Below are 66,918 nucleotides of genomic sequence, written 5' to 3'. Positions count from 1 at the left end.
GTCTTGTAATCCAATCCAAAGACTGTAATTTGCCATCGGCTGAATTTGTAACTCTATGCAAGGAACTAGCCAAGTCTCCATTTGGCATATATTTGTAAACCAGAAGCTTCTCATTCTCATGCTCCAAGCAATGCCCCAAAAGTGGGATCAATCTTGTGTGTGAAACTTTGCTAAATAAATCCATTTCTATCGTATATGATTCTTTCGAGAAGGAATGCAGATCTACCCTTTTGATAACTACAGGGGTTCCACTTTTTAAGGAACCGTGAAATAGGTCCCCAGAGTGTCCATGTTTGATAAGAGTTTCTTCACCAAAACTTCCGGCAATCTGGCAAATCTGCCCATAGGTAAATGGCTCTCCGAGGCCTGATGCATACATGAGATCTTTAGGGAGTGAAAGGCCGTCTCCATCTGTAACAGGCCCAACATTTGCACTTCCCTGTTGATTTGTGGCTTTATTACCCCTTTTCAAGAGCACTACCAGAACCACTACCAAAATCACAATGAAGCCTAGTCCACCAAATATCCCCGCCAGTATATATATTAAACGATTTTTTCTCTTTGAGTCGGGCTCTGGTTCAGGTACCCCAAAATCATCAAAAGCCATACCTCTTTCTTCATAGAACTGTCTACATGCCTGTGAACTCCTCTGATTTGGCACCAACTGGAGGCAATTTCCAGTAAGAGTAACAGTGCTTTGACTATTTTCCAATACCTTGCCTTGAAAAAAATTATCAGAGAGGTTGAACACAGCTCCACTGACACTACCATTTGTACTGATCCTCGGCAGAGCTCCTGCAAAATTGTTCCTGGATAGGTCAAGAAGCTGCAATTTGGAAAGTGACCACAATGCACTAGGAAGAGCACCCTCTAGTCTATTCCTACTCAGAACCAGAACTTCCAGCCGAGTCAAACTCGAAAACAAACCGTCTGGCAGTGGACCTTCCAGATCATTATCTCCAATCACCATCTTCCTCACTCCACTCAACCCTCCCAATTCCACGGGCAATGCCCCACCAGACAAAGCGTTCTTACTAAGGTCGAGTTCAAGCAACTCAGAGAGCTCCCCAAGCTGAACCGGTATGGTATCAGTGAGACTATTATCAGACAGGTTCAGGAAATTAAGCCTCGAAAGAGTGCCTAAACCCGGTGGTATCGTACCGGATAGGAAATTAGAAGAAAGGTCAAGCACTGTTAGATTATTAAGAGAGGCAAACTCAGAAGGTATTGATCCAGTAAACGAATTCCTCGATACATCAAGAACCTCCAACTCAACTAAGCTCCCCAATGCAGAAGGCAGAACACCAGTAATGTCATTACCAGATAAACACAAAGACTTAAGCTTTGTCAAGTTACTAAGAGACTCAGGAACAGCACCAATGACAGAAGCAGAACTCAGATCAAGAAACTCTAGTGAACTAAGACTCAGGCCAAACCAGTCAGGTATAGACCCCGGAAGTGAAAACCCAGAAGCATTAAAAGAAACCAAAGATGTAAAATTGGCCAATGAATCCACTTCGAACTTGGGGTTGCGCCGCCCACGGTTGGTTCGTCTCAAACCGGAGACTGTAATTCCGACGACTCTACCGGTCCGGCATTGAACTCCGGTCCAGGTGCAAGGCTCTGCCTTTATAGGCCAGTCTTTGCTCCTGAGTCCTAAAGACGACCGGAGGTCCAGTAACGCCGAGCGTTCCACGGCGGAGGTTAAAGAATCTTGCTGGGCTAAAACGCAGCTAATCAAGAAGAACAAAGCTAGAGATATTGTAAAGACTCCAACTTGGGTTTTAATCTGTGATAACATACTGTACATCTTCATCATACTCGATGAAGCTTCAGCTCAGGATTGTTTTTCTCTACCTAAAAACAAGTTTAGGAAAGAAACAATAAACACCCAGATTATAAAAAACACAAAGTTCAAGTCTTTTTGAACAAGAAACACTCTAAAGTAAGATGAGTACTTACCTAAGAACCTTGCTGCTTCTTCTGCATTAGAGTTTAAAAAGCTGTGATGTTTTGCAGGCTTTGAATACAGAAGTGTGGGTAGGGTGGCAGGGGCAGGATGGTAAAAGTGGGGGAGAGGAGGGCTTAATGTAGCAGAGAGAATTGAAGGTGAAAAACAGCTTTAAATGAGAGAGAGGCAGGCAAGCAGTGAAGACTGTGCCCAACCGCTAAAAGCCGAACTGGGTCACTTTCAGACACTCACCGGAGAAGCCATTAATAAAGGCATGACTCTGGTAGCTCCGTTTTGCAGTGGCATTACTGGCATAGTTATTATTATATGGCTTTGAAGAATTGCACCTTCAAATGGTGGTGGTGGTGGAGGTGGTGGTGGTGGTGATTACCAATTGGTCTTCTTATTCTTCTTCTTGGTTTATGAGGTTGACTTGAGAAGTACTGTTTTGGGTCTTTTGTGTGTGCTGTGACTCTGTGAGCCTGTGACAATGGGATTGTTCATCTGTTTGTGTTTGGAAGTGGGATCGATAATTATTCTAACAAATCAGAAAATTCAAAGGCTGCTTCCCTTTGGGTGAGGTTTGATTTTTCTGTTTTTGTTGCAACTTGGTAATGGAGTTGAATCAGACCTGTCATCAATCCCTACATGATTACAGTCCTTTGATAACAATTGAACCTTCAATTTGATAATTCCATGTGAATACTATTTGAGTGATGTCGGCGTGTTTCAATTTTTTTTTTTTTGCTAAAAAGATATAAAATCATTTGTTCAAGTAAATATGTAACAGAAATGCGAACCACACCGTCTGAGCCGAACTTTACGAAAAGAAAATAAAAGTAGAAATTAAATCATATTTTGGGGTTTAGGACATGGTCACTCTTTGTTAAGTAGAGGATTGTAAGTCCGACTCATGAAACACTTACTGTTAGTCAGTGAGTCATTATCTAGTTGGTTAAGTAGTTTAACTAAAAAGAGTTGTCATGAGTTTAAAGTTCTAAGTTCTTTGATATTAAGAGTGTCAGTAAATAATATGGTCTTGTTTTATAGCTTGTTGTTATAGCATTTTAGTTGTTTATGAAATAAAATAAGAAAAAAAAGTTTGTTAATGCATGTATGGCATGATAGTATTATTACTTTATAGTATAAGATAAACGTAAGATCAAATTAATAAACACGTAATCAGTATTGGAACAATCTCACACCATGATAACTTACTGTTAATCTATAATCAAATGACATTGAACGTGATAGAGTAAGACTCTCAACCATAAAAGGAGCATAACTTCCTTGTAATCCAGGATAGGCCTGATACGTCATTTTCATTCCCTTAAACAACACTAAAAACAAGTGTTGTTTGCTACCATGATAATGACATAATGTCGACCATGCTTTAATTTTCTTCTTCTATTAGGTATTTAGGTTGGAGATTGTAGTGGTTTTGTTCTTTCTTTGTGTACTACACTTTTGGTCTCTGCATGAAAACCATGTACGTAAATCAAATTTTCTTCTTTCAATGAGTTGAATGAGTTCATTTACATTCATCAGATTGACCTTTTAATGGATCTTAAAACTAGGGGAAAATTGTATTGGTTTTTAAGTAAACTTATGGTAGGCCTAGAAGTAGCAGAAAAAATAAGGAGAAGTGGAGAACCCACCCAATTGAAATTGATGGACACCCAATTGGAATTGATGGGCACCCAACCTTTGTTATGTAGTCAACATAATTCCAAAACACAAAATTGCAAAGGATCCCAATAATGAAAACTATGAGATAGCTATAAAGCAAGAGGAGTCATTTCGGCCATGACCTTACAGGAAAAATACTGTAACCGACGTGTCCTCAACAAGTCACATAATCTAGTCTAGCTTGGCAACTTTGAAGTCTCCCTAATCCATGCAATAATATGATCCAATTACAAATTTGAACGAAAATGAATCTTATATTTTATTTCTTCAATCAATCAAGCTGTGAATGCGACTCAACGATAAAATAAATATATTTCGGAGCCAAGCGTCGAGCACATACTGAACATATAAAAAGTTTCAAGTTTCGTTTTCATCAATCAATGTAGAAAACAGAAATATAAAGTTAGTGTGTCCAACTTTCCATTTAAGAGATGTTGAAATTGTCAAATTTTTCAGAAACAAGTGTAAGATGTTAGAATACTGATAAGGAAAAATGATCGACAGGCACAGAGTGACAGAGGAATTTTTTTTTTTTGATAGATGACAGAGGAATTTGTGGTGAGGAAATTGATGCTTGATGATCAGACCAAAACGAAAGAAAATGGGGGGTACTGCTATTCTGCTAATTACCCCACAGACCAAATGGGCTGGTTTTATCTGGGCCACTAAGATACCAAAATATCCAAATGCAGTTCAGACCCAAAATGAAAGATATGTGAAATAGATATCGGGGCATTGTCACTGGGCCCAATTTGGCAGCTAAAAATGGAAAGAAGGTGAAATAGAGAAGAGGTATGAGAGGACCTGTATGAACCTGAAAAAATTCTTCTGAAATTCCCAATGTTATATTTGGAAGTTGGAAGAATCCAATTTTGTGTGTAATATTTGTGGAAAGTTGCTAACACAACACTTCAAATTTGGCAAAAAGTTGTATGTTTTGTATCAGTTCATACCCCATGGCAATATGCAGTGGATCATATCAGTATTACTCCATATATCAACTGTATATGTTTATGATCATTTCAGTAGCTAATTAGCTAGATTAAACAAGTGGGTGCTCTTTTTAGAAACTTATAAGTATATATTACAACTTTATATCAAAATGTTTCCGAATTTTTTGATGCAAGCTAACAAAAGCTAGGTGAATCTACTCTTGTTGATCAGATATCCCCATAATGGATATCCTCTTCTGATAAGTAAAGATATGAGGATTCATGGTTTCCTGGACCATTAACAAAAAAATGAGTTCTGCAACTTGAATCCTAAAGAATCCACTCGGACACTTTTGCCTCATCAAACATTGGGTAGGAGTCTATTACTCCATTTTCCAACTTGTGAGGATATGTCAAAAGCCATCAAACTTTATATATCCCGGAATAATTAATAGCACCAACTGATGTAACAGATATCTCATATACCAAAATAGTAGGAGCTGATATTCAACAATGCAGAACACAAATGAATACTTATGTTCCTTTTGAATTGAAGACAGTAAAGTAAAATACGACCATGTACTGCATAGGTTGAATAGGTCTGGAATGTATACGAAATTGTTTTGCAGAATGACGCAAAGTATTATCCTGAACTGTTCAAGTGTTCAACTCTATGTCTTGTTACTATGTGCCTAGAACATGTAATGATATTGTTCGTTTTTGACTCGAACCAAATAATGATCTGATACAACTGATACCAGGTTAGACACCAGAAAATAGTATTGATAATTAAGAAGATGTAGTAACAATGTATGTTGAGGGGTGTTTTGATCAGTGACATTTTCCCACCCAATTACAAATCAGAAAGGGATGGATTCCCCATTGCCATCAGCTATGGCCTAACATATCAAGAGGGAACCTATTGAAGTATCCAGTCTTCTCAGTCTTCAAATCAGAGGATGCTCAAAAGCATTAAAAGCATTCTATATACCTTATGATGATCAGGAAAACCAACTTGCAACTGCTTTAAGGCCACAGATCAAGAAAGAAAAATGTATCTCTCAGAGCTTTCCAGAATGATCTGGAAAGGCATTTTCTATAGAGATAAATTCTGCTTGAAATTGCATATAATCGGATGTGGATCGATGATGATAAGGATTCCAAGAAGTTATCAGACAGAATTATGTCTCTCTCTCAAGGGATCAGTACTCCAAAAAGTTGCTTAAGTTGTAATTCAAATAGGTCAAAAAACCTAGCTCTTGCATATCCAAAGCCAATAACTACGACAAAATTTGATGTTGCATACAGATCAGCAAACCTTTCTAGTTTTTAGATTCCTCCCTAGTATATTGCTACAAGGAAATGTAAAGATTCTAAACTACTAATGGTATCATTTGTGTCGATCAACATTTACAAAATGCATGATTCTGGATTGTAGAAAGGATTGTTTGCTTTCAAAATGCAGCATGCGCTACTACTACTACTACTACTACTACTACTACTACTACTACTACTACTACATAGTGACTAGAGCTAGTTAGCTCACTTAGCTGGTATCTCATACATACAGCTAGCTACATCTTTCTCTCTCAAAATAGTTACACAGAACAAATTCTGAAGAATAAAAGATAGGAAATTTCATGCTAGGCTTATCTTCTCGGTTACAATCAGAATGGGAATTCAGTTTGATCGTATTAGCAACACAAGCTAGCTGGCTATAGCAATGCATTAAGCATCTGAATGAGATGCTTGGCCTTGTTAGGACTTGTAATGTTCTACCTTGCTGTCAGATTCATATGATATATGGCCAATTGATGCTTAGGTGTAGAGGCGCAGTCCTACTCTGGCAAGATTTTTATAGCAATTCGACCGCATTGGGAGATAATGCTTAGTAGAAGCCAAACTTGTACTTACTCACGAAATGTGATGGAAAAAAGCAGAAAGAGTGAATTGATCGTCCATCCATTCAAATCCAACTACTGCAGTACTCCAATTTTTCCTGCAAGACCTCGAGGTTCTATACCAGCCTTGTTATTATTCTGCTGTTTGCTTACCAATTACAGTAGTCTACAGCTACCTAAGTACGTACTCTGGTTTTTGTAGTTAAAATATAATACTAGTTTATAAGCATGCAAGCCAGTTGATAATTTTGATTAAAGTTGCTACGGCTAATTACCATGTGCAAATGCTAATACAAAGTACATAATGCAAGACTTCAGCTTCAATGCAAGAAATTAATTTATATTCTCTGAAAGCTATTTAATTAAGTTTGATTTTGGAAACTGAAGTGTTCTACTAGCTGCAGCCAGCTGCACACTAACTATCTCTATCTCTGATTCTCTGATTATGAAGTTCTACCTATCACCAAAAATCTGAAATGACAATGAAAGCAGCTAGCTAAAATATAAATTGCAAAAAATCGTGGTGATAAGAAACTTTTCATAAGCTTAGTTTTCGTACAGCACACTTATTATCTTCAATTAGAGTTAGGTGCCCTCCAACAACCACCATGGATCAGTGCAGATGTGATCATAACTCTGCATTAGGTAGCCATTATCGATAGGGGTGCATGCCCTCATAAAATTAGCCAGCTGAGATTTAACTGCTCGAACACATAAATGAACAATGCGCGGCTAACGGCTAACGTAAAGCTGGTTTTGGTACTATCAAGAATTCCCAGAACTAGAATGAGTGCAGTAACGGACGGTGATTGAATCAGGTTTACGATGCAGTAGTACGTGCAAGGAACAACATGATGAGCTGAGCGTAGAAATGAAGGAAAAAATGACTTTATCTTGGACAAAGGAACAAAGTCGGCATGAGTTTCATCTTTCTTGCCGCTTAAGCCTAATATATTCAGCAAATCCATGAGTTTAATTAGTTACCTGGAAAAGTAAAAAAGAAGAAACAGAACAACGTAGGTTATAGGAATTGAAACTGAACGCCCCATTGTTTTCCAAGCTAGGAAAGTATACAGCTAGCTACGACCCCACCTCCTTCTCCCTCATTCTCTTCCCCTCCACAACCTCTATATAAACAGCACCATTGCCATTCTCTTTGCTCAAAGCAACCTGAGCTCATCATCAATCAGTTCATATCATTAGCATATCTTCACTCTCAATATTTCAATGGCCTCATCAGGATCTTGGACGTCAAGGCAGAACAAAATGTTCGAGAATGCTCTAGCAGTGTATGATAAGGACACCCCGGATAGGTGGAACAATTTGGCCAGAGCTGTGGGTGGTAAGACAGCGGAGGAAGTCAAGAGACACTATGAAAGGCTTGTCGAAGATGTTAACCGGATTGAGTCCGGCGATGTGCCATTGCCAAACTACAGCAGATCATCAAAATCTGGATCTGCTGGGAGCAACAAGTCAGGCTACACTAATTCCATGGACATTGACGAGCAGAGGTACGTACTACTACGTACTTACTTACGTAGTATAATACTATAATATATATATATATGTACATGTACGTAAGCATCTATAATCGATAGTTTTGCTTCTTTTAGTCCTTTAGTTTTTGAAAAGAAAGCTGATCGATCATATTGGTTTTACTTCCTGCAGGTTCAAGAGTCTGAAAATCTAGTGAAAATCGAAGAGCTTTCCTGCAGGTTCAAGAGTCTGAAAATTCCAGTGAAACTCGAAGAGTTGATAAAGAGAAACATGAACCAAATCATCCGTGACGAGTGGGATAGTTAATAAAGAATGTGACATTTCAACATTTAAGACAGCTGCAAGAGTTGAATCAAATGTGATTGCTACATTTCCATCTTATGAATTTGTTATATACTGTACTTACATATATGTTCCAAATATATATTTTCCTTCTCATCAGATCCTTCAAAATGTACTGAGAAAAAAGAACCCATGTCGTTGTTTTTCACCTAATATATCAAATCCTTATTAGTATGTTCACGTTAACTTTTGTTTCTTAGCTAAATTAGGGGGAAGGAGAAATTGATACTGTTTAAGCTAGCTAGCTATATATAGTTACCTACTCATTGATAAACAACACCGAAACCATATATAAACGTGCTATGGTGATCTTAATATATATTTACTGAGAATATTAATTGATGCTTTCATTCAGAACCACCCATGGTGCTCACTTTTCAAATTGTCGGAAAGAAACGACATATTCAACTACTTCAAGTTTGAAATATTTCCGTTCAGCTTTGAAATTAATCATTATAGGTAATGATCTTCGTACCAAAATAAGAAAATATTTTATTGATCTTTTTTGGTACAAATGAATCCAAGGGGAATAATACTTCTCTAAAGTTTGAATGTGGAGGTAAATGAATCATCCGTATTTTCATCGAACATTACTAGAACTAACATGAAAATTGAGAGGCTAATAATTTATTATTTTTTTGCCTTGAATCCGTTCTTAAACTTGGTTGTGTTCGATTCTTCCATGAGTTGTGATGTATAGACATAGAGGTCGTGAGTGAACACGTTGATTAGTTGTTTTACTAACTAGTAAACTCTTATGAAAGTTTGAAACATAATTTCACACATAAAAAGGTGAAGAGAGTAATTTCAGGACGGTGGACATCCTAAATTCAAAAGATATAAAGTTCATTTCTAATTCAAAGACAATGCAAGAAATGAATTTGAATGTATTTATCATTATTTCATTGGAGATTAATGTTTCAACTCTACTATGGTCATTGTCTAGTTTCATCTTTCATGTGTTCTCTAAACTATGTTCGAACCTCGAGCTGTTGAAATTACCGGGCAATATACGTGGCTCAATGGATAGTTGGAGCATTTTACATTCCCAAAGTGATAAACTTTATGATTAAGTGATATGGAGTTCACATCTAAAACCAATTAACAATGGATGAAGTGACCAAAACCCTGATTTATATTCTCAACACGGCCCCGCACATGTGGCGAATTTTCAAGTCATACACGTGGATAACATTTTGGGTGACGTGGAGTCCGTGTTACCATTTAGACTTCACACGTGGACGTGGGTAACCCGCTCTGATACCATAATAAAGTGATATGAGGTTCACATTCAAAACAAATTGGTAATAGATGAAGTAGCCTAAACCCTTATAAACCCACAGACTATGTCTCATTTCCTCATGTGAGATGTGTATTCTCAACACGCTCCCGCAAGTGTAGCGAATTTTTAAGTCATACACGTAGACAACAATTTGGGTGACGTAGAGTCCGTGCGGCTATTTGAGTTTCACACGTGAATGTGGGTAACCCTCTCTAATACCATGATAAAGTGATCTGAGTTCACATTCAAAATCAATTATCAACCGATGAAGTGACCAAAAACTCTGATTTATATTCTTAACACTTTCTCTGTCTACTCTGATTTTACGATGGTAAAAGAAATTGACTTGGGTAAACGGCTTTAAACGAAAGCATTAAAAAAACGACTATAAAAGAGGCCAGAAATCCTGCTCGCTCATTTTCCAAGTGTTTTTGGTGTCTGATAGACTGAGACTCTGAGAGCAAAACATGGAGACCGATTCTTCTCCTTCGTTCAAGGTACATCCCTCACTCTTTCTCCTTTCAGTTCCGTCCTTCTCATTCCTCAATTCCAATCTCGGAGCACAGCTTAGGGTTTTGAAGCTCGATATTAGGGCGCTGTTTGGTTGCAGCTCCGAATTTGTAGGGCGATAATAACGTGTATATGTTTTGTTGTGTTGCAGATAATCTTGGGGTCATCGTCGACAGCTCGCCGGAAAATTTTGGCTGAAATGGGATATGAGTTCACACTCATGGTACCGCTACTTCATTTTCTTATTCTATGAACTGTTTAGTACGGTGTCGTTTTGATTGATTTAGAAATTGAAGTCTATAGTATTGCATAGACTGCAGACATTGACGAAAAAAGCATCAGGAAGGAGAAGCCAGAGGAGTTGGTTATGGTTCTTGCCCAGGCAAAGGTGTGGTGTTCGTTATAATATCGCAAATTTTGTCAGTTAGTGTTGGATATTGCTGCCTTACTTTATATATATATATATATATACTGTTATAATTCCTTGCTACTTTGTATATAATTTCAATTGGTACATGCGCTACGAAATATATTAGTAGCTAAATGAGGTTGAAAGCTAGCCTATAGTGTCAGTGCTTAGTTAGTTAGTGTGGGAAATGTTGTGATAAGATTGAGCTACTGATTTTGTTGCTTTCTGTTTTGGCTGATGTTTGATTAGAGGGGCCTATTACTTTTAAGCTCTTATACTGGTTGAATGTGACTTGCATCTCAGGCTGATGCAATCATATCGAAAATACAAACTGCACATAGTAAAGAGAAGGATGCTGAACCGACAATTGTAATTGCGGCAGACACAGTATGTTTTCTTTTGTAATGTCTTGTATATTGATTCACCAGAAAAAATAGATATGCCAATGATCTTTCTGTCTGATGACAGGAAGCATCAAAGGTTTAGTATCACCTAGGGCCATTTATGGAGGATACATTAGGGGTTTTTTATCGCTGAAGTATCATGTTTTATAGTCTTGGGTTCAGCACATAGATCCCTAACTCCTTTTGTTCTGACCTCCATGTAGCTGTAGCTGTAGCTGTTTTGTTTATGCTTTTTTTGTGTGTGTTACTGCTCTCTGTCGTTGCAGTTATGTTCTCATGTTGTTATCTTGTTATTGTCATTTCTCAATAAAACTGCTGGTTTCTGGTAAAATGAGAACTTACCTGTCTTAGCTGATGGAATCTTCTCAGGCAGAAGCCATCCAGCCTAAGCTCCCAGTTGGTGATTATGTAAAGGATGCTGAACCAACGCTATTAATTACCTCTGATCAAGTATAAACCGCATCTTTTAACATATAGTTTCTATATCTTTGTCATATGAGTTTTGCATGGTATAATCTTTTAAAGAACAAACCAAAATGCATATATCAAAAAATTTCCACATTCTTTTTTATGAGCTGAAATGGGATGGAGTAAGAAGTTTTAGTTTCAAGATCTTATGCTAGATTACTTGCTGGGGAAGATCTATTTATGCCATCATAAATACATCATAACCATTTTTGGCCCCTCTCTTTTCATGCCACTTGATCCAGTTTCTCAAAAATGAACTGCGCACTTTAGCCTTAAGTAGATGGTTTGTTTCTTCTCATGTTATTTGGTTATGGAGTATCTGCACTCCAGATTATATTTTGGATTCTAGGAAACATTAAAAGAGTATTGACAATACCCATTTTCTTTTCTGTCTAAGGACCTTCTGCTCATGTGTCCTTGAACATAAATGGCTTCCTGGTGTTCCAGCTTGTTAGTGAAAGTAGAACTATAGAATTATCCCCTATGCATTGAATCTTATATTTGTTGTTACTTACTCTTATTTTAAAATTATGTGGAGGTGGTAGTCTATGAAGGTGTTGTCAGGGAAAAACCATCAAGCAAGGAAGAAGCCCGACAATTCTTGAAAGGTTGTTTAATGGTTGATTCCAGTACATGTCCCTGATTTTTACTTTTTGACTCTGATGAATTCACTTACAATGATTTTCAGACTATTCTGGAGGACACGCAGCAACAGTGGGATCTGTGCTTGTTACAAACCTTAAAACAGGATTCAGTAAAGGAGAATGGGATCGAGTGGAGGTACCTTTCCTTCTTATTTCATTCCTTAGTTCTTTATTTTTTTTGAAGTGTAGCTTCTAAATTATGAAATTGAGTAGCTTTTGTGCAACATTATGGCAATGGCCAGACATGTGTTTAATTTGAGGGTAATACCTGTTTGATATATTTTTTGCAGATCTACTTCCATGAAATACCAGATGAAGCCATTGAGAAGCTGGTATGAGTTGTTTTATGCGTTGTGGTTGTTTCACTTCTCTCTTTGGTGACTACAATTGAACTTCATGTATCCATGTCAGCTTGAAGAAGGGACAGTGCTCAAAGTTGCCGGGGGACTAATAATAGAGCATCCTCTGATTCTGCCCTTTGTCAAAGAAGTGGTTGGTTTTCTAATCTAAACTATGTTCAAAGCCGTAAATAATAGTCGTAGCGGCACCATATTTGAAACTTGGTATATGTGAAGCAGTAGAAACAGAATGACCTATATTGTGTGACATACTCTAATCCATTTCAAGATATTATTTGGCTGTATATTCATTCATCCATAAGTCTCTACCCTTACTAATTAACATGCTAATATGTGTCACTTAGGATCCATTGTCTTGATAACTAAATTTGAATTACGATACCTCTTGCAGGTTGGGACTACCGATAGTGTGATGGGACTTCCGAAACAAATCACGGAGAAACTTATTAAAGAAGCCCTGTAGCTGCAGTAGCTGATTTGAGAGTACTCTTGTTACCTGGTTTCCATCTAATCGGCATGTCCTTGTATTCAATCTAGTCTGGTTTCCAATCTAGCATTTCAGAAACTCGCTAAACTATCCACTCTTCATTAGTATGTGCAATTTTTTTTTTTGAACTAGTTCTGCTTATTTAAACAAATTGTTTCCTCTCTACTTCTTATCGTATAGTAAGACACATCCATGATCCACCCAACTTAATCGCACCTCTCTCAACATAGTTGAAGTTCTAGCCGACCTGAGATACAAGGTAACAGTAAGGTCCTTTTCTTTGGTCTCAACTCTGAACAAGGAAATAGTATAGTAGTTAATTGGTAAGATTCTTTGTTTTCCTCATCTTGTTTCTATTTAAATTCAGGCGGCGGTGATTTTTACTTGGTCAGCCACTGACTAGTCAAGCCTGGGCGGTGGGCACCAGCTATATTCGTATTATCCAGGTTTCCCACGCAACTGTTATTTAACTGTCAAACTCAACCACCCCCATCCTTCTCAACCCTCCGGCATCGGAAAAGTCCAACCCCTCCGGCCTCTCGGACTCGTTGCCGTACGGCATTTTTATTTCTATATACAAAAATAATAATAAGACACGGTTAGTAAAATCTATGGACGCGCGTGATTGAAGGCTAGTATATCTCGTCTATTATCTTATACTCGTAGCTGTCATTTCCCTCCGACTCTGTCGCCTACAGTGCGAGTGCGACCAAATCTAAAAGCAGAGCACTTGTTTTTTGAGTAGTTTCTTTCCAGACTCGCAAGTGGGCCATGGACCAAGGCGGCCCAGCCCACGTCGCCGGCGGCGGCGGAGCAGGAGCAGGAGGTCAGGTCGGAGTCCGGATCCACCAGAGCCGGCGGCTGCCGGATTTTCTCCAGAGTGTGAATCTAAAGTACGTGAAACTAGGGTACCATTATCTCATCACCAATCTCTTGACCTTGTGCTTCATCCCCTTAATCATCGTCACCTTAATCGAGGCCTCACGGATGGACCTCCACGGCCTCCGCCACCTCTGGCTCCACCTCCAGTACATCCTCGTCGGCTTCATCATCTTCTCCGCGGTCCTCGTCTTCGGGTTGACCGTCTACATCATGACCCGGCCCAGGCCCGTTTACCTCGTCGACTACTCCTGCTACCGCCCGCCCGATCACCTCAAGGCTCCCTACCAGCGCTTCATGGACCACTCCCGCCTCACCAAGGACTTCGACGAGTCGTCGCTCGAGTTCCAGCGGAAGATTCTCGAGCGCTCTGGCCTCGGGGAAGAGACCTATGTCCCCGAGGCCATGCACCACATCCCTCCGCGGCCGTCTATGGCGGCCGCGAGGGAAGAAGCCGAGGAGGTCATGTATGATGCTCTTGATAATTTATTTGCTAATGCAAATGTGAAGCCCAAGGAGATAGGGATTCTAGTGGTGAATTGTAGCTTGTTTAATCCGACGCCGTCGCTGTCGGCGATGATTGTGAATAAGTATAAGCTCAGGGGGAATATTAGGAGTTATAATTTGGGAGGGATGGGATGCAGTGCTGGAGTTATAGCTGTTGATCTTGCCAAGGACTTGTTGCAGATTCATAGGAATACTTACGCTGTTGTGGTTAGTACTGAGAACATTACTCAGAATTGGTATTTTGGGAATAAGAAGTCTATGTTGATACCGAATTGCTTGTTTCGAGTTGGAGGGTCTGCAGTTTTGCTGTCAAATAAGGCTGTGGATAGGAGGCGGGCTAAGTACAGGCTTGTTCATGTTGTGAGGACTCATAAGGGTGCGGATGACAAGGCGTTTCGGTGTGTTTACCAGGAGCAGGATGATCAGGGGAAGACTGGTGTTTCTTTGTCGAAAGATTTGATGGCCATTGCCGGTGGGGCGCTTAAGACTAATATAACTACTTTGGGGCCTATTGTGCTTCCGATAAGCGAGCAGCTGCTGTTCTTTTCTTCTCTGGCGGTTAAGAAGCTGCTGAATGGGAATGTCAAGCCTTATATCCCGGATTTTAAGCTGGCATTTGATCATTTCTGTATACATGCTGGGGGAAGGGCTGTGATAGATGAGCTGGAGAAGAACTTGCAGTTGTTGCCAATACATGTGGAGGCTTCTCGGATGACTCTGCACCGGTTTGGGAATACTTCATCGAGCTCCATTTGGTATGAGTTGGCCTATACAGAGGCAAAGGGGAGGATGCGCAAGGGCAACCGTGTCTGGCAGATTGCCTTTGGGAGTGGTTTCAAATGTAACAGTGCAGTCTGGGAAGCTCTGCGGAATGTGAAGCCATCTCATAATGGTCCTTGGGAGGACAGCATTGACAAGTATCCTGTGAAAGTAGATTCATAGCAATAGCATTTTGGGAAGACTCTCCATTCAGGGTACTCTCTTGCATTTTTTCCCCTGCAGTTTTTAATGTTGTACTCTATTCTGTTCCTGCTGTATGTGTAGTTTGATGTCAATTGTGGCTTTTCTCTGCTCGAGTTCAGCATTCGTTGCATGGGTTTGTAGCGAAATAAGTCCAGAAATGACCATTTTGAATGGTCCTGTATCTCTATTTTTAATGTCCAGGCATAGAGTTTAAGCTTTAATAGTAAATGAGATCTATTCATTCAGATAAACATTGTGTGAATAATGTCAAATTTGCTTTGACAAGTAACCGTTGCACCTTAGTCCTGAGTTTGGTAACAGTACATGTATTTGATCACTATGGAGTGTTGGTCTTTATTCTAGAAAATGGGCAAATGCAGCACATGATCGACATACTTGAAAGACATGAAAGATAGCTTGTTTTTCCTTTTCAAGATTGAGACACAGGAAGGAGACATGGAGCTATCTCGAATCGGAGTGTATGCGTGTGCTGCACGTTGCCTGTCTATAAATTTTATGTTAAATAGAGTTTGGACTATAGCCTAGCTACGAGGCTCAACCGCACACCGGTCTGTAAATTGATTTCAACTAACAGATTGGGGGTTTATCTATATATCTTCAATTCTGTCATGTAAAAATAGAGCGATTGGAAATTCTGAAATACTGTCGTGCTAGAGCTTCCATCAGTACCATACTACCGAGGTTCGAAAAAGCGTTAGACATTATGCAGGCGGATGGTTACCTCCTAGCGCCTAGACGGCTAGACGGTCTCCTAGGCAAATTATTAAATATTTATCTATTTTTATTCATGTATTTAAACTATTTATATGATTAAAAATATATAATAATGCTCACTATTAATTTTCAAAATAGTCTAAACTCAAAATTACTATTACTTAAGTTCAAAGTCCATATAAAAATATTAAAATAAAAAATAAATTGTAAAATAAACGCAAGACTAAATCTCAAGTTCTTCTCTAAATCTTTTACTAACTTCTTCCTATCGTCCATATCTATTTTTCTTTCCTTATTTTCCGTGTCATCATTTGAAATAAAATCTTCATTATGAAGTTCTTTTACTTCCACTGCGTTTTAATTTTTTTTATTTCTAAAAGTCCACCGATTTTAACCGTCACGGATCACCAAAAAACGCCGTGGACTGCTTAAGACTGTTTAGGCGGCTGCCATATCCCTAGAACGCCACGGATGACCGAATAGACAAAAAAACGTGGCAGTGACCCACCTCCCAGCGATCTAGAAGCCGTTGTTTAGAACAGTGCATACTACTGACACAACTCCTGCCCGTTTAAGGTGTATGAGGATATGCTGAAGCTAAACAGGAACTTTGATAAGCTTAGGGCATGGGGTTAATGTTGTTAGCAGCACAAAGGGATAAAACCCTAAACCCCTGGCAGATTGACATGTCATGAACTTACGATCCCCATGATCTTCTCTGCCCCTTTTTTAATATATAAAAGGCAAATCTAATCTTCTGCAAGACATGTTATATGATGTGTATAGGGAGACTAGTAATTCACGTCTACCAGTCATTTAAATCAGCTTGATTTCCTTGTCACTTTCAGGTGGATTCACAGTAGACTGATTGGTAAGGATGATGGCTCCCACCTTCTGATCACCTAAATTTTAAGAACAAGTTGCTCTGCCAAATCGTAACCGGTGCGTTTCAAATGAAACTGATCGAGCTCGTAATGGAAAGCTCGAAAAATCGATTTAATGAATTTAATAAATTATTCGACAATGTTGTGTTACAGCCGACTGCAGAGAAGAACAATGAATGTAGCAATAAAAAACGAAGTCCCGTGCATTGCTGGCGGAAGGTGGTGCCTGCTTTTATGCCACAAAAAATATGCACGCTCGATGCCACAGTTTCTGTAGGAATATCTCAAAATGGTTTTGCAGAATGCAGAATTGGTTTCTTGTAAAGCGATATGAGAGAAGGGGAAAGGAAACCTCATCTGAAGGAAAACTGAATTTCTTCCAGAGTTCTGCCCTTTGTCTCGGGGACGAAAATGTTAACAAATACAACAGTGAAAGCGCTCACAACCATATAAATGGTGAAGGTCCCTGTTCAAAAATGGAAGACAAGTCCCATTAGCCTGAATCACTGAAAGCTAAGAAATCTAAAATCATAACACTGGGAAGGAAGCACTCCAATGAATAACAAATGAAAACACAGAAAACACTAATAGCATAGGCAACATAGCGTGGAAGGGGGGAGAGAATGAGATATACAAACCTCCACTATTCCATTCTAGTAGCAAGTTCGCAGTCATGGTGACCACCCAGGATACAGACCAATTGGCAAGTGTTGCTACACTTCCAGCAAGGCCTTTAATATTAATCGGAAGAATCTGCATTGCAAAAAAACACTGTAATAAGTACTAGCCAAAGAAGGAAAAACTCTGTAATAACTCTGTAAGAAGGTTTGGCATAGAAAGGAGACTAATCAGCTACCGCATGACCTTGAAGACATCTCGAGTGTGCCAATGCAAACATCTATTACCAGAATGTATAGGAAGAGGTATGTGGCTAAAATTGTAAAAGAATGAATAGGCAGATATTCGTTCATGTTTACATAGATATCTCTTGCAATCGTACAAAGAGAGCATATTTATTTATCAAAAAGCTACATCATGTACATACCTCAGACATTATGATCCATGGAATAGCTCCCATACCCAGAGAGAAGGCAATTACCATGGCCTGCAAGAATAGTGCAAGAATTTACGGGCAGAAAAGGAATGGCAATCTTCTCATTGTTATTATAATTAAAGAATATACATACCACAACTCCGACCACTGAAATGATGCTCAACACACTATAAAAACCGGAATCAACCACTGCATATTCCTGGAATCAGTGGAAACTACTTAGGAGATATACAAGAGAAGCATAAACCCCACAAGATTTCTCTACAAACATGAGAGCTTAAGTACCTTCACATAGAATGCTATAGAAACAACTAGGAGGCTAATTGTCATTCCAGCGGAGGAGATCTACGACAGAATGTGTAAAATATCAACACTTCTATGAATGATTAACTTCATCATTACCCAAAAGTGACGAAAATAAACTCACAATAAGCAGAAGTCGACGGCCTGCTCTATCCACCAACCAGGTAGTCACACCGGTTGCTAATACCTAAATTCATACAGATCCTTGTTAGAATAAGAGTTTGAAGATATTGGAGGAAAGGAGAAGTCGAGTTTCAATTTATTTTCATGCTGTACCTGAACAGCACCAAGGCAACATGTGGCTGCATTACTTGATGTAATCCCTATGAAGAAAATAAAAACTCATGAGACTTTTCATGTGAAACAGATAGCTGATTCAGAGTCACCTTTCTTTAGAATATACAGTACACGCAATTTGTACAATATTTAATAGTAATCCAAACTTGAATTTTCAGATAAATGAGGAGACACTCATTCGTGTCAACTTAGTGCTTACCAGCAGTTTCAAATATGGTACTGGAATAGAATAGAACACCATTAATTCCACTAAGCTGTTGAAGAACGAGTAATCCAATTCCAATCTGCAGGATAACATTTAGTAAGAACAGTTGTGGTTCAATTTAGACATCAAGTTTGAACATCAACATACTAGACAGTAAATCAATGTTTTGAACTAAAAGAAAAAAAGAATTAATGTTTTGAACTGTAGTTAGTACCATCAAAGGAAGCCAGTATCTTCTTTGTTTGAGTTCTGCAAACCTTATTGTTGTTCTTCTGGTTGTTGATGCCAAAGATCTCTACACAATATATAGAATAAAAATTACTTAAAGAAATAGTTTTCCTACCGTTCAGTACTTTTGAGGATGAAGAGTGGCTTTTACCTTTATCTCATTCACTTCAATAGAAATATCAGTGTCAAATCCACGCAGAACTTGCAAAGATGCCTCAAAATCCTCTGTCATTCCCATTTTTGCCTGTTGGGTGTTAAGACCAAGAGAAACAGAAATATTATAGATTTATCCCCAACAATATAAAAAGCAAAGAAGGAATATCCACTTTACAACTTACCAGCCATCGAGGCGATTCTGGAATGAAAAAGAGCCCAGGTATCAATATCGTACAGGGCAATATTCCTGGAAATTAACAGGGTAGGAAAGGTTAATCAATAGAAGACTGCTTATTCAGAAAAAAGGTCCTTGGTTGAATAGGATAAACATTCAATCATATTATGATCACATAATGAAAATCTGCTCTAGCATTTCTCATTAGTATTGGCAAGCAACGTAGTTCATCATCCTTTCAAGACAATCGAAGTTAGAAAAATCGAACACCCATCAACTAAGTAAAAACAGATTGGAAATAATAACGCCATAATACTCATGACAAGTAATGTGAACAGCAGAACAAAATAGAAAATTACCCAAAACTGCAAGATATCTCCATTGAACAAAAAGTCCAAGCAGATAAGCCAGCAATATCCCAATGGTTACGGAGAGCTGCAGAGCAAAGATTATATTGTGATTAGTAATGTAATAGAGTAACTAGCCGAATACTCATTTGAGAATAGCCAGTACGCAAAGGCAACCTGATTGACTGAACCCAAAGCGCCTCTCAAGTTTTGAGGTGCTATCTCTGCAATATATACAGGCACCTAACAATATGGTCACCAAGTTAGTTTTCCTCACAATAATTCTCTGAATAGTTCCAATAAAAAATCACCGCATTGAAGGATCATTACCACGTACGAGATTATCCCCACGCCAAAACCTTCCAACAACCTTCCCATATATAGAAATGAAGAATCCTACAGAAACAAAGCAACTATTAGACAGACTGTCCTGGATTGCATTTGGTACTAGTCTACATTTTAATGAACATGGAAACTTTGGAAAGTCAGGTAAGTAAACTCACTTTGGCAAAGGATATGGTGAGCCATCCGATAACATTAGGAATCGCAGCAATCATTAAAGACTGCAATAAACACAAAATTAAGATAAAGATTAGTGCACAAAGACAGGAAGATGCGGAATGAGAAATACCAGGACTAAGTGATAAAGAGATTCTCACCCCTTTCCGCCCAATATACTCAGAAATCTGACCACTGGCTATAGCCCCCACCATGGCACCCACATTTGATAAAGAACCAAACAGCGAAAACTGAACCACATAACCAGCTATCAGAAAAAGCTAAAACACAAACTAGGAATCATGAAAACCAAAACTCCAAACTAACAAGTTGCGAGATTCAAACCTCCGACACTGAGAGTCCAAGATCAGCGGTGATTGCTGATTGGGTCGGAGAAGAATACCCAGACTGCAACAAACAAAAATATCAAACCGAAAATTATTCTCATTTCTTAGTAAATAAATAAACCCTGACATGATATATGCTTACAGTGAAGCCGAATTGGATAGGACCAAGAGCCACAATAAGAACACAAGCCACAACAGAAACGGAGCTATCCCTCATGACCTGAGAAGAGCCCATCATACTGGACTGCCGGGAACCCATACGGTACCAGCTCCCAGTATGAAGAAAGGGCTTCCTGAGATTCCCACTCCCTTCTTCACTGTCACCATCCCTGAAACTCATTCTCTAGCCTTCTCTGCTCCGGTCAGAGAAGCCAAGACCAAACGCACCAGAAAGGTGTTTGATGAAATGCCTCACAGAAAACACGAGGCACCAGATGAAGAAGAAGAAGGAGGAGAAGGTTTGTATATCACTTGGTTATTGAATCGTCGCGTCATCTGTTTATCGCGGTGTGGTGAACCTCTGGGCTGTAAGTCCCCGTCTACACGCCTCGTCGTTACCTCCAGTGTCACGATTTTACTGTGTTGCCGGCTTTCTCCTGCCGCCACGTGGCTTATGATGACTGAACCAAGCGAGTGTACACGCCTTTGGTGGCGCTAATTGGCTTGACTGTCAGTAAGCCTATCTGTAATCTTGACCGTTTGTGCTGTTTTTTTTTACTCTAAATTTGTCCTGAAAAATAAAAATTTGCTAGTCGAATCCAATTTATATTCATATTCGTATCGAGTTTGTGGATATAGTTCTATTAGTTTAGTGAATCCTCGTGGCTCTCATTATTGAATCCAAAATCCAATAATAATATCAATGTCTTGGCTCGATTTTTACCAACTTGTAGATTAAAATTAGGCTACTTTCATTTCACTGAATAAATAAGAAAATATGATCTGTTATACCTAACGGTCCTTACTTGTTCAAGCATCCTTTTCTGGGTTCATCATTGGTTCAGATATTATTGTTGATGGAAATTGTATATTCGCGTGTTAAATAAGGCATTATAAGTCGGAATGTTTTTACTTTTTACTGCATCGAGCTTAAGAGAGAAACAGGAATTTGCATTATGCACGTGGATACCAAACTAGCACCAACAACATTTGGTCGACTTGTCTTTGTCCAGTGAACTGGACTTTGAATAGTGAATGTTGAAAGCTGGTACTCCATTATTATGTAGCTCAACACCAACTCAAGTTTTTCAAGCTTACCATCCCTTCAAGGTGGCCGGAGATTGGTTGGGTGTTGGATGGCATGTCTGATATCTTGTAATGCAACTAGGGTGTAAGTATGAAAAAATATTGGCCTTATTCCTATTTGACAAAACATGGATTTGGGCTTGAAGATGGGTTGTGTCAACATTGGTTTCGTTGGGTTTGTCAAATAAAACCCAAGATGATGATCTCTTGGCTTATGTTGGATGCATTCATCTCTACTTCATATTAGGTTCATGTTGGATTCATCTGAAATCATCCATGCATTCATGATTTTTGCAAGTAAAAAACATTCTTGCGTTGTTATATTTGTTTAATCATAATTTTTGAACATCAGGATAACACATACCCTTGATATCCATGTGTACTTAAAGGGCGAAGAATTTATCATAGTCTTATTCACCCCCCTCTAGGACTTACATAGAGATGACAGAAGCGTGAACATATCGAGTCCGTCCCTCCCTTGTGACGAGGACATCTTTTTGTCCGTGATAAACTTTGTATAACCAATTTAGTGTTTTATTGCGTTCATCAATCAACTGAGTAATTTCGCTAGTGGTGTTAATACATGAAAAATAGTAATAATAACTATGTACATGTCCGACCAACGACGAGTCTATTTGTCCACACAATAGTGTTCACTTAGTCAGTAATTAAGCAAGAAATTCATGTTCAACTACCCTTAGATTTATATCCAAAAAGGTTAAGAACAAAACATCTCAACTTAAAAATAATTCTCCTTGTCATTGGATGTAAATACAATGTAGTTGAACACGAAATTATTAGTCAATTAGCTATGAAGCACGGACAATAGTGTTCACTTAGTCAGTAATTAAGCAAGAAATTCATGTTCAACTACCCTTAGATTTATATCCAAAAAGGTTAAGAACAAAACATCTCAACTTGGAGAATTATTCTCCTTGTCATTGGATGTAAATACAATGTAGTTGAACACGAAATTCTTAGTCAATTAGTGACCAAGTGAACATGGCTGATTCTCCACAAGCTTGTGATGATACCTCTTCCAAGTCAAAGGTGTGGACATAATATGTGTTGAGGCCCATTAATTAGGCTCTGCAAGGCTGAATCCTGTAAGCTTGTCCAGTCTAAATGGATTAAACTGCCTTTCTTTCTTCTCCAATGGGCCTAATGGAATCCCCTCTCATGATATACTCACGTGCCGCACGCGCTATAACGGAGCGTAAAACGGATAAACTAGAATTCAAGAATCGTAGTCGCAGTGAGGAAATAGAAGACACGAAATTGTCAAAAAAAAAAAAAGACACGAAGGAGTTACAAGGCTATTGTCCCCTCTTTTAAACTTGTTTAACTAATCGCAGTCAATTCCATACTTCGCTTCTTCCAAACTCTATCTCTCTCTCTCTCTCTCTCTCTCAATTTCCCAGATGATTGGTTTCTTCCCACCCTCCTCTTAAAAACCACCACCACTCCTCCTCCGCCGTCTCCGCCACCCAAACCCGCATTCTATATTCAATCCCTCTCATACCCCATGGGAGAGCAAACTCAGGTCCAAGCCCAATCCCAGCCTCACACCCCTTCTCAATCCCAGACCGAACCTCACTCCGACTCTCCTCCGCCGCCGCCGAACCATGGCTCCATCTCCACCACCACAATCGCCGAACCAACTCCCACCGACCTCACCAATGCTCCTCCTCCTCCCCTAACCTCCTCACCCCCTTCCAAAATCCCCTTCCGCCCCCGTAAAATCCGCAAGCTCTCCCCCGACACCTCCGACCCGACTCCACCTCACCAACAACAAGAACAACAACTCCAACTCGCCACCGTCAGCACCTCCCCCGAGAATCCCAAGCCCAAGCCCAGGCCCCGAAAGCCCAAGATCATCCATTCCCGCCCCGTCCAGCCACGCGCTCTCTCCCTCCCCCGACCCCTCGGCCGGCCTCTCCGCGCCGAGGGCGAAGTCGAATCGGCGATCCGACATCTTCGCAACGCCGATCCGCTTCTAATTCCGTTAATCGAGGCCCACCAGCCACCTCAGTTCGACAACTTCCACACTCCTTTCCTCGCCCTAACCCGAAGCATTCTCTACCAGCAACTCGCTTACAAAGCCGGCACGTCGATCTACACGCGCTTCATCCAGCTCTGCGGCGGCGAGTCCGCCGTCAATCCCGACACTGTCCTCTCCCAGACCGCCGCCCAGCTCCGCCAAATCGGTATCTCCGGCCGGAAGGCCAGCTACCTCCACGACCTGGCCAAGAAGTACAAGAATGGGATTCTTTCGGATGCTGCCATTGTGAGTATGGACGACAAGTCGTTGTTCACAATGCTGACCATGGTCAGCGGCATTGGCTCTTGGTCTGTGCACATGTTTATGATATTCTCGCTGCACCGCCCGGACGTGCTTCCGGTGAACGACTTGGGGATCAGGAAAGGTGTGCAGCTGCTGTATGACCTGGAGGAGCTGCCGAGGCCGTCGCAGATGGACCAGCTGTGTGACAAGTGGCGGCCGTATAGGTCTGTGGCTGCTTGGTATCTGTGGAGGTACGTCGAGTCGAAAGGAGCTTCTTCTACTGCGGCGGCGGTTGCGGCAGGTGCTATAGCGTCAGTGCCGCAGCAGGAGGAGGAACAACAACAGCAGCAGCAGCAGCAGCAGCATCCTCAGCAACAGCAGCTTATGGATTCGCTCAGCAGCCTGATTAATATTGGGTATAACAACTATCACTTGTGCGATAATGTTGATTAATTTGTGTTTGCCTTGGTGTATCTATGATTGCGTTTTGTTGAATTGAAAATGCCGTTTGATCAATTTACTTTAAACATGTGAATTTTGCTGCTGGTTGGTTTTTAAAGATTGTTTCTTTGTTGTTGAATATAGGTTGAATGTTTATGGCAGTCAATCTTGCTATTACTTAATTTACTCGAATATTTGCAGGAACTCAGTAACGATGTTTTTTAAAGTTGGTTTTAAGGAAGGACTGTATTAGTTCTCAGTGGAGAGCTTTCTTTTGTTGTGTGAATTTCTGTTTTTACTGAAAAATGATTTTACCCAAAGCGTGGAATATGCACATTATGGCCTTTGATATATTCTAGTTGTTTGTTGCATGTGCAAGGCTAGTGGAAAATCTTAGTATCTTTATATTCTTTGATGCTCAGCCTCAGTGATCCCTGCATGTCTTTGTTTTAGACCTGGATACATGAGATTTAATAACCTGCATCTGTTTGTTGGTATTATGAATTGGCAACAAGGAATGAAAATATAGCCACTTTTTAATGTAGGTTGAAAAAGAACAGCATCTTAATGTGATGCATTAAGATGTGCCTTTGTGGCCGTTTTATACCAGTAGAGACAGAAGAAACACCTTTTCCCCTTTCCATGTGCAAAATAATAACATAAGAGGCAAAAGTCTTCTTTTGAAATAGGAAATGCACAATATTCAGTTTATGATAATTAAGTTTCTGAAGAAACTAAGCACTCTTGTACATGTTCCTGAACATCGGCATAAATTATTAGAGCATAAATTTGTTCATAACTGACAATGTTAGACACTGTTGTTGTAGCTTACTTGAATTTTATTCGCATATGCACAACTCACCTGTTTTTACCACATAGATTTCATCGGAAACATATTATAACCGGTCAATACAAGATAACTGTAACTGTGCATCATGTTATATGGAAAGGAATTGATATTCTTTGGATTTCAGTTATGTAAGAAAGAAGTCAACACTTAATACCTAGCTCTCCTTTTCCTAATGCTTCATGTCCTTATCATAGGTAAGTTTTCAATCCGTTCTTTCCTCCGAGCAATGCAGCAAGGGAAATATCTAGTCATTTTTCTCATAGGAGCATTTGCTAGACTAAACCATAAAACTGGCAAATTAAGTGTACGAATTGTTTCTCAAGGCAAAGACAATCTATAATCTTTTCCATTTTTACTTCTTTAAGCAATATCATGTGTTTTTAATTTGGTCCAGTTTAATCTTGTGTTTATCTTCATTTTCCACTCAACCAACTACAAACACGCCTCACGACACCTGATTGATTTATGTGTTTTACCCGTTTAGCTAATTTCCTAGAATTCTCGTGTCTTTGTGGGATATCCCAATTGGCGCTTCTCTTTAGTTTCTACTTTCTAGCAGATCGGGACAGTTGAAGAATAAACACAGTAAATGATTGGTCTGTTTATAGAATGGCTAGGCATTACCGATTTGGAAAATTTGTTTTGTGTCGATCTTGGTCAACTTTGTAATCCGATTGGTCCCTTTGTTTTATCCATTTATTCAATTTCTCATGTCAGACAATGTGAGTGATGATATCTGTTTACTTTCTATTTAAGGGCTGAGAAAAACAGTCAATGAAAAAGCATATCAAATTGATTATTCTTGTTCAAGAATGGCTAGGTGTTTCCATATGGCTATGTTGGATCCTGTGTTGATCACGGTTAACTTGAAAGTGATTGGAATTGACATTGTAGCTCCTAATGTAATCTAGATGTCATTTTGTTTTCTTTTCACCTACCTTTCAAGATTGATTTTCGAGTCTTTCTTTGTTATATTTGACTTCTTATAGTAACTTGTTTGGTTCAATGGGTGGTGACGGTATGTTTTTCTTTTGATGCATACTGATGGTTGATTATAGTTAGCTGTGACATTGTTGGAGATAAGGGCAGTTTTACTTTTGCAATGAAGTGTTTTTCTTTTCCTAAAGATGGTGGTGCCATCATTGGAACCCATTTACTGGATTAAGGCCTTTGAATGGTTGATCTGCTCAGCTATTGACCAAAACACTAATTAGGAGCTTTCTGTCTTCTTTGTTTCTACTGCGTATAATGCAGGCATTTTCTATGATTTATTCCTTATATATGTCATGTGGTTCAGGGCCTGTACCTGGGGACCGTGACTGTGAGTGAAATTGTGAAGTTTGTCTGTTACTTATCTTCATCCATTTGGAGCGACAGAAGTACTTAACAGCAGTGCAAGACTGATTATCAGTGTGGAAATATGGTTTTCTGCTAGAAGTGCTGGCATTCAAGGCTTGTGAGGATGAGAGTACATTGATATGTTCAGTAATTATGAGTTTGGATTAATAAATGTCATCTAGGTTTGTTATTTCTTAGTTTGAAAGACATTGGTTTTAAGTTCTCGTACAGGACTTACTATAGACTGCAATGCTTTTGTGCTTTGCCTCTAGGTTTGGCATAAAAAGCACAAAATCATCCTCCTTCTAGATGTATGTGGTATGGCACTCTTGGTGATTGTGGCTCAAGTAGTTAAGTCTACACCACATTACCGATTTTGATTGCCTGAAGCACCCGACATGGCATTTGTGCATTTATGTTTATGTGAACTTTTAGACATTATTTTGATAACCTTTAGATTTTTTTGCACTTTTCTGGATATATGTACAATATTTGGCCTTTTGTAAATAGCATAATTGCAGTGGTTTTGGGTTTCTAGTCTGTTATGCTGTTTGGGTTATGTGATTACGAACAAGAGGATAGTGAGGTGCAAGTCCCTCATGGACAAAACCTTCAATTCATGGAGTCTCAAAAGGTTATGTATTCAGGCTTTGACTGAGTGTTGAGAGAAACTATATGTTTGCTGTTTGAGTTACTTCTACTAGAAGTTTCTGTTTGCAAACTTCATTGTCCTGGGAATCTGTATAGGACAGTTGCTCATCAAAACCTGCTCTTCAATTCTTCGAATAGTGCCAGAGGAAATTGTGTCGGACTGCAATTACCAAACCAACGACCAGATGCCCCTTAATATAATCTTGATTATATAACCCCCTTCTTAATTTGCAGCAAGTGAATTACTTTAAGTACTTGGATATGGAACCATATCTTGTTGAAGGGCTTGAGGCCCAAGCTTGCGTCTTTGATATATTCAAAGAAGCACTTTATTTAGTCTGCAAGAGTCGCAGGTTCATATAGTCTCCCTTTTTCTGTTTCTCAACTTACTATGAAGTATGAACCGCACCTGCAAAGAACCCTCGTTCAAATCTTACAGATTTCCAAAACAAAAAATTCTGATTTTTTCGACTACAATTGGCACAGCGGATACTATAAGTTGGCCCAGATGTTTAACGACTTGACACAGCTGGGAATTCTTTATCTGATTCCTGTTCAAATCCTAGAGCTTTGCAGTGCACTTGTGATCGTCAATTTGGCATCCAAATTAGAAGGAAAAGGGAAGTACGGAGTTTTCCGACGGTTGCAGTGTTACTAGAGCTAAGCGCTTTAGAGGAACTGTTGTCACATCCATCTGGGTACTTTTCTTATCAACTTGTATTGTACTTGGATCATTATGGTTGGTATTAGTATACAATGTTCTATTGAGAAACTTAAGGTACAATGATATGCAGAGTAGAGTGCTATATAAGGCAGCCCGTATGGCACTGCTAGCAAATTACATGGAATGGTATGCAATATAAAACATGTGTTGTGATCTCATCACTGGAAACCACACATGGGGCTAATGCATTGATGCTCTCAGCCTATCTAAGCAGAGGTACGTAGCAAACAGCAGCAAGAACTTGTATTGACACTTCAAGGCTGGCATACCTCTTCTTTGAAAGCTAAAGAGGAATTGTTGCTCAAATAGGCCTTTTAAGTACTGGCATAATGTTGAAGTAGGATGCATCCATGATTTATACCCAATATTGCAAAACACTGATTTAGAGTATTTGAATTGCTGAATGTCTGAATTGGACTAGTTGACAACAGGACCAAAGAAGAGGAATAATAAGAGTATCACAGTTACCATATAAATGATGAATGTGGACTATTTATATGGCTGTTACCATATCAGCGTATTTGAATCACTGATTATGTTGACTACTCTATTACGGACTAAGGAGAAGGTAATGCTTCCAAATAGTTAGGAAAGCCGGGGGGAAACTCAAACATTGAACTATCATCTACACTACCAATGAAAGCGCGGCCTAACGCGTATCCAAGGGGACGTGCCACAAGAACTGCTACCGCATTTCCAACTTGCATGTATCTAAACAGTTAAAAATAAGATGCAAGTATTACAACACGAGCATTTAACCACTTTGAAAATATTTAAACTGAAGAACTCTGCCTGCTAGAGAACTAAGGGGGATGCATCACACCTTTCTTTTAGTGGCCAGCAGAGCTTATAATAATCAGGAAAGCCTTGCAATCTTGCATTTTCACGTACTGTCAGCACCCAATCTTGCTTGCCTGTACAAAAATCCAAATTTTACTATGTATCTCACTCATATACATAATTTACATTTTTAGGTCAAAATATAATGCCACAAATATAGACCATACATGATTATGCGACTTGGCACGAGTCACAACAGTAGATACAATTTGAACCCACCACAGACGTCCAAACGGTCTGCAAAAGTATATACAAAATAGAAGATGATGTTGAGCATATTTTAACACTTTAATTCTGAATCTCAAAAAGCATACACTTACTTGGATGATTTCCCTTCTTTGAATGACATAGCATAATCAGGAACCTATAATTACAATTTCAAGACATTTACGGCAAGGTGGAAAAATTGTTATACCAAAAAGTACAGTAGTGAAGTAAATCACAAAAGAATAACTTCATAACATACTATATTTACCAAAGGATTGCCTGACTTCAATAATACTCTCTTTACATCAGGATCAAAATAAACTGTATTATCAGCAGGATTCACTCGAACCCCTTTCAGGTTTCTGAAACTCGCACCCTAATTAACACATAATTAAGTTCAGATAACATATTTATATCAATTACAGAAACCAAATTTATGTGATCATGTACTAAAGATGAAGAAAGGAATAACCTTCTTCCGGGGGATGCGACATATACGATCATAATCATCATCATTCACTTTAAACGGTCGGTGATCATATAGCGTCGCATTATAAGGCTCACTCCTAGAAGATCCCAACAAATCTGCATCAAGAGAAATATATTATTGTTAGGTTGCTCAACCACCAAAAACCACATACTGTTTCATTTTCAAGATTTGATCTATTAGCACATGTTTCATAACAGTACATAGCTCGTTTCCTATAATTTCTGTATGTCTACATTTAGTTCTGAATTCTGAACATGACCAATTCACAAGGAAAGTAGAGTAATGGACATAGTTTCTGTTGCTACTTAGTTATTTCTAATAATAAGTGGGATGAGGTTCACATCTAAAACCAATTGGTAATAGATAGAGTAGCTCAAACCCTTATAAATCTACAATTTAGGTCCAAATTCCCAATGTGGGTTGTGTATTCTTAACATGTCCCTGCACGTGTGGCGAATTTTCAAGTCATATGCGTGGACAACATTTTGGGTGACGTGGAGTGCGTGTAGTCATTTGGGCTTTTACAGTAAACGTGGATAACCCGTTCTGATACCATGATAAAGTGATATGAGGTTCATATTCAAAACTAATTGGCAATAGATAGAGTGACTCAAACCCTTATATACCCACAAACTAGGTTCAAATTCCCAATATGCGATGTATATTCTCAATAACTAGTTTTAAGAATCTATATCTTCTATGTGTGTACCTAGCTAATTGTAACTCAGCAGTTTCTGTAACCCTAGCTACAAATATTTATGAATGAACTAATGAACCAGAACTTTAAACAAAAATGGATAATTTGTATAGTAATTACTGTTTTTTAATAAAGAGTTGGCCTCGAAGTTATTTTTCCTTCTAAATGTGGCCCTATGTGGGCGCAACAAGCCATTTTTCACAGCTGAGGAGAATGCTGCTGACTGAATTGGTTAATAATGGTGGTAGGGGCTTAGAATTGGGAAAATATCATTATGATTGGCAGGAGGTGGAAGATGCAAAGTATTATACATACATCTAAATCATGTTTACATACGTGCTCTGAGGTTTACTAACCTTAACACCTAATTAATTATTACATCGATCCATACTTTTCACTCGATTGATTTTGTTAAGTCTAATACACATCCTACTCCATAATTAATGTAATATATGATATATCACTGTTATTTCAAAGGTACTTTTTCTTTAAATACCTGCAACAGTAGTATCACAATGTGCATACATTCTTCAACATATACAACAATGTTAAGTGTCAAATCACTAGTTTAGACCAATTGTATCTGTCCATATTTACCACAACTGTCATGCTATTTAACAATAAAATTGGAAACTCAAAGAAGACAGAATAATAAGAACAAAATTCGATCAGTGCAGTCATACAATAAACATAAACAACAAAGCAGCAGCTTACAGTTTTTAACAATGCATAAATCCTCCTAATTAAAGAACAATAATACATACCAGTACATGAGCATCATCTAGATGATATATTAAACCATTGACCTCAGCCTCAGTGAAGTGACGGCGAGCCCGAAGCGGATACAAGTACAATATATCACAATATGAGTTCAATCACAAAGCTACTAAGGCATGACTGTAATAAAGAAGGTAGTACTCAGTAAGCCAAACACTCACCCCTTTCCGTACGATTCCGGCCATCTCCTCCGCCCCTCCTCATCGGAAAGCAGCTCGCCGACGAACGTAGGTTCCGGCCCCTCCACAACGATGTAAGAAGAAGAATCTGCCTCGGCTTTGCATCTAAGACCTCTTAGATGCAGGAGCTGCCTTCTTGCGCGTCTTAGATACCAGAGCTGAAGGCAGAGGCATCTTCTTCTTTTTCTTCTTCTTCCTCGTCTCTGTTAAACAGCGACAAGCCTGGTCCATTGACCAACTGTACCGATATTGTCCCAACTTAGCCACCTCACAAGTATTGAGTTTTAATCACAAAAGACATCGGTACAATTTGGTATTATTCACCCACTTATAATCTCTATTTTATTTGTCACTTCTTAAATATGAGATCTCTTATCTCCAACACGCCCTCTCACGTGCAACCTAATTTTTAGGTCTGCATGTGACAGATTAACATCTCACACACTGGGACGAAACAAACTAAGGTCTATTAACCAATGACACTTGGTGACAATCCAATCGTAAAACTCTCTGATGACATGATAATGGCACCCATCATGGGCCCATGAAAAAGCGACACTCAACTCGAGCCCACGATAGATTGGAAGCGCGACTGGATATGGACCCGCTTTGATACCATGTTAAACAGCGACAAGCGTGGCCCATGAGTCAACTGTACCGATATTGTCTCAATTTAACCACCTCACAGGTGTTGAGTTTTAATCACAAAAGGTCTCGGTACAATTGGATAATCCACTCACTTATAATCTCTATTTTATTTGTTACTTCTTAAATGTGAGATCTCTTCTCTCCAACAGCCTCTCCGCGGTCGATGATCACCGAAGTACCAGCTGGCTTCAGCTCGAGCTCCGGTGCCTCGATTGTCCTCTTCAAATTCCGACGAGGCTTAACCTGCCATGTACGAAATTTTTGGAATTGTTGTGTAGAGAGCGGGATTGCCGACTCGTACGGAAAGTCAATTTAAAATTTAACGACCGTTTCCCTCTCATTTTATAGAACGTTGCGGCAGTTGGGTTGGGCCCTTGTGTGTTGGCCTATGCAGATCGGGTTTCATTAATCTTTTTGGGATGTTGATTTCTCATTTTCCCCTAAAAAAAGAAAAAAGAAAAACTCCAAACTAGGACTATGTCTATATATATTGTGTCATCTCATGATGTAACTGATGCAAGCTTATGATTTGAATCATTTGATGGTGCACGTACGAACCTTTGTAATGAACACTATAAACAATATTGATGACTTAACTATCATGGCCTAATTGGCGTCTCCTTTGAGTTGTAACAATATTAATTAGCTGATATATGTCTTCCTCACATTCATGCACGTACATATGGCTCAACAATTTGGTAGTATTTGATGGAGCTAAAACATCTTCATTATGCCCGTATTCACTATGGTATTCGGGTTTTCTGTTTAAGTCAAGAAGAGGCAACGATATCCCACTTAACTTGAGGCAAAAGTACTTAACAAAGAAAAACCACAGTGAACCGATATGCATCCTTAAAATTTGAATACCACCCTCTGACCCTCATCATCACCAATAAACAATATTTAGATTCATACATAGAAGATCGCTCCATTGTTTTTTTTTTCTGATACAACGATCCATGGCCTTTTAATGTGTTTGGATGTAGTTAAAATGCTAGATAAGTACCTACTCGTGATTGGAATATTCCAGTTCCCGGTCGAGTTTGTTCGTATAACGTTGTTCTACTCTGCAATTATCGCCAACTAACGCAATGGCACTGTCTTCTAGCTGCAGCATATATATCGATCAAGCCAAACCTCAATAATTATACTAGACATAAAAATATATGCTTCAGTATATAAAACTATCTATATGATGCATGCTAGCTCCTGGATGGCTGGATATACAATAAATGTTTTTTCCATCATGTACTTCATTTCAAATATAAATTCCAGGAAGCCTTGACGTTAATCCTAATGTGTATTCCAATTATACTACGGCAGGATAGTTCCCAGGCTTCCAATATCCATCGATATCAACATCAACAATATTGTCCATGCCATCTGCGACAATTTCTCATTCGCAGATTAAAATTAAACTGGGATATACTGATCGAATATTACTTATACTCCTTTCTAGTTTTTGTAGCTAAACTACTGGCTGTAGCTTTTTGCGATTATCCAAATGTCTTCTATAAAATGTCCAAATCTATGGAAGCATGCATATTCAAACCCAGCTAGATAAACCATGAACTACGAAAATTACGACCCTTCCTTCCCGGACCAACCAGTAGTCGACCTCTACCTACCCTTATGGGCAAACCTTCCCACCTTCCGGCACAAACCGGCCTTCATCTGGGTCGAAGATGATTCACCCGATCCAAAATGTAATCAGAACTCAACATCCCTCACATATTCTCAGCTCAATGAGTCAGTACAACACATTTCTCATCACTTGCTAAACACTCAACCACTTGAAAGACGTGACACCATCGTCATCCTATGTTCGCCGGGGCTCGAACTCGTTGAGATCATCTTCGCTAGCCAAAGAGCTGGCCTTTTGGCCTTGCCCATTTCCCCACCTGACCTTTTTTCCCCTAAACAAAACTACCACCATCTTGTAAGAGTACTCTCCCAAACAAATCCCAAGGCCGCCATAGCTCACCCTTCTTACATCAGAGCTGTCCGTAAGTTCATATCATATTCCTCCAATATAAAACTCGTTATCATGTTGGAGAATCTCCACTGGATATCCACTGATGATATCAGAGTAGGAGCGAGAAACTTGAACTTAAAGTTCAGTTCTTCGTCGATCTACGAGGGCTGCAAACCTGACGAGCTGTATCTGATTCAGTACACGTCAGGCACCACTGGGATTCCAAAGCCGGTGCTTGTCACCGCCGGCTCGGCAGCTCACAATGTCAGGACTGCAAGGAAATCCTACGACCTTCACCTGAACAGTGTGATCGTGTCGTGGCTGCCTCAGTACCATGATTGTGGTCTCATGTTCTTGCTGTTGACCATTGTCTCCGGCGCTACATGTGTTTTGACTTCGCCGGCGGCCTTTGTCAAGAGGCCGAGGATTTGGCTCGAGCTTATAACGAACTTCAGCTCCACATGCACTCCTGTTCCCTCGTTCACGCTGCCGCTAGTTATGAAACGCGGCGGGGTGGAAAAGGGAACCCCCATAAACTTGTGGAGCATGAAAAACCTGATACTTATAAATGAGCCCATTTATAAAGACGTGGTGGATGAGTTTGTTGATATGTTTGGGCCTTATGGGCTAAGCCCATCTTCTATTTCTCCATCCTACGGATTAGCAGAGAACTGCACTTTTGTTTCAACTGCATGGAGATACAACTCTTCGAACGTTCCATCTCACCACAAGCTCTTGCCTAGTGCAAGGCTGGGGAATACCGGAGAAGACGACGTTGTTCAGGAGGACATGGATATTGTTGTGGTGAACGAAGATACGTGCGAGGCCGTTGCGGATGGGACTGAAGGAGAGATTTGGGTGTCCTCTCCTAGCAATGCTTCTGGTTACTTAGGACATCCGTCCTTAACTCGCGAGGTGTATTACGCAAGACTTAGAAACAAGGTGAGCAAGTGTTATGTACGGACGGGCGATAGAGGAGTTGTCAAAGGAGAAGAGAGGTTTCTTTTCGTGACGGGGCGGTGTCTTGACGTGATCAAACTTCAAAACGAGAGGGAAATCCATCCTCATTACATTGAAGCTGCAGCTCAGAATAGTAGTCCGGGGCTTATCAGAGCGGGATGTTTGGCTGCGTTGAAGATCGAGAACACGGTTGTGGTGGTTGCTGAGATGCAGAGGAGTGATCAAAATGATGCTAGGGTTTTGAGAAAGATATGTCAAGGGATGAGGGAGGGTGTGATAAAGGAGGAGGGAGTTGAAGTTGGAGTGGTGGTTCTTGTTAAAAGTGGCAGCGTGCCCAAAACAACGTCAGGCAAAATACAAAGATGGGCAGCTAAGGATAGGCTTGTTGGAGGCAAAATGAGCGTTTTGATGGAGATGGGGTTCGGGGTTCATTATACTTTCTCAACTTTTGGGAGAAGATCGCTTGATGAGGGAAGTAGCGAGGGCTTAAAAAGTGAAGAGAGGAAAAGAGGAGGACAGAAAGTAGAAGAGAGAGATCACGAAATCTTTCTCTCATTCTCTAGTGCTACAACTCGTCCCCCCTTGCCTTCTCTTTTGTGAAGATCGATGTAGCTATACTTTTGGTGGGAAGATGAACAAAATTTGTGATCAAATTAAAGATCGATGAATGGGATTAAAGATCGATGAATTGTCTCATTCATCGATCGAGTATTAAACAGTTCTAGTTACTATTTTGAATGAGCAAGTTCCATCAAAAGTGTATACCATAAGTAAACAGTACGTATGATGTATTGCCGTATTGGTAAGTTTTATCTATGCAACGGTTTTCATACGCGTCTTTGTCAAGTTGTATACTGGGGTTTAGAAAAAACCTACTTTATGCAATTAGTATGATCATAACATATGTTATTTATTTAGACGAGAATGACATTGCAATAGTACTTTACGTTTGACGCCTCAACCTCGTCAGTGAGTTGTGTTTGTCTCGTCGAATAATCGATCAATGTACTCATGATTTTCACGCTAATTGTTAGATGTTTGAGATACCCTTAGGTACATGTAGTGATCCTAACCTTTGAGTCAGCTACATGATACCACTGCAACCTACGTTAACCTTTGTTTGATTAGAGACCAAGACATGCAAGAGCTTGCAAGTAAGCAAGAGGCCTCAATTTCCTTTTCTTTGTTTTCATTTTTGGGACTAATTTTTCAAAGAACTTGGGTAATACTTCATAAAACTACTGAATCTAATCATGGAGTTGGATTCGATAGTAGCACGGGTGTAGATATGTATATTTCGCATTTGATGGTTGAAGCTGGCTGGGCTGTACTGCACAACTGGTGAACTGTAAACTGTAGACACCAACAAGTACCAAGCCGTGGAAAGAAAAGCACAAAACAGATTAGCCATCGATTGCATCACAGAAAGGCCTTCTCTTCCTTTCCTACCATGCTTAGGGGCAAGCGTGGTTTCTCTGTTTATGTCTCAGACTCAGACTCCGCACCAATAACTCAAACAAAAAAAAAATTGCAGAGGCCGCACGTTAGAGAGAGAGAGAGAGAGAGAGAGAGAGAGAGAGAGAGAGAGAGAGACTGATGGACGCAGCAGTATATGACTGTGCGAGGAAGAAGACAAGTCCATCACTGTGGACCATCAACAACACACTACAGTACCTTTTTCACTCTTACCCATCCATCTCATCATCTCTTTCTCAACTTGCGCGCTGGGTTCGGAATTACTGGGTTAAGCGTAAGCTTAATACCCGCCATGATTACGCCCTGATTGCTATTAACGGCAATGCTAGGGTTAACAGTTTTGAGTCTTTTGAGTTTTGACCTTAAAAAAGGGCAATTTAGTTTTTTTTAACCAAATAAAGAACTGAAATACCTATAATAAATCTATAAACAACTAATTACTATGAGATTGTTGTGAATCGAACTTATGATATCTCATGTAGCCATCTTATTTACAATGTATATAGCTACAGTATGAATACATACAATAAGTGGGTTTAGTGGTTGGCACGAAGTAATTAGGTATTTGAAGCCGACACAATCTATCACTTATTATTGACCGATCAACTCGTTTGGTTTAGTTCAAGCTAAAATTCTACTAATATATACTACTATTATGTACTCTTAATGTGTAATAAGTCATGTGTAAGTGTAAGAGAAAAAAGAAAAGAAAGAAGTAAATCTAACTAAAAGACATGTGTTAATAACTTAATCAAACTAAAGTGTCTAATGCAGAGTGAGCGAACTCAACACTAATCTCTAGTGTGGATAATTCCGACTGTATATATGTTATTGAGAACAAGTTAAGTTATCTATGAACTTCAGTTAAATTTTGGATATTAGTTAAATTTTAGACATTGATTCTTGCTAAGTTTTTTATATGAGTTTAGTTTGACGATTTTGTGAGATTTTTAGCTGAAAAGAAATGTGAGGAACGCCCTAATTTGGATTAGGAGTGCGTTTTTAATGAAGGAAACAAGAGTGATTACAAGGAAGCCAAAAAAGAACGGGAAAGGGGGGAAATGCTACGTCGCATCAAAGGGCATGAGGTGGTGGTAGAGTAGTACTGGAAATATGCATCTTTGGGTGATGCTGAGGGTGAACTGTGTTGAGATATTTAATGGAAAATAGGGCAATAATGACGGGTGGGGATGGGTCCCACGTGTGGCAGGGCGTGGGAGAGGTCTGAACATGACGTTGTCGGTTTGTTTTGTAATCTGCATACTTAGCCAACAGAGAAAGCAATAGTACACCCTCCCTTCCCCTCCTCTCCCTTCTCTTGGCTTTGCTCTTTGGCCCCTTAACCTCTCTCTCTCTCTCTCTCTCTCTTATTTTTGCCATTGCAGCACTTTGAGGGGACTCGTCTTTCTTAATAACTCATTCTCTCTCTCTCTTATCCTTCTCGCTAGCTCTGGCCTCACCACAAGCAACCAACCTGTCTCTTGTTGGAGCCCCAGAAGCACACACACAACAGTTCAATCCCCCAACCCCAGAAGCTCTCTCTCTCTCTCTCTCTCTCTCTCTCTCTCTCTCTCTCTGCTTAAGCTCCTGATTGTTCTGATGAAGGCCATTAGATGATGTTAAAGCCACTGCATGAGGTTGTCTCTCTCTTTTTCTCCTAAAGCTGTGGGTTGAGTATCCGTTTTGCTATTCATACATCTCATACTGCGTTTCCATTAATCCTGAACTGTGGAAAATAACGGCTATGGGTTCTAATGGGTTTAGCTAGCTTTATAAGTTTCGTTTTGTCCTCCTCTATCTGAAAAACAACCGAGTTCAGCTAGCTAGCTTCATTCTTTTTATGTAAAGCACAAGATCCCAGCTATTTAGCTAGATTTGCGATGCTTTAATTTCCACCAGCTTTCCGTATTAATTAACACAGATTTTACAATCCCTAAAAAAATCATATGGATTTTAGAACGCAAGACAATGAGATGAGGACGTCAGGCTCTGCTGCTTTGAGCTATGGTGGCACTCATTTAACCAAGGAATCATCGGGAGGTGGAGACAAGAGAAGGCTTGGTAATATTCATAATGGCACTCCCACTGCCATCTCTGCTTTCACTGCTACACACCAAACCCTAGACCACCATCACCACCACCCTCTGCAACCTCTCCATGTTCAACCAGTCCAACTACCAGCCGGAGATCTAGATCCAGATCGAGTAGTCGGCTCCACCGCAGTTGCACCCACTAGTGGTGGGCACAAGTCCAAGACACCAACGTCTGCACCAACAACTGGCAATGTTCGCTACCGTGAATGTCTCAAGAACCACGCGGCCAACATCGGCGGCAATGTCTTCGACGGCTGCGGAGAGTTCATGCCTTGCGGCGAGGAAGGAACCCTCGAAGCACTGAAATGCGCGGCATGTGATTGCCACAGGAACTTCCACCGTAAGGAGGTGGACGGCGAGACAACGCCGTTCGGGCCCGGGTCCAGATCACGTAGCATAATGCTGAGCCCTCTCCAGCTCCCTCCGCCGCTGCCGTCCCCTTCCTCGGCTCTCCACCATCACCGGCACCAGAAGTTCTCGATGGTTCAACCCATGAGCATGGCTTTCGGAGGAGGTACGGAGTCCTCAAGTGAAGATCTGAACATTTACGACAATGTGGATGGAATAGGAGGAGGGTCAGCGCCGCCATTTAGCTTGTCGAAGAAGAGGTTCAGGACTAAGTTCACGGCGGAGCAGAAGGTAAGGATGGTGGAGTTTGCGGAGCGAGTGGGGTGGAGGATTCAGAAGCAGGATGAGGATGAAGTGGAGAGGTTCTGTGATGAGGTGGGAGTGAAGAGGCAGGTGCTGAGGGTTTGGATGCACAATAACAAGAACACAGTGAAGAAGATGCAGCATGACCACCATGATATCACCACCACAACAAGTCAGCTGGCATTGGAGAATGTTGAAGCTCATGAAGAAGCAGGTCAGGGAGAAGGGAGAACAGACACATAATCAAGAGAGCGTGAACTTGATGAGTAAGATTGGTTTGTATAAAATGGATTGATGGAGAGGTCTTATTGCTAGCTAGCTAGATTGATCAGATGCAGGATGATTATTCATATCTTCTTCTTCTTGATCGGAACTGGACTTAGCTCCTTTGTTAAATTGGTAACTCTTATTAGTAGTACTGTTATTCAGCTGGTTTAATAGTTCGTAGCTACTTATGTTTTAACAGAATGCTGTAAGATTAGTTTAAATCTTTCATGTCAATGAATGATGCTGTTCCAGCTATGTGGAACCTGCAATTTCCCTTTCTGTGATACTCCGGTCTCTACTTTTTCTGGTGGTCTCCATGCAATTCAATTTTGGGAAAGAAGTCAAATGTGTTGAATCACTGGACATGTCGCACACTATGGACCATTTATACTATAATTATTCTTTTTTTTTTCATCACAACCTTCCATTGAATTTTTACTCTAAGGGGGTGACTGATTGACGTTAATTTGAAGGAGGTAAATTTACAAGCCATTTTTATTAAAAAGGGATATTTTAAGATGAAAATGTTAATTAAATATCTTAGTTTCTCCTGTTGATAAAAGGGCCATACTTAAAAGGTTAAAGGTATGTGATAAAAAATTATATCTTCATTTATAAAAGATAAAAGATGTCTGTTTTCTTTTTTCATTTTGATTTTTTTTAACTAATTTCACCTTAATAAACATGACTCTCTCTCTCTCTCTCTATGTGTGAGACGATGAAGAAGACTTATACCAATAGGGGAATCTGGCCATATCTACGCATTAAATCCGAAAAAACGACCTCGTAACTTCTTATTTTTCATCTGCAATTCCGCCATTGAAGCTCCTATTCTGGTTTCTTACGTGATAACTGCCTCACATCGATCAATTTCCCCTCACCTTGTTTATCGTTTTCTCGTATGATTTCGTAATTTGATTGTTTGATTTCAAATTGGCTTCAAAATATCATTCAAAGCATCATAGTTTATTGGGCTTTGGTTGTTTGATGTTCAAATAGGTTTCTGGTGTTGTTAGATTACAATTTACCCTATGATTTCATACATTGCTTGAAATCCTATAGGTTTTGTATCTTTGATTCGTAGTTACATTAATTTCTAGCTCGTACAGTTACTTGTATAATTATTGACGTTTGTGACAGTTACGTGCATAGTTATTAATGTTATACAAATGATAGCTTCTTTCTTGGACATTGATTTACAATTCTTTTTATTTATGCTATTTTTATCACCAATAAGTACAAATGGCAACTTCTTTTTACATCAACAAATGACGCAAATGAAGGTGTTTGCCCCTTAATTTTTCCTCTTTGATTTCTTTCATTTTGGACTCTGAAACACTTACTTACATAGTTACTCATGTTGTTTTTTTATTGTTGTGCAGGTTTGTTTCTAGTAGCTTATGTTATTGTTGACTATGAAACTGAGAGTAATTGGACATTCTTTTTGGGATATGATCTGAATATATGTTTGCATATTCTACAAGGCATATCACAATCATGGGCTTCGTAAAACAATGTTTCCTAAAGGTGTTTGAGTGCAAATTAGTTTTCTGTGGATGGTCATTAAGTCTTTTTGGGTTGATGAGGAGACATGCATGGATAGTTACTAAGACAGTTAGCAAACAATTATTAACACAATTACCTAACGAGTTACCCAATATAGTTCTCACGACAGTTACTTGATGTTGATACATTCATCCAAACCTATGAAGCACGGACACGTGCTACGGACACGCGAACTGACTTTGGACACACCTCGGACACGCGAACTGACTTTGGACACACCTCGGACACGCACCAACTCATAATAAAAGTGAAAGTGCTTATGGTGAGATTCGAACCTTGGTCATCTAAGGCACTCAACAACTCCTCACCAATTCCAACAGATTCCGTTTTTATTATATTTATGCACACTTTAATATATACATAAGGAGAGAAACTCGTGATAAAAATAAGAATGCTTGTGGTGGGATTCGAACTTTGGTTATCTAAGGTACTTATCAAGTCCTTAGTCATTCTAACAAGTTATGTTTTCATCATTTTAATGCACACTTTGACATATATATACATATAAAATTCTAAATACTTTCAAATTTATAAATTATTTTTTTAATAAATATATATATATATATATATTAAAAATAATATTTAATTAACGTGTTCACCACGTGTCCGTGTCCATGCTACTTATATCCAAACATGTTAAAGTTATACCACTTAATCTTGTGCTTTAGTTATCATTTTGCTCGTCCTGATTGGTATGGTTAGTTATATATCTAGTTACTTGGTTAGTTACAAGCTTACCGGAATGGTTGAGACACACTATTATTGCGGAACTTGAGTTATTACAAGACAGATTAAACCTGTCAAATAATCAATTACATGATCAATAATTTTACAGTTACAAGACCAATTACAGACTTAGTGTGGCCTAGATACTGTTGTTGCGGTTCTTAAGTAATTAGAAGATTGGTTATATATATCCTGTAAACAATCAGTTACATGAACAATAAGTTTGCCGTTACAAAACCAGTTACATAAGTAGTGCTCAATTACTTGAATAGTTACATAGAAAATAACTTAAGTAATCTAGTTACATTTCTAGTTACTTGACTAGTTAGGTAGTTACATAGTCAGTTACATGACTAATTACCATGTAACTTTCATGTAACTCGCAAACTAGTCACTTGAAGTAACATAATTAGAACTTAACAACATGTATATGTAATGTTGGGAAACAATTAAAATCTCAGTATTCTAAGTATAGACTTTTTAAAGGAAATCATGAGGAATAGTTGCCTTTCCTCTACTTTGTTGTATCTCCCAACATCGGATCTATGGACAAATACAATATTCACAGTTACCAAACATTTATTTGATGGAAACACTTTACCAACATAGTTACTAATAAGAAAAGAAAGGGCAAATCATTTCTTTTAACGTATTTTGACAATATTGGTTGATATATCACACATGCTAGTAATCAAATGTTACTTACTTAGTTACATGTATTCACATAAATAACATGTAGCATAAACAAAATCAATTATATCCATCAACTTTAAGACAAAAATCCTAAATAACTGGCCATGTAACTAGATAATTTCATGGTCAGCCGTATGATCATATGTTCAACACACATACACAAACATGCTTGTTATATATTCACTTCATTACCAAGATAGTTACTCATTTCCAACATACTTGCTAATATAGTTACCAAGAGAGTTACACAATTCCAACATAGTTACCAAGATAGTTATTCAATTCCAATATAATCACTAATAGTTAATCAATTTCAATAGTTACTAATATAGTTACCCAGAGAGTTACTAATATAGTTACCCATAGAGTTACTAATATAGTTACCCAGAGAGTTACTAATATAGTTACCAAGACAGTTACACAATTTCAACAGAGTCATTAACAGTTACTCAATTTAAATAGAGTTACTAATATAGTTACCCAAATAGTTACCAATAATAGTTACTCAATTTCAATACAGTTACTAATATAGTTACCAATATAGTTACAAAAATAGTTACTCATTTCTAATAGTTACTAATATAGTTACCTAGAAAGTTACGCATTTCCAACCGAGTCACTAATAGTTACTCAATTTCAATAGAGTTACTAATATAGTTACCAAGACAGTTACGCTATTCAAACAGAGTCACTAATAGTTACTCATTTTCAATATAGTTACTAATATAGTTACCCAAATAGTTACAAATATAGTTACCAAAACATTTACTCATTTCCAACAGAGATACTAATATAGTTACCAAGAAAGTTACGCATTTTCAACAGAATCACTAATATAGTTACCAAGACAGTTACTCATTTCAAACAAAGTCACTAATAGTTACTCAATTTCAATAGAGTTATTAATATAGTTACCTAGAGAGTTACCAATATAGTTACCTAGACAGTTACCAATGCCAATATAGTTACTTAATATTATTAGCATCTGCTCATGTAACTATTTTAAGTAACTGATCATGTAACTAATTATTTTGATAGACAATCAAACAACATTAACACATTGTTTTACATACATTCACTTGCAATGTCAATATAGTTGATATGACATTTACTCAATACCAACAAAGTTACCAACACAGTTATCAAATAGTTACTAATACAATCACATATAGAGTTATAATACAGTTATGTGGTTAGTTACATGATTAGTTACTTAAATAATGACTTAACAGTTACTTAATAACACAGTGAACAATATGGTTACATACACAGTTACCAATGCAGTTACTAAGACAAATACTCAATACCAACAAAGTTATTAACACAACTACAAAAAGTCCAGTTACATGACCAGTTACTTGCATAGTTGCTCGTTGTTATAGACTGCACGACTAATTAGATAAACAATTACTTGATTGCATGATTAGTTACAAGTATAGTTACTTGACCAGAAGTAGACAATTACATGCCCGGTCACATAAACAAAATACAAACCAAGCTCACAAAAAATAACTAACTGGGTAAACATTAGGATCAACTAGGTAATAAGAGAAAAGTCTCTCATGGTCATATTACAACACCACTGACTCTAATAACATACCAAAACAATATGGCCACAAACTCATTGAGGACGTTTATCAAACACCTTATATGCATTACTTCTTTACATTAAAATTGAGCAATGACAATTGAATAAGGTTAGTAGTAAATGAGATATGGTTGAATCGCAACAATCATAGCATCATATCTATTCAAATTCATAACTAAACAATCAAATTTAAGGTAAACAAACTCTGCATGGACCCGAAGAAGCTTCATATCTTGCAAAACCCGACCCAAATCAAAGATGACTACAAGTTTAACTAAGTGATGAGAGCGAGGGAGAGAGAAAGGTCAAAAAACCTTATAGAGGTGATCAAATATGAAGGAGAGGAGCTTGGAGACCCGATCGGTTGAGCACATCGACAAACCATGATTCAACCTTGTGGAGATCATTGTCTCTGTCGTGGTTTGTTGTAGGTGATGATAGAGATGCGGCGGATGTGTGTGTGTGTGTGTGTGTGTGTGTGTGTGAGAGAGAGAGAGAGAGAGGTTTGCAATCGGAGATGAGCAGTGTTGAATTAGAAGTTTAGTAGAGAGAAAGTAGTCAATTAGGGTAAATAAAAAATATATATAATATATATAGTCGAATGGTTATTGGTATGACTATTACTGTAATAACCAGTGATTACAAACATGTAAGTTGAACTTTAAATGATGGTTTTACACTTGCCCTTATTTATCAAAAACCCAAACTAGGAACCATAATAAACATTTGGAGTCTTTAAATGCCCTTAATTATCAAAACCCCAATTTACAATGATTGATGTTAATTTCTTTTGTGACAATAGTAGTGTTTATAAAAATGTGGTAATAACGTGGCTAGGAGGACATTTAGGTTGTTATAGTGTTTGATTGTAGGAAAAATTATCAATTCCTACAAATTTGGACTCTTTATTGACCACTTGAATGATAAAATATAAAATGTTACAATTTACTCTAAAAGTATCTACAATTATTTGACCAAATAGTATAAAAACTATGATCTTATATATATATATATATGTATATATATTTAGACTATTTTACCCTCATTTATCTAAACACTTATAGAAAGAGAAAAATGATGAGTGAGATCATGTTGCCGGAACCTTGCCAGATGCCGAGCTCCGATCACCGTCGCCGGAATAAATTATTGACCCTCAGTAACCCACAATTATGAATTACTGACACTCAGTAATCATGGTACTGACATCCAGTAACTCACAGTAATAAATTACTAACTCTCAGTATTCATGTTACTAACTCTCAATATTCATGTTACTAACCCCCAATAACCCATAATAACAAATTATTGACACTCATTAATCATATTACTGACCCGAGTAACACCCAATAATAAACTGTGCTAACCCCAAGTGTTCTCATGCCTAATTCTTCTACCACATAAACCAAAAAAATTCATCAAATTGACTTGGCAAAAGTTACAACTAGAAAGCTTCCAACATATATAATCCAATTTCAGCCATTGTTATACCAAGATTACCAACCATTTCAATTTGACCGAAATAATGACCAAAGAGCTTCCTACGTACAATTCACTTCCAAACATGAAGGCACCAAGCAACTATTACAGTGAAATCAACTCTATAGAATTATCTAGCTTAGGAATTCCATTTCAGAAACAATATTACAACGGTACTACAATTCAATCCAACTTTGAATTTCTAAAGCTACAATTTACCTTCAAATTACAAGAGTTTGTAGCCTAGTTTCAATTCCCCTAATAACATAAGCTTTCTCACGAACTCAAGGCAACATAATCCATTAAGTTGAAGTTGGGTGTTCAACTCAACCCAAATAGCTCCTAGTTGACTCAAATTCCACCACATAATGCCAAGAAATCAAATCTCACCTATAACAATCTTTCCTCTAATGGTTGAGATTCTGATCCAGATTTCCAATTGGAGATCCCGCCGTTCATGTGCTTCTTGGAGATTTTGATGTAGACAATCGTTTGTAGTCACATGGTAGATCGTTAGCGAGGGTGCTACATTGACGAGCTGGAGATAAGCAAGATCGAGCCGTCATGCCTTTCACAGCCTCCTAGAGTCGGTGTCAACCTCGGCTTGACGACGACGACGTTGCCTCGAGGCTGAGAGATGCTGGTGCACTATGCGGCGTCGAGGAGACAGCTCATCGGCATTGAGGTTTAGATCTCACTGATGTCGGGGCTCGGACCTCGTCAGTGTCAACGTTAGGAATCTCGTCGGTTTGTTGAGAGAGAGATCAATGAGAGACGATGGTTAAGAGTAACAATGTAAATTTTCATGTAAAAATTGAAATGAACATATGAAATTGGACTTGTCAAGTTTTTTAGAGTCGACAAAAAAAAAAAGGTTTTTTTTTTAGAGTAACTGTTCATTTGCTTATTTTACATTTATATTATTATTTTTCGTGTGAGATATCCAAAATCGATAGGCTTACCATTTCAAGTTGTCACATTTATTACTATAGTTTATGCTCAGTACAATCTGAACCACCTGTAAATTACCCAGCAGTAACACAACTTTAGACGCCACTCGAAACCGTAACATCTTTTGACTGCTTGGTTTCTTAAAACCCTACTTCAACCCCTTCCAGTTCCACCACTCTCCGCCCACCCAACATCAGCTTTTATCTATCTCACTTCCATGGCCGCCTCTGTCAACAACATTGCAGCTACATTCGCCACTCTCCCAGTTACCTCATCTTCATCATCCTCATCTTCTTCCTCAAATCCCCACCAAACCAAATTCTCAATCTCAACCTCTCACAAATCCATCTCCGCCTCTCGTAACCTTCGCATACCCACCAATCTCAGGGCCCAATCCTCCTCCCTTCTCAGCCTCTACGGCCCACCCGGACCACCACCGGACCGGTCCATCTCCGCCAGAACCATCGCCAAACCAACCAAACTCTCTTTCTCAATCGGCGATAAGCTCCCGAACGCATCTCTCTCATACCTCAACCAAAATGACGTCGTTAAATCCGTCGCACTCTCCAGCCTGTGCAAAGGAAAGAGGGTCGTTTTGGTTGGCGTCACGGCGCCATTCTCGCCGAGCTGTACTCGGTTCGTCAAACGAGTTAAATCGGCGAGGGAGAAAACTGCGGAGGTGATCGCGTGTGTCGCGGTGAGCGATGTGTTCGTGATGCGCGCCTGGGGAGAGATCATGGCCGTTGGTGAGAGGGTGATGATGCTGTGCGACGGTCTAGGAGAGCTGACAAGGGCACTTGGGGCCTCCGTTCAGGCATGTTTGGGTTTAGGTGAACGATCCAGGAGGTTTTGCTTGGCCGCTTTTAACGGCGTGATTACAAACGTTGAGTTTGACGAAGAAGAAGAAGAAGAAGGCTCCCTCATCTCTACCAGATGAAGTCCAGTGGGCCTTAGCCCAGACCAGAAATTGGTATTATTGCCCCAAGTGTTCATCTTTATCTGAATAATTCTGTGTTGTTGTATTGAGATATTATGCAGCAATCATACTACATATTGGAGAGTGATGTCTTTGTATGGATATCGGTAAAACATTCTAGTTTGAATTTCTATCCTCTAAAATTGAAAAATGTATTGTAATAAGGAATTGAGAGCTTCTTAGAATAATGTAGTGCATCAAATTGCACTAGCAGATCATTTTGTATAATATATGTTGATGATTACAACGAAAATATCTTCAATCTTGTGTCACTTCGCTACAAGAGTCGAGACTCTGAGCAGTGTTTTTCAATCTTATTACTACTCCTAAGACCAACAGGAATTATGGTATTCCTCTTCGTGATACAACACGAGATTTTACTTGGTCTATAATATAGACAATATTTATCAATTTATGTATCTAAGTTGTCATGGCAGCAACCAGATTAATGTCCTCCAGGTGCCTTTTCATCGTCGTCGTCTCTGAAAAAAAAGGGTGAAACACACAGGGCAGACATGAGTTAGCATTGAGCCTACTGAGTAAAATGAAATGAGTAGAGATCGAGCGAGGTAACTTACGAGAATTTGCCTTTAAACCAATCAGCCCATGATGAACCGGTGTCCTTGGCGTCCTGGGCGGCATTGGAAGCCTTGTGTCCCAAGTCCTTCGCTGCATCCTTCGCCTTCGAAGCAGCGTCGCCTGCTTTGTCCATCATGTCTTTGTCTTCACCAAACACACTATGAATGTGAACTGATATAATCAACACTAATGCGAAAATGCACACGACTGAGGTCTTTGCCATTTTTTCTGATATTCAAATAGTGTTTATTCCCAAACACAATATACAAGGTAATTAAGTTTATCTGTACTACTTGCTACGATGGAAATGGTTCTTGATTTATAGTGTTCCGATTGCTAATCCTGGAGTTATAATTGGTCAATGGTTGTTGTGGAGATGATTACAAATAGGGAGCTGAGAGGCCATTCTCACTTGCCCGTTTTCTCTCGCGTAAGTGTCAACAGAAATGTTCCCTTTTTAGAAGTTTAAATGTAAGAAAATCGAGATAGTAGGGTGGGTTAATTTGATAGGAACTACCAGTTCTATTTCTCCAAGCTTAATTGAATATATTTCATAATCGGTCACCGTTCAACAACAGGGGATGTAGCTCAGATGGTAGAGCGCTCGCTTAGCATGCGAGAGGTACGGGGATCGATACCCCGCATCTCCATCATTTTTAGTCCTTGTAGTAATATTGTCTTTTCGTTCACGCCAAAAAGTAGCTGGATGTTCAGCTGTTCAGTTTAGACGCTTTTGATTTTGAATCTGATGCGTTTTGATACCCTAATTGATTATATTCTCCATCAAATTTAAAGAAGTGTGGCTCTCGTTTCTTGATGAAATTGCCTACAAGGATTTTGTGCAACCATGCAATAAGAAAATGAAATTCACACTACAAATGCAGAGAGACAGAAACACAACATTTTGCTTAATTTCTTGTAGGAAATCGGTAACACATTCACACTTCGTACTTGGAAGTAGCAACTAACAGGCACCATCATAGAGCACATTGCATGTGGTTTTTACATTGCTTCAGATCTTCAAATTTTTCATAAGCCTGTATAGATTAGAAGGAATTAGCAATGTTTGGAACATAATTAGAAACATAAGTATGCGTAACAGATACTGATGAGTAAGATAATCTCCTAGTTGTCTTAGCTGACTAATACAATCAGCATCTTTGAGCTTAACTAAGATTATCTTCAGGCCAACCCATTAATTAGTTGAGGCCTTGATGGAGACACAATTAATTAGCTAGTTTCTTCTGGGAGCTTCCTATTGAAGAAAGCTGTCATATTTAAAAATCATATATATGCCCGATTCCATGTTATTGAATAGTGTGTGATTGATTCTTTGAATCTCTTAAACTAGAAAAGCTGCAGGGTGTGCATTAGCTAAGATCTAACAATCAGTGTCGCTAGCTAGCAAGCCTCTGGGGATCGATGAAAGAATGTGATAAGTAATTGAGATAATTAGTCACAGACCCATCCATTTTCATATAAACCCACTCCATTTTTTTTTTGAGTCTTATAAGGTTATGTATGGCGTCACACGACGAACCTCATCATCTGTTAGAAGAAACCGACTGCGAGTATATAAAACCAGTTGAACTATAGGAAACCATGTGCATTGAGATCTAAAACAAGTAAGGATTAGATTCCATGTGTCGTTTTTCTTAGAAGCCCTAGTTAAATATAGTATGGAACACATATAGAAAACAATTAGGGAAATCATATAAAAATTAGAGATATTGAATCTTCGTGTCTCTCGTTAGAACTGTCGCTGCCAGAATGAAGATTACAGTATCACGAGGCATTACGTGTGAAGGTTATGAACCGCTAGAGCTTTCTTCACCTAGAAATTTACATAAACCCTGTTCGTTTTGTTATTTGTGAACAAGTTAAACTGCACGAGACACGTGTAGAGAAGGAATGGTGTCCTATACCTAATGACTATTCTTGATTTAGAAGCTAGATCCTGTTGAAAGTTCACCAACTTAGAAATTCTCGATCAAATTACTGTGAATTTTAAATCTTATGAACTTGGTTTGAAGTTGTTCATGCATTTCCATACTCCTGATGGAATTCTTCAGCAAAAATAGAATATCCTATAACAAGTTCGTATATATACTTGGAGAAAACTATTGTGAATCGAACAACCTAGCTCTTTATGATCAAATCGTTTTCGAATCCATATATGACTTGGTAGATCGATGATATTAAGGCAGTAAAGGAAGATTCTGATACATGCACTAGCTCCTATGCTCTTAATTAGACGCAAAGGGTAATTTATGATTACCAAGCTTGCTTAAGAAATGGAGTACATACCAGAAAATGAAGGTAGTTTTAAAATAGAACATGATACCTCTGTTCATAATCAGCGATTCCTCTAGAGCTGCTTCCAGTGTTCCTGTAGTTGGGTATAGCGACTTGGCCAGATTCTATATGCATGAGATCCTGCACCAGAATCTCATAGTGCCTCTTGACTTCCTCAGCTGATTTTCCACCCACAGCCTTGGCAACATTGTGCCACCGGTCCTGCGTGTCCTTGTCGTACACAGCCAGGGCCTTCTCGAACAGCTTGTTCTGCTTCGGCGTCCAGGAGGAGTTGGAATTCCTCGACGAACTCAGGGATGCCATTACTCGATTAGGTAAAGAAATGAACCGCAAAAACTAAAGGAGATGGTGATGATGCTTGTGGAGTTTGAGAGTGGGGAAGAGAAGGAATGCAGAGAAAGGGTTTGGGGTCGCTGGAGTCAATGAGCTAGAAGACTGAAGTCAAGGGTGGATGATGGTATGGGGAAGAGGCTGCCATGCTCTTCCTTATAAGCAGGAGAAAAGGGCTGTGGGATTTTGCAAGTTGGCGAATATTTTAGGAGGGACACAAATAAGATGTGATTCGCTTACCTTGTAGATCAACGCTATGAAGGACAATAAGCAAAATAGGAGATAGATAGCAATAGTTTGTAATCTTGTTCATTGTCTAACCTCATTTGTCTTCTCCCTTACAGCAAGTGGGAATTCGATAATTTACAGCCAGCTAATTGGTATTAGATCCCAAATTAGTGTGGACTTGTATGAGTTAGCTCCTAAATTCCTCATTTGATCATCTTGTTATCTTAATTGCGTATATGAGCTATTGAGCTTTATAGATAGGACGTGATATGTTCGCTAGACTAAATTCCTCATTTGATCATCTTGTTATCTTAATTGCATATATGAGCTATTGAGCTTTATAGATAGGACGTGATATGTTCGCTAGACTAAATTCCTCATTTGATCATCTTGTTATCTTAATTGCATATATGAGTTATTGAGCTTTATAGATAGGACGTGATATGTTCGCTAGACTAATATCACATTTCATAGTATACCCTCAGAATAGTTCTGTACGTTTAACCTGTGTTGGATAATTAGTTCGACCAGCCTTGTGTGAGCATGACATATAGATAAAGTGATAGGACTTAGGAGTTCGAAAGCAAGATAAGATTTACAATTTAGATGATGATGATCTGAATGGAAACCAAGAAGAAGAAGAAGAAAATGTTGTCTTGCATTCATCATCATCATACAGAATTTCAGACCGTAGCTGCGTGCATGAAGGAAATCTATGACGTTTTGTTCTGTCAATTGCTTGTTCCATTTACTCTTCCATATCTCTTAGCATGTCAGAATCAACCAGCAAGTTTCAAGAAAGCAGTAGATCAGTGGGGCCTCATGGTTAGAGAAACTGAGCAATTGAAGGAAGGGATAGAATTAGACGCAACTGATGTAATAGTGGAAATTGGAGATATATTGTGTAATGGTTAATTACTTGCCGGATGGTCGTCCGAATCACCAAGTGTTTGCCCTTTAGATTGTGTCAGTTTAGGGTTTAAGCCGGTGCGTGACAATAAATATTTCTTGGTTTCTTATCGTGCATGTTGGTTCGGCTCAACTCGATTGTCTGTATAGCATTCGTGCATGTTGGTGAACATTATATTATTTGTATTGCCAACAGAAAAGTCGACTGGGTAATTACTATGGGCAAGGCAAACAGTGTTCTCTAACGTACAGATCGAGAAGATTGCATAAGCTTCATTAACTATTGCAGAAGAAGAACCTAAAGCTTTTGATAAATCGGGTCCAATTTCTTTGAGGGGGGAAGCTTTGATCTTTGAGGAGGACCATTCTTTTGAGGGGAATTTTTGAATAAAAGGATCATATCTAGTGATTGTGGACAATTGTTTTGATTGCTGAATCTACTTGGACAAATGTTCTTTGGTGATAGAATGTTCGAAAAGATAAGGAGAATGAGCTCATCATCTTTGAACCAATGGGAATTGCGAAACTTTTTTGATTAAAAGAGGGTGATATAGGTTAGTTGAATATCATCTTCACATAACTAATAGTGAAAATTTTAAAAAAAGTACCTCATAAATGCTCCATTTTAATTTAAAAGTAATTTAGTTTTGTCAACTTTAAATGGGTACATCACGCCTATAATTCTACTCAAGACTTGCATCAGCGTTAACTAGTAGGTTTGTTTCAGAGTTTTCTGTCTAATTTGTAGGGGTAATTGTGTCCATCACTCCTTTTACTACCCTTAGCTTGCACATATTAAATCCCCAACCGCCGCATTACCATCGACCTCCCAAACAATATCGCCCCTTCACCGACACCTTTGCCTTCCAACAATCCCTAAAACACTTCCTCTCCCAACACCCACTCGGCTGCATCATCATCAATGTCTTCCATAACTGGGCTTCTGACGTCACCGACTCCCTCTAAATCCCAAGAATCATCTTCAACGAATGTGGGTTCTTCTCCCACTGTGTTATGCACAACGTCAGCCGATTTGGGCCACATGAGCAAGTGGCTTACGATTTTGAGCTATTCATGGTCTTGGGTTATTCCTGATCGGGTCGATTTGACGAAGTATATGGAAAGTAAGAGCTTCGGGGTTGTGATGGACAACTCCTATGAGTTGGAGATGAAGTATTTATGGTGATTCTTTCAAGATAATTTGGGGAGAGTCTTGGGGAATTGGCCTGTGCAATTGAGATGAAGTTGTTAAGTCCTCATCAAATAGCTTGGAGAAACTAAAGTGGTGATCGAATTGGTTGGATTCTATTATTCAAATAACACAATTACCCTTGTAAAATAGACAATTTTTTTGAATGAAACGAAGGGGTTGATGATAGATACAAGTCTTGAGTGAGATTATAGACGTTATGTACCCATTTGAAGTTAATAAAATTAAATTACCTTTAAATTAGAGTTGAGCATTTGTAAGGTACCGTTCTTAAATTTTTTACCAACTATTATGGTATTGAAGAATTGAAATTGAGAAACAAAGAGTATCACGAATAGCGTTTTGTTTGATACCTCACTATTTATTGAAGACGATTGATGTTAAATCGATGAATAATATCGATTTAGTATGTCACACTGTAGCACAAGGCTACAAATAATTAACCATTTGGGTTGGAGAATGTCTTAGGAATCATTTATGTAATTTGCAGATACTCGATCGCGCTTCGCTTTGAGATGTAACAACAGGTGATTGTTGGAAACAATTTTTCCTATTATGCAGTTCACTATATATGTATGATTGCACTCTGCTGGATAGGTTGAACTAGAAAACCTTATGTAGGAAGTAGCTACAGGTTTGTGCTTATGTTTCTTACAATGGTATTGGTGAACATAAATTGAAACTTGAATGATTCTATAAGATTTAATAGTATTCTCCTCTAATGTACTGATTTAGTTGCTTCAGTTCCCCGCTTTGCTGCTCAACCACTGCTCGAACAACATCTTTGATCGAAATCATACCAACTAGCTTGCCATCTACGACCGGTACATGCCGTATTTGATTCTCTGTTAGAGATAACAGACTATCACTAAATTTGCTTCAAAATGTGCTAATATTCAACCAACTGCTTGGTCACTTTAATTTATGTGTTAATTTTAGAATATAACTACCTGTCATAAGTTGCATTGCCTGAAGAATGTTTGTGTCAGATGTCACTGTTATTAATTTGTTCTGGCATAGGTAAGAGGCTTTGTTGCAGTTAGAATGCAAATAATCGGTCAAGAACAAATTCATAATAGAATATTGTATAGAAGATAATCTTCAACTTTACCTCATTAGTCATAATCTCTCCAACCCTAGTATAGATGGGAGATCTATCCTGTGCAACTATTTTCCTCAGATAATCTACTCAGTTTATGCCAACATCAGTAAAAGAACTCAATATCAGGTTGGATTCGAAAAATTGGTAAAATTTTATGAAGTTAGTTCTGTAAGTGACTGTAAGTCTGTAACTAATTACTTTACCTCTTTCTGTGATGATTCCTGCAATATATTGTTGCTCTCCAGGCTCAAGTACTACTAATGATCCAATATTGTTCTTAGCCATCTGCAATTTCATTCTCGTCGATATATAGATTAGAAACAGCTGGTTCAGATTTTCCTACTACAGAATACATACATGGACTGGAGACTCACAACATACATTTTTTACTGCATCAATTACAGTGTCATCTGTGTGGCACCAGAGCCAAGGTCCAGTTCCGTCGTTCTTGTTCGTTAGTACATCTTCCACAGTTACATTCTCCAATCCTTTGAGAGCTGGAGAGCTAACCCATTTACAAGTTGAACCTAACTTTTCTATCCTAGCAATTCCTCTCCCGTGCGGATGGTCCAGAGCTGCAGCTTTGAGGATTTCCTGGCATGATCTCACAGCCCTAGAAATTCCTTGCATTTTAATTCCTGTATAAGAGAAGTATTATCGGACTATATCGTGCTCGTTATGATAAGCAGACATGCCTGGTATGCAAACGTACAGGTTTGTGAATTGAACTCGAAGAAAAATATTGAGAACAATAAAAAAGTTACTGGAAACAATTAGTAAGATAGACCTGTTTGGATAGAAGAGAGCTGCTGAAAACTGGTTGAAGCTTCCCTGGTGAGTGGTGAATGATAATGGGGCAAGATTATAAAGCAGAAGATGTAGCAGCAAACCATGTAATCATACGGTTTTCTCTTACATGACAAAATCTACTTTAATCGTACTCAATTCTTAATTAATTGCAGAAAGGAGATTTCATTTCTTTCAAGCTTAGGCTATCTTTGTATCAGATTACTTGTTGAGGTGGTCATGGACTTGATGTGCCTAAGTTTACTTCATGCCTGATGAAGAAGGAAAGTATTCTGAGTTTCTGGCTTCAAATTTCAATTTCATAACAGGTACAATATTTTGTTGAAACAGTGGCAGCCTATCTCCTCATGTGCACAACACCGACGCTTTTGGTGGCAGCATTCCGGCAAGTATATATACTTTGCATGCCTTGAGGAAATCTGCCAAATCAAGGTGGAGAATAAAATCGAAACATAGTAGAAGCTAAGAGATGCTAGACCTATAAGATAAGGATACTCTGCCTTTAACAATTGCTTAATCTTCCATTAATATCATAAACGATGCCTTGGGAAATACTTAATTGTTGTTATAGGGTAATGAAACGGAAAGGCCATGGAGAAGGTAAGGTATCAGATTCAACTTTAATATATACCAGGGCACAAGGCTTTTCATTCCATGGTAAGCATCCATCAACTTCTTAAACAAAGCCAACCTTTTCACCTCTGATTCCAAACCATTCATGGCAGACAAAAGGCAATCATTTCGCTTCCGGTTCCCCTGGAGTAATAGTACTCGTTCTAAGAAAGAATCAGAACCAAGTCCAACACCTAAAACCCAAAGCCCTGCCCAATCCTCCACCACATTAGGCCCTGGTGAGCGGCCCCCATTTCGGCCAGCAGGAAAAGCTCCGGTGAAGGACTCTCCTTCGCAAGCTCAAGGGCAACAGAAGACCGGTCATCCACCCTCTCCTGCAGCCAGTGAGTCCCCAAAGAGTACTGAATCCCCGTCTCGTTTATCTCCATCAAAGAAATCACATCCCTCCACTCAACAAAGCTCTCCCCCATCACCTGCCACCTTTCAATCTCAACCAGTACAGGAGGAAGCAATATCTCAGCCACAGAACCATCGACGAAAAATAGATATCATTTATGAAACTGATTCCAGTTCCAAGGACAGTACTCCTAGAGCAACCACCTCTCAAACTCGTGAAACTTCTCCTAGGAGTATCAAAATATTTGCTTCATCTGATAAATCAGACTCTGACACCCTCAATGGAGATCACAAGCAGCTTTCGGAATCAGAGACAGAGTCGAAAAGGCACGAAAAAGCCGAAAGAGTAGTGCATATACCAGCTGTAGAAGAAAAGACCAATGGTTACACAGAACCATTGCAAGAAAGGATCACTCAACTTCATGCTGCAGCAAAGGACTCGGGAAATCAAGCCAAAGACCCACTTACTGTTGCATTGCATGCAGATCAGCAACATGAGAAGCAAGAAAAGGCCACTGAACTTCATGCTACACCCACAGAATCGGAAAATCACACCAATGACCCACTTGGAGTTGCATTGCAAGCAAATCAACAACCTGAGAAGCAAGTTTTTGTCACAGCACTTCATGCTGTACCAAGAGAATCAGGAAATCACCCCAAAGAACCACACGGAGTTGCATTGCAAGCAGAACAGCAACACGAGAAGCAAGCATCAATAGACTTGGGAAATCACACCAAAGACTCACTTGGAGTTGCACTGCAAGCAGATCAGCGACAGGAGAAGAACGAAAGTTTTGACAGAAAGGTGATACAATCCACCACCAGCTCTGGTGAGAAATCTATGAAGACCGAGAAGAGCTCCTCAAGGGTGTCTATTCAAAAGATGGTCGCATCAAGTGGGGAACGAGCTCCCCCAAAGAAAGAAATTAAGGAAGATGTCTCCAAGGTTGATAAGCTGGCAATCCCGCACCAAATGCTTGATAAGCCAGTTGGTGTGGTGACCTTAACGGGTGAAAACAGAGGAGCAGAAATGCTCTTAAGCTCAGAACCAGAAAAACGAGAAGAACCAGTCCACATACACCGCAGTTACAAGCTCAATCCAGATGATAATGAAGCTACTACTACTGATGGAGAGGTAAGCACCACAGAAGAAATGTTTGAAGATCAGATGAATGAGGGAGATCAACAAAGGGGAACATACATCAACAGCAATGTCCAGAGTGTCAATAACTCTATTGTGTTCAATAGTTCTGTCACGGGAAGGAATCCAGGTGTTGCTATTTTTCCTTCAAACCTACCAGAATCCATCATTTCACATAAAGACAAATCTGACTTACCCCAAACGCACAAGTCTCAAGTCATCCAAACTCCCGCTAATAGGCTCGCTCATGAATCCACTGTAAGACGGCGATGTCTCAGAGGGCTGTTACTGGAATCAAGTGACTCAGAACCAGAAAATCCAGCCAAGCCTCGACGTCATGGCTGCCGCTATGTTTGTGGGAAGGAAAGCAAAGAGACAGATGTAGGAATTGTCTAACAATGTGCCATCTGAACTATAAGATCTACCAGAGAGCTGTGGAAAGAAATGGCATACATAATAGCAACCATGTCTGTACAAAATTGAAAATAATAATTTTATGATGCCTAAGTTTATTCTATTTCTATCCATTTAGGCATACTATAATGAATCCATGCTACCGCTTATAAAAAAGAACATGCATTTCAATATAAAAGATTCAATCAAACGATGTTTCAAATATAAAGCTTAAAAGACAATCTTTAAGCAAACAGGGTTATGATATATAGGCTCTGGAAAGTGAAACACTGGAAGTGATCGAACAACTAACTGCTTTCATTTAATAAAGAAATTGCAAACTTACATTATTATGCTTTACTGCCATTACACAACCTCGTGCGACTTCAGGTAATGCACTAGCTAATCACCAAAAAGGCATAGCCTACAGCGCTTCACTCCAAAAGAGTATTTACATTTAACGTTAAGGGAAGATGAACATGATAGTCACACGATGAGAACAGACAGTAATCATTCACAGGCTGGTTTTGTGTCAAAGCTGCTCAAGCAGATTCCAAAGGCTTGGAAAGCGGAGAGAGGGTATCGATAATCCATTGTGAAAATGTCTTTACCAATTTTCCCGAATTGCAGTATTGCTTTCTCTTGTTCAGCCGCTGAGACATTTTGGGAAGGCTCAGCAGCAGCCACCAGCTGGAAATTCTTTACTGAGGCCACTGTAACACGGCCCCTAAAATTTAGACACCAACACTGCAGCTGCTCATGCCATCTAGGAGCTTTATTTTTCAAAATGAGCGGGTCACCCATGTCATCATGCTCCAAATCTAGTCTGGGACTACCACAGCTCAAGTTGTCAAACAGCTTTTTTCCCTGTGAAACTGGCGATGGGGAGGTTTGCCGATTTCGACAGTCTTCGAAATCAGTGGGGGTAGGTGCAACGCTCCCTTCGGTTGGAGTAGGCGCAACACCCCCTTCCTGAACTGCTGAGATGGGAATAGACTGCATCATGCACTGCATTCTTCTTGGTCCCCTTGTTCGGAGGATGTTGAGCTCATAAGATACTGTCCCAACATTATAACTACCGGCAGATACCTTTGGAACATGCTTTGAATTCATTTTTTTATGCGACCTCTGACTTGTTTGAATTGCAGAACCATGTGGATGCTGACTATCATAGATGGTAAACTTGGATCCCAAAAAATTGGACCTGTTCATCATTTCCCAATCAATCACATTGAAAAAACAAAAACACAAGTCCTTGCAATGAAAAAAAAAAAATCGATCATGGCAATATGAAAGAGATCCATTGAGCTTGCCTTAGTTTTCCGACATAAGTATTGCTTGCTCGAGAGAACTCATCTGCAGCCAAGGATATCACAAATTCTGTACTTGTTGCCCGTCTGAGTTTCCTTGCTGTCAACAATAGCTTACTCATGTCCCCGGAGAGAGCTGTAGGTTCATACAGAGAATTAGTCCACATAGATTTAACTGCTAGAGCCTCGATAACCTTCTGCATATTGTCAATGATACTAAATTATCACAATTCATAAAAAAGAATCATTTAAGCAATTACCAGGGCTTAAACCAAGAAACAGGCGATATGTCGAAGTTTCTCTTTCCCTCTGAATAAAACACTGGATCAGAGAATCTCTTGGCCCCGGCTACAAAAAACCATATGCAATGCAAGTAATGAGGGAAGTAATCAATCTCCACTAGGAAATTTAAAACAGGAAACTAAAATCATAGGAAATATACCTGTTTCAGTGAGATAGGGAAGGTAAGCAAGCCACATTGCTCCGGAGTCTTAACAATCTCCTTGGTGATCTCCCTCCACGATCTGCAAACCGAAGCACACGCAACGACGTCCCTCCGAGCAGGCCAGGAAGTCTCGGCTTCTTCCACGCGTTGGATAACGTCATAAAGCAACTCAGGAGGCATGTTGGCCCACTGGCTCTGCTGCTGCTCCGGGGGTGAATACGGCTGTTCAGGTGCAATGTATGACTTCGTCTGGCGACGGCGCAGCTTCTTCCTCTCCGGCCCTCCAGCCGTGGTCGGCTTCTTCCTCATCTCATCTCTCATGATCCAGAGATCACGGAGAATGGTTTTCAATTGCATTAATGACCAGTTAACACTTCCACGTCAAATGCAAGTGAATGTCGGACACGGAGAGGAGGAGGGAGTACAAGATTGTAGGTTTAATTGCCGGAAATGTATGAAATGGGCAATGGGATCACCACTCCTTTTTCGCTCGTTTTGGTAATGGTGTTATGGTACGAAACAGTTGGGCCGCATCGGCGGTCAGGCAAAAGGCAATGCCCCCGCAGCACCACCTGAGCCACCACCGCCCGCTGTGTCGTCCCTCACCACTGCAAAAAGCGAAAGCCTTTTTTCTCTCGCTCTCTCTCTCTCTCTCTCTCTCTATTTCCCAAGGAGGAAGAAGATCCCCGATCCCCGAGTTTCGGGTTTCTATTAACGACCTCTATTTTCGCCGGTTAAATTTCGAGGCACCGGTTCCGTGATTGCGCTTCCACTTTCCTAATTTGCGTCCCCGTTCCGTCAGTGAGAGCCTCCATTTATAGCCTTCTGAGTTGTGACTATACGATTTTTTATGTTGATGAATGCTAATCTTATGTTAATTGTCCTGTCATTGAAAAATTATTATATATACTATTGGCGAAAAATACAGTAATTTTTTATAAATTAATAAACTCAAAATTAAAAAATTATTATTTTAATGAAATATTAATATATCGATAAATTAATAATATCTTAATTTATCAATTAATTAATAAATTATTAATTTATAATAAATATTTTCTTTTACTTAAAAAAATAGTTTTATTTTTTTGTTCATGCATCAAATTGTTGGATTTATCACAGATACAGTTGTTTAAAATATTATGTTGTTCGACTTATTATATTATTTTATTTGATGATAATTGAATTAACAAAATTCTTCAATGACATCTTCATAAATGTATATAAATTATGTCATTATTAATTTATATATTTGATGTGGTCTATATGAATTTTTTAATTTTTATTATTTTATAAATTTAATGAAATATTAATTTAGTACGTTAATCCCGAGTCAGAACCGGCAAAAAATATTATTTTAACGAGATTATTAATTAATCAAGTATTAATTTAACGAGGTTCAACTGTATTAGTAAATATAATAATCTTATTGTTTCAGGATGAAATAATTGTGTATTATTGAATGATATGGGGGCCTATATATAGGCATTACAAAACCACAATCCCGTAGGATTCGGAGTCCTAATCTATTATGGAGATGCTAATCTATCTCCTAACATGAAACCTATTAGGCTAAGACACACATAAGGGTAGAATAGTAATTCTCCCGGAACACTCCCCCTTGTGTCGCATGCCTAGGTTGCATGGTGCACACATCGTTGCCTCGGTAAAAACTTTGTCAAGCAAAACAAAAACCTCTTGGGTAAAACAAAAGCTTGATCGAAGGGAAAAAGAGCACAACGCACCGTCTACATTTGATAGCATCATGTGAGCTAGACTCCCCCTGAAGTCTACGAAACAACTCCCCCTGATTAGTGCCATAATCATGGAGTACAAAGAACAACGTATACAACGTTCATTACATGCTTCTCAAACGTAGTCTTGGGCTAATGATTAATCATTAATCTAGCCACACATCCTTAGATCATCCATGCTATACTTGGCCAAATTTAGATCTTAGGAAACAAGATTGCATAACAACTCAAAACAAGAGTTTGCAAAGAAAATCAGATTCTCGGGTAGAATGACCTTTACTCACTTAAATGGCCATAACTTCTTCGTCAAAATAGGTATCAGCGAACCGTAAAATGTTCTGAAAAGTAGACACCCGTGTCTTTCCAGTGACATAAGGTTCACAACCTCATCCAATCGGAGCAGTTCACAATGCTCTGTCGAAGTTGACTGACTTGCAAATTTCCGGACATGACTGTCCTACTTTGCTAAAACGGCCATAACTCACTCAATATGATAGCTATGAATGAATGGTTGATGTCCATGGAAAGTATACACATATGCCTTTCCAACGGTACCAATTTCACCATATTTCATCGAGCGAGCTGTCTTGTAGGTCTCGTTGAAGTTGACCTACGAAACTGGACAGATTCTGATTTGTCACATTTAATGTGTCTTTCGCGAAAAGAATGGGGGAATGGACCAATGAAGGACTGATTTTGGTCCAAGACGGAACCGTACGCATCCTATACGCTACCAGTGTCGACTGCTACACCAAGGCGTACGTTGATGTTGCTGGAGCTGCTGGCGGCGTTGGTGTGGATAGGATTTGTGTTGGTTCACTGAGTGTAGAACTAAACCCATGTCAAAGAAGCAATGCAAGTCCAATGACAATGCATAGGCGCATAGCTAATCACGTCATAATGAAAGCAATAGTGTCCCAACAACACTAACATGTATGAATGTATAGCTCATTGAATCTCTTCATCATCTATACTTAGACGGAATAGAGAATCAAGAATTAGCTTCATATGAACACATATGGGTATGAGTTCTTGCAACCGATTGTACTACGTTCTCTCGAACGTCGCAATCTGATTACATAAGCTCTCCGTGGTCTGGAGGCATTTAAAGTCCCTCGGGCACTCTCATATCTGCGTCAAGATCCCTTTACAGATATTCTATGACCACTATCATATGCTGCAAATCAGTTTTCATGGACACTACTACTGATCAAGTAGCGGAAAGCAATTATGTCCATAACGAGAGAATATAACTCATCGTAGTCAATACTAGGATAATGAGACAATCTTTGCGCCATAAGTCCTGCATATATCGCATGACTTCATCTTTCTCATTACACTTACGAACAACGACCAACATAACAAGTCTAGTTCAGTCTGTATTGATTCTTTCCACTACGGTCAAGTTGCTCATCGTTGATGCTTTACAACGGAATAAGAGCATAAGCGAATACATCATCAATCATGGGAGATCAATACATTAAACACACGTGCGCGCTGTATACGATCAATTCGTGAGATTTCTATTCTTCTCTAACATCAACAAAAGGAGTCTGTAGCGTCCCACAGAAACTTAGTTGATACACATGTTTAGAGAATATCTCTTGATGATGGGCGAAATACTTGTGCCTACGCACTTCGCTTCTTTCTAGTTTTGATTCTAGAGAATAATGGTCTCCCCCTCATCTAGGCAGGAGCCAAGACCGAAGCTATGACCCTTACTAGTCCATCTTTGTGTTTGCCGCCCTTGTTTTGTGGTGCAATGCCACGGGCGCCGACAACACCACAGCGTACGATGGTGCCATCGCCGGCTTCCTTCCCACTGTCAGGGATGGTGCCAACGGTGCTAGGACCAGGTCATATGAAATTCTCTCATATTCTGAGAGTTCCAACCTTACCGGCACATCACAACATTTATGTGCGATCTCGTCACTTTCGCAATATCGGTAAAGTCATTAAGCATCGAATCTTTGACTTTCTGGAGGTCGATAATGCGTTGCACATTTCCTCACTTTGAGTAGTGCGGGATCTTAATGAGACATAGTGCCACACCACGTCAATTCCTGGCGTTAAAACCAGAATGGGAGCATTCCATATCTCCCCCTAACGACGGGAAATATGTCTCATCAAAGTGACCGTCTGCTAATATCGCAGGATAGAGATCAACAGTTGTAGATTGGAAATAGCGGACAAGTGTTGGTGATTCATAAATCATAACCAACCCGAATACTTAATCGTTTCAAGTAGACCCATTGAGATAACTACAATAGAGGCACATAAATAACTTTAACCAAATAGGCGTTAGTGACAAGAACGTTGGGATCGTATCCAGTGACCATCTGGTACGCACTAAACACTTGGCAAGTTGTGGGTCTGAAACGAATAAGTGTCGCTGCATGCAACATCATTACATATCCCCATGCAAAAATCGGTAGGTTAGTACCCATAACCAAGTCCGAGCTCTGCTAGATCGTGCGGTGAATGAACATGAGGAATAATATGTTCAACGACGATCCTAGTAGATATGCAAAACGAAATCATCAAAGTCGTGGAGGTGAACTCTCCAATGGTATCCATTCAAATAGATTTGAGAGGATAGGAAGGGTGGTGAGCCCTTAGTATGATGATCATAGCTAAAAACTTTAGCGAATGCAGCGTTTCTTGTGGAAAGCAAAGCGACGTGTGACCAACGCGTCGATGCTCTTAACCTATGCCATAAAAATACCGAAAAATGTCCGTATTCGGTTGGATAGGGTCCACTAATGTCACCTTAAATACTTTGTAAGAATGGAATGTTCTCGGTTGGAGCCTTAGCAAATAAGGACTTCCTTGAAATCTAGCAAAAGAACAAGCTTTGCAAAATGAGCGATTGGCATCAGAGATTGTCATGGAGGCATTAGAAGACACGGGAGGCATCACAAGCTCCTGTGAAGGATGGGATGCCGCCACCGACGGCCTTAATGCCATGGAGCCGCCGAAATAGGCAGGCTCGGCCTCACCGTGCATGGCACGGATAGGCTCGGCCTCACCGTGTGGAGCATGGGTGAGGTGGTCCTCCAATCGCTTCGTGAACATGAAAAATAGATGATAATGTGAATTTCAAAGAACTCGAATCATCATATCTTGTTCAAAATGACCAAAAAACGATCATGTCAAAACCGAGAAGACAGTAAAACCGAACCCATGATTCAAAGAATCTTGAGTTACATAAAGCTACTGCTGCAGGCAAGCAAAACGATGTCTACAGGCTAACAAAGCTACTGTCGAAGCTTGAAAAAGATACTGTCAATGAAATCTGACAGATTTATTCCTCTCCATTCTTAACACAAATATCAAGATGAAAATCCATCATTGGCATGTATGGCCTTTAAAACTTAGCAAGGCACGAAGATATACAACACAATCTCCGCACGAGATCCGTAAAACAACTACCTGCGCCGTAGGACAGTGTGGGTGGTTACGCAATTAGCAAGACACTCGATTTCACGGCGGGACATTCCCAAAATGAAGATTAAGAGAGTCAACAACGCGGTGAACTTCTCTACACAATACGCCGTAGGATATTGTAAGAGAGGGGATTGAAACAAATGGCAATCCCATCGAATGTATCACATGGCAATAGAACTACATTCTTCAACTCAAGAGTTGGAAAAACATGGTATTAGAGCAGTTGAATACCAAACAATTACGGTGGAAAACCTTCCATTTGGTGCGGGTGGTCACCAATAATAATAAAATCATTTGAGCTATGAAACGACTTGGAGAAAACCGGAAAATTAACCGGAAAACCATGTCAAATTAACTCAAAACCGGGTGAAATTTGGACTGGGAATACGTGACAGCAAGAACTGCTGAAATATGCGGAAAACATGACGAGAAACGACGGAAAAAAAACGTCGGAAGCCGGCGGCACCGATTGCTGGAAATCCGGCCGGCGGTGGCCGGACCTGGCCGTTATGGAGGCCGTAACTTCAGGTCCGACATGGAACGCCGTCCGGAACCGGATGGCGGTGCCGGAAACGCCGGAAAATTGCCGGAAGGCGGCAAATACGCCGGTAAAACGCCGGAAAACGTTCCGGAAACTCCGGAACAGTAACCGGAAAAAAACGACGTCAATTTTGACGTTCCGAGGTCCGTTTTCCAAATTTCAAAGTCCAAAATCACAATGTAGTGCTATTGGGGTCCCATGTAACCCAAAAGCGGCCAATTTAAAAACCACGTGAGTTGTAAACGTTGACCATGCATGCTAAGTCAAGGCAAATAAAATTCTCACAAGTCCAAGAAAAACGAGAAATTTTATAGAATATGCCAATATTTAATACAACACAAACAAGCTTCCAATTCCAATAGACGACTTAGGATAAAGTCGAGCAATAATCATGGCAATGCCAACGTCATACTTGAAAAATAGTAAGCAGAAGACATAGTCAAAATAGAGTGACTAATCAAAAGTCCGTAGCAACAAAATCTTGCATATCGGATTGGGCGGAGCCTTAGCCTGAGGCTCAAAAATGTTTGCTTACTTGAGAATGGAAGAATGTTACTTTTCCATCTCCAAAATTCCCTCAAGAAATAGATACAGGTGCCAAAAAGGGCATGCGTTTCTTGGATGTGGAGTATGCATCAAGGTCAACTCTGATAATACAACGTCATAGACGTTCATTAAATCACTTTAAATGTGTCCCATATAATTCTTTATTTTTGGGATCTTTTGTCAGCAAATAGTGCTGCATCAGAGTAATGAATCAACTCAAATAAATGAGTACGTAGACCTTGGGATTATCGTTTATAGACATGAGTTTAAGAAAACTCAAACATTCAAATAACAGTCGCGATCGCGACGCATCCATAAGAAACGAGGGTTGTATAGGGTTCGAATAATCGAAATATTCAAGTATGTAACCGGAATTAGAAGGGTTGTGATGTATATGGTCACAAAATAATCGATGCATATCGGCGATTCTCATGATCGCACCCAAAACAGCGGTGCACTCAGGCGACCACACGAAATCGATATCTTCCTTTTTAAATAATAACGTGACTCCCCCAGGACCGTCACACGAAAAACGTCGACCAAGAGGGGAATCATATCCCTCTTTGGTCTCATCGGCGTTATAAGAAAGGCCGGAAAAGAAGACATGAAAAAGGCTAATAGCGCCCGATAATTTATATATATATCTTCAAAAGCAGCAACTTTAAGAAAAACATACTTGTTGGTCTGCCAAATAGACCGCATATAAGTAAATTGCTCTGCAAATCGATCGTCATGCATGAAGTTGCTTGTTGAATTCCTTTTCGATCTTCGTCCGATGACATAAAAATCTTGAGAGGATACGATCGAAATCGTATGTAGATGGCAAAAGTATCGTCCATCTCGGCATGAATGTCATCACCATAGTACGACGAGTAATCACTTTTCCTATGCAAGCACGCGAAACAGAGTTAGAAAACGAAAACGTGCAAATAAATGATTTAATAAGCAATAGGAAAAGAAAAAGGAAAAAAGAGAAATAGTTTAAAGGCCCAAATGGGTAGAGAAGACGGGAGTAGCTTCTCTTGAGCGAAGAGTTTGCTTGTGCAGTTCGCGTTCATTGCGTATATATGCGGGAGGAGCAATTTTGAATCCTCTGATGCGGGGTTTGTCGGGGCAAAAAGATGTTTTTGCGGAGCGAATGCGGAGGATACCCTGCGGGGCTGCGTGCAGGGGCAGCAGGGGGGGTCGCAGGGGCTGCAGGGCAGGGCAGCGTGCGGGGCTGCGGGGGCAGCGTGCAGGGGCAGCGCGCGGGGGCATCGTGCGGGGGCTGCGCGCGGGGCTGCGGGGGCATCGTGCGGGGGCTGCGCGCGGGGCTGCGGGGGCAGCGTGCAGGGGCTGCGCGCGGGGCTGCGGGGGCAGCGTGCAGGGGCTGCGCGCGGGGCTGCGGGGGCAGCGTGCAGGGGCTGCGGGGGCAGCGTGCAGGGGCTGCGTGCGTGCATGCAGGGGCTGCGTGCGTGCATGCAGGGGCTGCGCGCGGGGCTGCGTTGCGGCGGCTGCAGGAGGTGCGTCGGCGAGGAGATGCCGGAGCTTGGAATCGACGGCGGCCGGCGGAGGAGAGAGAGAGAGAAAAAAAAATAGGGCTCTAAAAGTTCAGGGTTTTAGAGCAACGTGCTGATAACGTGTTTCAGGATGAAATAATTGTGTATTATTGAATGATATGGGGGCCTAT

The 66,918-nt window shown here is 39.6% G+C and overlaps 14 protein-coding genes and 1 non-coding gene across 20 annotated transcripts in view; 9 read left to right on the top strand and 6 right to left on the bottom strand.

Moving 5' to 3' along the window:
- Positions 1-2,365, bottom strand: part of LOC126784939 (probable LRR receptor-like serine/threonine-protein kinase At2g16250) — a 4,316-nt gene extending 1,951 nt beyond the window's left edge. Inside the window, exons 1-2 of the mRNA XM_050510489.1 lie at positions 1,963-2,365; positions 1-1,857 (exon numbers count right to left, since the gene is read on the bottom strand). The exon at positions 1-1,857 is cut by the window's left edge and continues 73 nt beyond it. Coding sequence (XP_050366446.1) covers positions 1-1,819 — 1,819 coding nt within the window. The 5' untranslated portion in view covers positions 1,820-1,857; positions 1,963-2,365. The remainder of the gene's footprint in view (positions 1,858-1,962) is intronic.
- A 5,316-nt stretch (positions 2,366-7,681) lies between these two features.
- LOC126784965 (protein RADIALIS-like 3) lies at positions 7,682-8,289 on the top strand. Its single transcript, XM_050510529.1, has 2 exons — positions 7,682-7,984; positions 8,142-8,289. The coding sequence occupies exons 1-2, from the start codon at positions 7,701-7,703 to the stop codon at positions 8,161-8,163; spliced, it is 306 nt and encodes a 101-aa protein (XP_050366486.1). The 5' UTR covers positions 7,682-7,700; the 3' UTR covers positions 8,164-8,289.
- A 1,741-nt stretch (positions 8,290-10,030) lies between these two features.
- Positions 10,031-13,040, top strand: LOC126784960 (uncharacterized). Of its 5 annotated transcripts, none has more exons than XM_050510516.1 (10): positions 10,031-10,091; positions 10,256-10,327; positions 10,418-10,492; positions 10,817-10,900; positions 11,269-11,367; positions 11,924-11,993; positions 12,074-12,165; positions 12,320-12,361; positions 12,441-12,521; positions 12,780-13,040. In XM_050510516.1, exons 1-10 carry the CDS (start codon positions 10,062-10,064, stop codon positions 12,849-12,851), a joined length of 717 nt encoding a protein of 238 aa, XP_050366473.1. In that variant the 5' UTR covers positions 10,031-10,061; the 3' UTR covers positions 12,852-13,040. The 5 variants fall into 5 exon arrangements, with proteins under 5 accessions (XP_050366473.1, XP_050366474.1, XP_050366476.1 ...); XM_050510517.1 differs by having other exon boundaries at positions 10,041-10,091; positions 11,287-11,367; XM_050510519.1 differs by lacking the exon at positions 10,817-10,900 and having other exon boundaries at positions 10,041-10,091; positions 11,287-11,367.
- A 491-nt stretch (positions 13,041-13,531) lies between these two features.
- On the top strand, positions 13,532-15,594 carry LOC126784944 (3-ketoacyl-CoA synthase 4). The gene has a single exon (XM_050510496.1). It carries the CDS (start codon positions 13,647-13,649, stop codon positions 15,201-15,203), a length of 1,557 nt encoding a protein of 518 aa, XP_050366453.1. The 5' UTR covers positions 13,532-13,646; the 3' UTR covers positions 15,204-15,594.
- A 1,337-nt stretch (positions 15,595-16,931) lies between these two features.
- On the bottom strand, positions 16,932-20,923 carry LOC126784946 (sugar transporter ERD6-like 6). Its single transcript, XM_050510499.1, has 18 exons — positions 20,596-20,923; positions 20,452-20,514; positions 20,268-20,357; positions 20,112-20,171; positions 19,939-20,004; positions 19,786-19,851; positions 19,621-19,696; positions 19,269-19,333; positions 19,082-19,174; positions 18,917-18,997; positions 18,697-18,781; positions 18,477-18,523; positions 18,325-18,387; positions 18,183-18,242; positions 18,031-18,096; positions 17,889-17,948; positions 17,482-17,596; positions 16,932-17,309 (listed from the first exon to the last, which is right to left on the bottom strand). The coding sequence occupies exons 1-18, from the start codon at positions 20,791-20,793 to the stop codon at positions 17,197-17,199; spliced, it is 1,467 nt and encodes a 488-aa protein (XP_050366456.1). The 5' UTR covers positions 20,794-20,923; the 3' UTR covers positions 16,932-17,196.
- A 2,149-nt stretch (positions 20,924-23,072) lies between these two features.
- Positions 23,073-27,008, top strand: LOC126784949 (uncharacterized). The gene is made up of 2 exons (XM_050510502.1): positions 23,073-24,398; positions 26,571-27,008. The coding sequence occupies exons 1-2, from the start codon at positions 23,224-23,226 to the stop codon at positions 26,590-26,592; spliced, it is 1,197 nt and encodes a 398-aa protein (XP_050366459.1). The 5' UTR covers positions 23,073-23,223; the 3' UTR covers positions 26,593-27,008.
- A 1,535-nt stretch (positions 27,009-28,543) lies between these two features.
- LOC126784348 (DNA (cytosine-5)-methyltransferase 1-like) lies at positions 28,544-30,747 on the bottom strand. The gene is made up of 7 exons (XM_050509812.1): positions 30,717-30,747; positions 29,506-29,618; positions 29,302-29,409; positions 29,147-29,190; positions 29,053-29,063; positions 28,810-28,900; positions 28,544-28,697 (listed from the first exon to the last, which is right to left on the bottom strand). Exons 1-7 carry the CDS (start codon positions 30,745-30,747, stop codon positions 28,544-28,546), a joined length of 552 nt encoding a protein of 183 aa, XP_050365769.1.
- Positions 30,748-33,391: 2,644 nt separating this feature from the next.
- LOC126784941 (uncharacterized) lies at positions 33,392-35,390 on the top strand. Its single transcript, XM_050510492.1, has one exon. It carries the CDS (start codon positions 33,392-33,394, stop codon positions 35,357-35,359), a length of 1,968 nt encoding a protein of 655 aa, XP_050366449.1. The 3' UTR covers positions 35,360-35,390.
- A 2,818-nt stretch (positions 35,391-38,208) lies between these two features.
- Positions 38,209-39,222, top strand: LOC126784347 (zinc-finger homeodomain protein 5). The gene has a single exon (XM_050509811.1). The coding sequence runs from the start codon at positions 38,209-38,211 to the stop codon at positions 39,220-39,222; it is 1,014 nt and encodes a 337-aa protein (XP_050365768.1).
- Positions 39,223-46,463: 7,241 nt separating this feature from the next.
- LOC126784346 (peroxiredoxin-2D-like) lies at positions 46,464-47,183 on the top strand. The gene has a single exon (XM_050509809.1). It carries the CDS (start codon positions 46,464-46,466, stop codon positions 47,181-47,183), a length of 720 nt encoding a protein of 239 aa, XP_050365766.1.
- A 1,195-nt stretch (positions 47,184-48,378) lies between these two features.
- TRNAA-AGC (transfer RNA alanine (anticodon AGC)) lies at positions 48,379-48,451 on the top strand. The gene has a single exon. It is a non-coding gene; the product is annotated as a tRNA-Ala (tRNA).
- Positions 48,452-48,595: 144 nt separating this feature from the next.
- Positions 48,596-50,660, bottom strand: LOC126784966 (protein RADIALIS-like 6). The gene is made up of 2 exons (XM_050510531.1): positions 50,146-50,660; positions 48,596-48,838 (listed from the first exon to the last, which is right to left on the bottom strand). Exons 1-2 carry the CDS (start codon positions 50,418-50,420, stop codon positions 48,814-48,816), a joined length of 300 nt encoding a protein of 99 aa, XP_050366488.1. The 5' UTR covers positions 50,421-50,660; the 3' UTR covers positions 48,596-48,813.
- Positions 50,661-53,392: 2,732 nt separating this feature from the next.
- On the bottom strand, positions 53,393-55,204 carry LOC126784959 (CBS domain-containing protein CBSX3, mitochondrial-like). Of its 2 annotated transcripts, none has more exons than XM_050510514.1 (6): positions 54,684-55,204; positions 54,278-54,534; positions 54,100-54,181; positions 53,906-53,979; positions 53,745-53,805; positions 53,393-53,639 (listed from the first exon to the last, which is right to left on the bottom strand). In XM_050510514.1, exons 1-6 carry the CDS (start codon positions 54,787-54,789, stop codon positions 53,497-53,499), a joined length of 723 nt encoding a protein of 240 aa, XP_050366471.1. In that variant the 5' UTR covers positions 54,790-55,204; the 3' UTR covers positions 53,393-53,496. The 2 variants fall into 2 exon arrangements, with proteins under 2 accessions (XP_050366471.1, XP_050366472.1); XM_050510515.1 differs by having other exon boundaries at positions 54,278-54,591; positions 54,684-54,776.
- Positions 55,205-55,367: 163 nt separating this feature from the next.
- LOC126784942 (uncharacterized) lies at positions 55,368-57,310 on the top strand. The gene has a single exon (XM_050510493.1). It carries the CDS (start codon positions 55,422-55,424, stop codon positions 57,207-57,209), a length of 1,788 nt encoding a protein of 595 aa, XP_050366450.1. The 5' UTR covers positions 55,368-55,421; the 3' UTR covers positions 57,210-57,310.
- Positions 57,311-57,470: 160 nt separating this feature from the next.
- On the bottom strand, positions 57,471-59,622 carry LOC126784948 (tubby-like F-box protein 5). Its single transcript, XM_050510501.1, has 4 exons — positions 58,959-59,622; positions 58,777-58,864; positions 58,520-58,652; positions 57,471-58,410 (listed from the first exon to the last, which is right to left on the bottom strand). The coding sequence occupies exons 1-4, from the start codon at positions 59,316-59,318 to the stop codon at positions 57,717-57,719; spliced, it is 1,275 nt and encodes a 424-aa protein (XP_050366458.1). The 5' UTR covers positions 59,319-59,622; the 3' UTR covers positions 57,471-57,716.
- Positions 59,623-66,918: the final 7,296 nt, after the last annotated feature.

Source organism: Argentina anserina, chromosome 2 (genome assembly GCF_933775445.1).
Source record: "Argentina anserina chromosome 2, drPotAnse1.1, whole genome shotgun sequence".
NCBI lineage: Eukaryota > Viridiplantae > Streptophyta > Magnoliopsida > Rosales > Rosaceae > Argentina > Argentina anserina.
This window is presented reverse-complemented; position numbering and strand designations above follow the sequence as displayed.

What these genes read in the sequence shown, in the direction of transcription:
- LOC126784942 (XM_050510493.1), top strand. Translation starts at nt 55,422, where the DNA reads ATGGCAGACAAAAGGCAATCATTTCGCTTCCGGTTCCCCTGGAGTAAT.
- LOC126784941 (XM_050510492.1), top strand. Translation starts at nt 33,392, where the DNA reads ATGAACTACGAAAATTACGACCCTTCCTTCCCGGACCAACCAGTAGTC.
- LOC126784347 (XM_050509811.1), top strand. Translation starts at nt 38,209, where the DNA reads ATGAGGACGTCAGGCTCTGCTGCTTTGAGCTATGGTGGCACTCATTTA.
- LOC126784346 (XM_050509809.1), top strand. Translation starts at nt 46,464, where the DNA reads ATGGCCGCCTCTGTCAACAACATTGCAGCTACATTCGCCACTCTCCCA.
- LOC126784948 (XM_050510501.1), bottom strand. Translation starts at nt 59,318, where the DNA reads ATGCAATTGAAAACCATTCTCCGTGATCTCTGGATCATGAGAGATGAG. An exon ending in TCCCTATCTCACTGAAACAG is followed by an intron (nt 58,865 to 58,958) that starts GTATATTTCCTA and finishes GGTTTTTTGTAG; the next exon opens with CCGGGGCCAAGAGATTCTCT. An exon ending in ACTTATGTCGGAAAACTAAG is followed by an intron (nt 58,411 to 58,519) that starts GCAAGCTCAATG and finishes AATGATGAACAG; the next exon opens with GTCCAATTTTTTGGGATCCA.
- LOC126784959 (XM_050510514.1), bottom strand. Translation starts at nt 54,789, where the DNA reads ATGGTTTGCTGCTACATCTTCTGCTTTATAATCTTGCCCCATTATCAT. An exon ending in GAGAGATTATGACTAATGAG is followed by an intron (nt 53,806 to 53,905) that starts GTAAAGTTGAAG and finishes TACCTATGCCAG; the next exon opens with AACAAATTAATAACAGTGAC. An exon ending in GGCAATGCAACTTATGACAG is followed by an intron (nt 53,640 to 53,744) that starts GTAGTTATATTC and finishes TATCTCTAACAG; the next exon opens with AGAATCAAATACGGCATGTA.
- LOC126784966 (XM_050510531.1), bottom strand. Translation starts at nt 50,420, where the DNA reads ATGGCATCCCTGAGTTCGTCGAGGAATTCCAACTCCTCCTGGACGCCG. An exon ending in ATCGCTGATTATGAACAGAG is followed by an intron (nt 48,839 to 50,145) that starts GTATCATGTTCT and finishes TAATCTATACAG; the next exon opens with GCTTATGAAAAATTTGAAGA.
- LOC126784348 (XM_050509812.1), bottom strand. Translation starts at nt 30,747, where the DNA reads ATGTATGCACATTGTGATACTACTGTTGCAG. An exon ending in TTGTGATACTACTGTTGCAG is followed by an intron (nt 29,619 to 30,716) that starts GTATTTAAAGAA and finishes CTCTTGATGCAG; the next exon opens with ATTTGTTGGGATCTTCTAGG. An exon ending in TGCTGGCCACTAAAAGAAAG is followed by an intron (nt 28,698 to 28,809) that starts GTGTGATGCATC and finishes TTAACTGTTTAG; the next exon opens with ATACATGCAAGTTGGAAATG.
- LOC126784944 (XM_050510496.1), top strand. Translation starts at nt 13,647, where the DNA reads ATGGACCAAGGCGGCCCAGCCCACGTCGCCGGCGGCGGCGGAGCAGGA.
- LOC126784965 (XM_050510529.1), top strand. Translation starts at nt 7,701, where the DNA reads ATGGCCTCATCAGGATCTTGGACGTCAAGGCAGAACAAAATGTTCGAG. An exon ending in ATGGACATTGACGAGCAGAG is followed by an intron (nt 7,985 to 8,141) that starts GTACGTACTACT and finishes TACTTCCTGCAG; the next exon opens with GTTCAAGAGTCTGAAAATCT.
- LOC126784946 (XM_050510499.1), bottom strand. Translation starts at nt 20,793, where the DNA reads ATGAGTTTCAGGGATGGTGACAGTGAAGAAGGGAGTGGGAATCTCAGG. An exon ending in GATACTGGCTTCCTTTGATG is followed by an intron (nt 18,782 to 18,916) that starts GTACTAACTACA and finishes GTTATCCTGCAG; the next exon opens with ATTGGAATTGGATTACTCGT. An exon ending in ACTAGAATGGAATAGTGGAG is followed by an intron (nt 17,310 to 17,481) that starts GTTTGTATATCT and finishes ATTTTTGAACAG; the next exon opens with GGACCTTCACCATTTATATG.
- LOC126784960 (XM_050510516.1), top strand. Translation starts at nt 10,062, where the DNA reads ATGGAGACCGATTCTTCTCCTTCGTTCAAG. An exon ending in TGGTTCTTGCCCAGGCAAAG is followed by an intron (nt 10,493 to 10,816) that starts GTGTGGTGTTCG and finishes CTTGCATCTCAG; the next exon opens with GCTGATGCAATCATATCGAA. An exon ending in AGCCCGACAATTCTTGAAAG is followed by an intron (nt 11,994 to 12,073) that starts GTTGTTTAATGG and finishes AATGATTTTCAG; the next exon opens with ACTATTCTGGAGGACACGCA.
- LOC126784949 (XM_050510502.1), top strand. Translation starts at nt 23,224, where the DNA reads ATGGGAGAGCAAACTCAGGTCCAAGCCCAATCCCAGCCTCACACCCCT. An exon ending in AGCAGCCTGATTAATATTGG is followed by an intron (nt 24,399 to 26,570) that starts GTATAACAACTA and finishes CATGTGGTTCAG; the next exon opens with GGCCTGTACCTGGGGACCGT.